Source organism: Camelus dromedarius, chromosome 1, assembly GCF_036321535.1.
Source record: "Camelus dromedarius isolate mCamDro1 chromosome 1, mCamDro1.pat, whole genome shotgun sequence".
Classification (NCBI taxonomy): domain Eukaryota; kingdom Metazoa; phylum Chordata; class Mammalia; order Artiodactyla; family Camelidae; genus Camelus; species Camelus dromedarius.
This window is the reverse complement of record NC_087436.1, coordinates 82,760,989-82,833,077: the sequence shown is the minus strand read 5'-3', so window position 1 is coordinate 82,833,077 and position 72,089 is coordinate 82,760,989. Positions and strand designations below refer to the sequence as shown.

General features: G+C 39.6%; 2 protein-coding genes across 2 annotated transcripts in view; both read right to left on the bottom strand.

Moving 5' to 3' along the window:
• Window positions 1-42,405: 42,405 nt before the first annotated feature.
• MEPE (matrix extracellular phosphoglycoprotein) lies at window positions 42,406-54,579 on the bottom strand. Its single transcript, XM_010983107.3, has 4 exons — window positions 54,526-54,579; window positions 49,605-49,658; window positions 48,555-48,647; window positions 42,406-43,869 (listed from the first exon to the last, which is right to left on the bottom strand). Exons 1-4 carry the CDS (start codon window positions 54,577-54,579, stop codon window positions 42,406-42,408), a joined length of 1,665 nt encoding a protein of 554 aa, XP_010981409.3.
• Window positions 54,580-69,369: 14,790 nt separating this feature from the next.
• The window catches only part of IBSP (integrin binding sialoprotein), an 8,831-nt gene continuing 6,111 nt past the window's right edge, over window positions 69,370-72,089 (bottom strand). The window contains exons 5-6 of the mRNA XM_010983106.3: window positions 70,555-70,728; window positions 69,370-69,986 (exon numbers count right to left, since the gene is read on the bottom strand). Of these exons, the coding sequence (XP_010981408.2) occupies window positions 69,450-69,986; window positions 70,555-70,728 (711 nt within the window). The 3' untranslated portion in view covers window positions 69,370-69,449. The remainder of the gene's footprint in view (window positions 69,987-70,554; window positions 70,729-72,089) is intronic.

The window sequence follows — 72,089 nt, the reverse complement described above, 5'->3', positions numbered from 1 at the left end:
TCTTCTCATAAGAAAGTTAGGTTTTCATGGAAGGCAGGGCAAAGGTTGCTCCTGTACCCCTTTCTTCACTTTCCATTTCTTTTTAGCCAGCAAGCGATATCCCAGAGAGGTTCACAGACAGGGCAGCCCCTAAGGTCGCTGTCCCCTTTTTATTTCACTGACTCTAAAATTGAGGAATTTCTTATCTGAACTTACTTCTCCTGCAGGGTTCTGTTGAAAGTTTACTAGTAAGAAAACCTCACCAACAGAAAAGTGTTCAAGTTTGCTCTTCGTGCTGAAATTGCGTAGGCTTCGGATTCACGTTTGTGGATCTCTGTCCTGTCTATGTTTCTTCCAAACTGTTTGGTCACAGGCAACTTAACTTGTTCTTACCTGAGTTTATTTATCTGTGAAATTGGAATAAAATAATAAAAGGAGGAATCATTATTCCCATCATGGACACTGAACGCTAGCTTCTATCTCTTATTAGCTTGTTACTTGTCTTCAGAAAGTATGGATTACTCTGAAACAGGTTAGAAGTAGTGTCAGGGAGCCGCCTTCCTGAGATGATCAGGCTGTAAGAATGAAGTTGATAATGGGTCTCAAGGCGCACCAACGGCATCAGTGTGGATTTTACCAGGCACCGCCTTCTGCCTGTTGCACAAGGGCAACTCTGCTAGTCGGTCAGAATCAAGAACTCAGAGGTGCTCATTTCGAATCATGAGTTCACCTTGGATATGGGTGGCTTTGTTGTGTGTGTTCCCATGTTCCTTTGGCCATACTCTGTTCAAACTGTTGTCACTTTGGGGTCCTCTCTTCTGCCGCTACAGAACTTTCTCTCATTGGGAGTAATGCTTCTCAAAAACATCTCTAGGTTAATCTCCTTTAGTCTTTTTCTTGTCTGTCAAGACTTCAGATCCACAAGAATGACAGTGTCCTGTTAATGATATTGGTAATAGTAGTGTTGATATTTAATAGCAGTACTATAAGTGGCTGAGACGTGTGTATCATTTACTGTGTGCCAGATACAGTGCTTCATATATATTAATTCTTTGAATCCTTCCACTAGCCCTCTGAAGAAGGTATGATTGTCATTACCTTTTTATAGACAAAGAAACTGCCACAGTTTATTAGCAATGCGCCAAGTCTTATAGCTAGTAAGTGGTGGGGCTGGGATTTGAACCCAGGCCATCTGGTTCCCAAGGTCTTCTCTTAGCCTCTATGATGTACAGCTTCTTTATTAATAATGATAAATACAATTTATTCTGTGCTTTCTTCTTGCCTGTCACTATTTTAAAGTAGTTTGTATGCAATATTACACTTACTCTTCAGAACAATTCTGTGAGGAAAGTTTTTGCTTCTAGTTTTCAGATGAGAAAACTAAAGCTTAGAAAAATTAAATATCTTACCCAAGATCACACAGCTAGGAATTGGCAGAACCAGTTTTTCCCAAAGCCGCCAACCCTCACCTGAGTGCAAAATTGTCCCAGGTGTGTGTTCTTAACTTCCTCCAAACTTAATGGAAAATTCCATTTAAGTTATTGGTTACTTTTTATGACCTCTTCATGGCATCATATCAGGAAGATGTCTTTAAAACAATCTGAGGCAAACAACTCTATAAAAATTCAAGTATTTATTCATAATTTATAATTGGTGAGAAAATACTTTCTGAATAGGGAGGGACTGGTATGTTCATAAATATAAAAGTTTGGGGTGTGTGTGGAGAAAAGCAAGTTATGTGTTTTGACTGGAGACTGAGAGAGGGTAATAAATCTTGAAATTATACAGGAAATAAGCCTGAAGAGGTAGGATGTGGCCAAATCATGGAAAGCCTAGAAGGGCTGCTTTGGAGTTTTAATAAACTCTGTAGACAGTGGGGATCCAGTGAGAGCTCTGTGGAGAACAAGGGTCCAAGCAGACTTAGGGAGACTCCTGGGAGGGTGGCAACAGAAGTGGAGAATCTGCAGAAGTAGGAGATTAGGTAAAAGGCATCATTTTCATACATCCACCGAAAGGTGTGCAAGAACCTTTATGTTTATGGTACTCCATTCATAATAGCAGCTTTATTCATTAAAAATCTGTTGAGTGGAATAATAAATAGCCATAAAAAAGAACAAACTGCTGCTATACACAATAATATGAATGAATCTAACAGATGTAAGGCTGAGTGAAAGGAGCCAGACACAAAAGAGTGTATCCTGGATTCCACTGACAGGAAGTTCAAGAACAGGGAAAACAAATCTGTGGTGAGAGAAGCCAGAATAGTTACGTCTGTGGGGGCAGATGGTGTTTATTGACTGGGAAGTCTTCTGGGGTGTTGGAAATATTTTATCTTTCTATCTGGGTGGGATTATGTGGTTTTTACACACACACACACACACACACACACACACACACACACACACACACACACCCCTATGTACCCATGTATATATGTAAAAATTCATTGAGTTGCATACTAATCATTTGTGCACTTTATGGTACATATGGTAACCCCAGTAAGAAGATTTTAAAAAAGATTATTGCATAGTTCAATCAACTCTATTAATTGTGACATTTCCCAATGGAGGGTTCCCTTGATTTTTCTCTAATTAAACAAAAAGAGCATATTTCTTCTTCTTCTCCTACTTCAGATTTTCTTCCTGGTTGGTTGGGTGAGCTGTCTGTGACTCACTGAATCCGTGGCAAGGGTGGTGGGGTTCAGCGAGAGGTGGAGAATAGAGAGAGGCTTCCGAGGGGATAGAGGGGAGGGAAGGAAATGAATCACGCTCTCTGGGTGTGATGCAGTGCAGGCCGCCCCACTCAGAGGTGGCCCCTCTTCTGATTTCAACATCGCTTCCCTGTTTGTATTTCCCTCCACCAACCACTGTCTCTTATGAATGAAAAAAGAGGCAGGTCTCTGTGAATAACCCATTTTCACATAAAATAGCTAGGGCCCTTTTTTTTTTTTTTTTTTTAACCTGGAAGCTAATTGGTAATTTGTGCTTAAGCATATAAAAGGTTTGTGGTAATTAGACCATATGAATGCTTACAAATGCGTAAATGGAAAGCAAACTGATTTTCTTGCAGGATTACCTGTCTACATGGAAATTTATGTTTCTGAGATGAGCACATGGTTTTGTAAACAAGCTGGTACAAGCCAGGTTCAGATACATTATGTTTTCTACAACCAGTGATTTTGAAAATTCTTTCAGATACAAATATTTGCTGAGCCAATTCTATATGTAAGACACTATTGTTTTGGGGAACCCAAGATAAATGAGGTGTAGTTCGTGTCCCCAAGGAGGATGCAGTTTAGCAGGGAAGATCAGAAGGGTGCCAGTTAGTTGACTGGCAAGAAAGTACGTGATAACTACCAAGCTGAAAAATACAGAGTACTTGGGGGTTCAGAGGCAGATGGGTGGGATTTCAACAGAAAAAGTAGACAGGGATTTTTGGGGAGAGACAGGAGTGATGGTATCGGTAGCCACTATGCTACGCTGTATAAGATGCTATCACGTACTTTCTCGTTGAGTCCTTAGAAAAACTCTGTAGGTGACTGTTATTGATTTCATGTTCCTGATGAGTAAACTGAATCGTGGAGAGGTAGTGACTTTCCCAAATCAGAAGACCCAGGACCCAAACCCCAGTCTCTGACTACATGGCCCATCTTCATAAGAGCAGATAGTATGTCCTAAAGTTAAGAATATGGATACTTGAGCTAAACTAACTTGTCTTGAATCACAATCCCCTTACTCTTGGCTTGAGGACTTCTTGCAAACTATTTCATTTTTTAATGCATCCCTTTCTTCGTCTCTGATGAGGGTTCGAAATAAAAATGCAATGCAGTAAGATTAAGTGTTTACCTATAAGAAGCATTTAGAACGATTAGCAGTATGCAAATGGTTGCTATTATTTTTTTGAAAAATATTTTATTATAAAAGGAATATATATTCTATAAAAATTGGCCAGAGACCTATTAAAGAGTTTAGCACACTTGCTAGAGGCAAGACCAGCACATAAAGATCAATCATATTCCTTTACACAGCAGTGATCTATTTGAATATGTATCAGAAAAAAAGATGGAATTCAAAATAACAGCAAAAACTATAAAGTATTAAGGAATAGAGTTAATAAAAATGTGCAAAATGTTTAAGGAGAACATTTGGAAAGTACAAAAATAGATCAAGAGAAATGTCTTTCCATGGGTTGGGGAGGGAAGACATTGTAGATAAAAGAAATATCATGAAAAAAGACAGTGAGTGGGCATTTTTAGGGGATATTTGGGCACAGGGTGGAATACACACAACAGAAAGTGAAGTAGAGGCAGAAAAATCCATTTTGAGTAAGGTCATGGATGGCTTTGAATGTTAGATTGAAGATTTTGCAATTAATGTAATAGGTAGCTGGAAACTACCGCAGACCTATGAATGGGGAATAGGACTGATCTTAGAACAGAAAGATGCTTCAGGAGAACATTTAAACAAGAGCCTGTGAGTTGCCTGGGGTTTAGGGCAAGTTTAAAATGTATTGATTTTAGAATGGTTAAAAAGGAAAAATAAGCCCTTTAAAAATAATTCTAAATAAATCAATCTTGATTATACATTCTTATCTGTGAATTACTGTTTTTTAGCAGTGTGTTGAATCTGAGTAAATCAAGTAAATTGCTACTTGGTTTACCATCTGGATATCTATTATGGTCGCTAGGAAATGGTAAACTTTAGGGTTTACATTTATCTTGGTGTGTTTTGGAAATATGGCCAAGTGGTACTCACATATGAACATGCTCTATATGAGAATATGAATACTGCTACTCAAAAAAATTTCTTGGCAAAAGTTGGTGCTTTTTGGAGGTAGCAATACTAGGGAGTAACATTAACAAGTTTTTATTTAATGGGATGGAATGCTAAAGGCAGGGGTTACATAAAGGCAGAAAGGAAAGGAAAATGAAAATGTACTGAATGACTACCATATGGTCCGTGTTACGGGATTAGCTAATTTAATTTTGACAACAATACTGTGGGGTAGGAATTATTAACCCCATTTCACAGATGAGAAGTTAAATAGACCTGTTGTCACCTTTCCCTTCCTTTATTTATTAACAATCCATCCTGGGTAAATTACTTAACCTTTTTAAACCTGTTTCCTTACTGCTTAAAATGAGGGACTAATAATGTCCAAGCCCCAGGGCTATTGTCTAGATTAAATACAGTAACACCTATTAAATCCTTACTCGAGTGCTTGGCTCCTAAAAGCTGACCGGTCTGACTTACCTTGGGCCAGGCACAGGGCTAAGAAATTTAAATTCATTATCTCTTTAAATCATCACACAAACCTTTTGTAGGTGCTCAATTGCTATTATTGTTGTAAGTAATAATACATTTTATTACGATTTTATTGCAGTTCAGAGAGATTGTCATATGTCCAAGATTAAGAAATTAACAAATGGCAGAACTGACATTCAAATTTAGTTTTGTTGGAGGGCAAAAACGCAGAAACTGTTAAGAATATTCCACATCCGAAAATGATAGGAATACTAATAAATTACCTAATTCTTTTTTTTCGCTATAGAGCTTCGGATTTGAACTCTGATGAAAGAATAAGACATTTAGTAGGTATAGGATCACACTTTTGTATTTAAAAATGGACTAAAATGAAAATGTGATATAAGTTGGCAGAATGTGTATGTGGAAACAGTCAGTGCTGTGGTTAGAAGAGGGACTTTGGTAGCAGTGGCTCTTGAGTGTCTACGATTGTGCCCACCCGTTCAGTGTGGTGTTGGTGCAGAGCATGAGTGTATATGGCCCAGCGGGAAGGACGAGAGTGACTTTAGATGGGAGATAAAGTGAGGCAGGTGAGGAGCTATAATCACTTTGCTAATTTTAAATTCCACATCTAGGTTATAAGCCAGACCTCCCTAACCATGTGCACATGACAGAACTGTAAATATATAGGCAGCATCTAACTTATTTTACTTGGTGTTCCTGTGGATAAACCCGCTGTCTTGGGGTGAAGACTGACCATCTGTTTGGGGTGGAGGGTTGGGGAGGAGGTCCCCGAGAGCATGATGAAAGGGCTACAGACACTTGCCCGGTTATTACTGGGTTCATTGTAGGTTTCAGGATTTCATTTTGCTGATTTTGCAAGCTTAGGGACGGAGCTGTATTACTACAAGAGATTTTTTTTTGAAGACTGTCTGGGGGAAGGACTGAGATGGGGAAACACCCGAACTTGGCCTCTGACAAGGAATTTATAGGAAAATAGAAACGTCTGGTGGGGATTTTTATTATGCTTTTTTTTTGCTGTGTGGTATATGAAATCAACTTCTGACTCCATCCCATGAAATCTTCAGCAAAATTTGTATTTTGAAGGTTATTGCTTGAAAAATTATTTTTTTGTTGTTTGTTTGTTTTTGTTGGGTGGAAGGATAAAGAGCTGGGTTCTACTTCAAGGTGAGGAGAACATACTTGCCAACACCATGGTTTTTTTCAACCTACAAACTTGATGGCCTTGAACTTTAATTTTCCCATAGCACTCTCAGTTCATAATTCTTTTCCTTAAAAAAGGATTTTTGCTTATACAACTTCTTCCTGACTGTGAGAATATGGCATAAGTTCCCTGGGCTCAATAGACAGGTCGGGCAAAGTGTCGGGTCATAATACTGAGTGACAGACACGACCACATGTGGCACTGTTATGAACCTGAATAGACCCTGATTATGTCTGGCGTACGTGGCCTCTTGGAGTGAATTCTGTCTTCACCTGGTACACAGGCCAAGAGGTGGGGAGCCGTTGTATCACCTATACCCCTTTAACTGAGAATCCCTGCCCTGGGAAGTAGGAACTAGCTTCTTTTAGGAATGTCAAGCCATTAACCTGACATCCCAAAGCCTACGCTGACATGGGCCAGTGCCCTGGCTAGGCAAGAGCAGGATCCTTTGAGGGACTGCTCCCGCATAACATGAATGGCTCTTGGCTAGAGACCTAACTTGGTTAAAGCAAGGAGAGAATCCCTTCCCTGCGCGGTCCTTGTACTGTCTGCTGGGGCTTCCGGCTGGAGGCCGAAGTCCTATTTTCCTCTGCTAATAAAATCTGCAGCTGGCGAATTTGTGACTTACTCTCTCAGCTGGGATGGGGACCCAGTGGTCTTCCTTTGCTGACTTGGCCTTACTGTGGCTCTTGCTGACACTGCAGGTCCCTCGACTGTCTGCCGTGTCGTCTGTGCCATCCTCAATCCATATTTCTCCTCATTCATCATGACTATCCATTGGCAAGATTTCCAGCTCTCTGATCAGCTCTCTCTTCTGTCCCTGCTGTGGGGCATGTTGGAGGCTCTGGATCCCTCCCACAGCCTTGAGAGCCAGGGAAAGCGCACAAGTGCTCTCTGCACAGCACCACATTTCTGTCACTTCCTGGGGAGCACCTTTCTGGATGTCATCGTTTCCCTGGGACTCTTTGTGTCTTCTTGGCTGTTCACTGGAAAGCCAGGCAATTATTGCTTCTGCTCTAGGAACTTTTCACCCTATCATGAAACTTCTTCAGGTTTTCTAGCCCTTTGCCTCCTGGGCTGACATTCAGGAAAATCTGGAGTGTACATCTCTGGCCTCCTGTGTCTTCGTTCCTCTCTCCGGGGCCTTCCTCCTTGCCCCCGTCCTCTGCCTGTCACCTGTAACTGCACATGTCTCCTCATTTCATCTTTCCTACTCCAGCCTCATTCTTGGCTTTAAAAGCATATGAGGTATGGGGGACGGGGGAGGAAATCTAGCTGACTAGTAAAAGAACATACATTAGAAAAAAATTCAAATATACCTGTTCCATATTCACAGCACACGAGGGAACTAACGGACACACACACACACAAACAGGTGTGTTCATCATTTTCACAGACTTCGCTACAGTCTCGTGGGGAAGATGCCCCCAGCCAGCGCTCAGAAAGAATGAAGGTCAGTGATATAATAGAAATAGGAAATATTTGGGGAGAATTGGAGAGGGAGGTGTCCATTGTGGTTGAGGGAGGCTGGGGGTGGGAAGTTTCTGGGGGAAGGAAGCAGAGGACACAGAGAGCAGATGGGCCAAGGGAGGAGGGTGAGACAGACAGAAAGACGTGGTGACAGCAAGGTAGGACAGAACCACGGTGTGTGGTGGCCTGCGACGTGCGGTTATGTCAGATAGGTGACAAGTCTGGGAGCCCCATCGGATCCCAGGCTCGCTGGGCTCTGTACTGTAGTCTCGGTGGAAGAGGAAAAGTTGGCACATCTTTGCCTGCCTGACTGTACTTTCTCTGCTAATCTTTTTATCTCCTTCAAGTACACTCTGTTTACTTGTCTAATGAATTGCCACCCGAAACTTGCATAGTTGAATAGTTAGAATCCTTCTCTTCTGACTCATGAAGGAGTGAAAACCATAGTAGAGTTGACTTTTGTGGAGCTCTTCGTGAGGCTGTCTGGTTCGCCTGGAATAATGGCTCTTTTCTTTCTTTGTTTCTCACCAGCCTATGTGGTTTGTGATTTAATAACCAGGCAGAGCACTGAAATTAATACTGGTAGATTTTTAAGCTTGAAGGAGGAAAAGGAAATTGGGAATTTTAAATTGTTAGCTTTTTGTGTGGGAGGCTTACTTTCTCCGTTGGAAAGAGTTTAGGCCAGGCAAGACCTTACCAACAGCCTTAAAAAATGAGCATGAGAGGGATCAACCCCTGCTCCGACATCATTTCCCCTTTGCATACAGTTCGGTTTCTAGATGAGAAGATAGTTTTTGCCACTCTGTATCCTTTAAGATGTATCCAAAATGAAGTGATGGCTTGTGGCAATTAATTCACTAAAAAAAAAAGCTTTAATTTTTTTTTGTGTGAGTAATCTACAGTTTTTTTTCCCCCAAAATTGTATCAATAGGAGATGGATATGTTTCTTTTTTGTCTGTAGGTAGGTGGTGTCGGGGAAGCTCAGATAAAGAGTTGAGAGTGAAAATTGAGACTTCGATATCTAAGCAGGTGTGCTTGACCAAAGTAAGGCTCACTACCATCTTATTTCCCCTTTTTCATTAATGCCTTTGAAGAGAAGCTATATTTTTCCCCCTGAAAGAGAACAATTCTTCCTCTTGCATTGAGGGAACCAAGAAGAAAAGAACACTGGACTGTTCTTTATTTTGGGGAGGACCGTTTTTTATTTCCTAGGGTCTACTAGGAAATATTCATAGGAAGCAGGACACATATTTTGGAAAAATGAGGGACAGCACTAGACAGTCAGTGTTCAAGAAAATGGAGGTTGTCCCATATTGTTTTTGCTGATATTTGGTAAAAATCATGTTAATAGACTTGCCATGGCACTGACTGAACACTTATATGAACTCCCTCGGCTAACTCCTCCTTTTTAAGACACTTATTTTTTTGCCTGTTGTTTAGATGTTTTAAATTTCTAATTTAAAAAATATTCTCTGTCACAATATATATTACTTGATTTCCTCCCAAAGACCATATAAAGCTTGGTATGATTATCCGTATTATGCTGATGTTGAAACTGAGGTTCTGAGAGGCTAAGTAAAGGATAGAACTAGGCTTTGAACCCAGGGCTTTCTAACTCTGTACCATATGCTTTTACTAGTGTCTTTTAGTCTGTTTTCCCCAAGGCAACTATGTGTACATAGTAGAGCTGTTATTGACTGTTTGTTCATGATACAAATGATTTGGAATCTTTTAAGATAAAAGCGTAGGTAAACCTATCTAAAGTGCCTTCAGGAATGTCCTGTTTAGAACTCAGTGGTCCCTGCTGCCATCAGGCATGACCATAGGAATCCGGTCATTTTATCAGATTCTTTTTCTCTTACTCTCTCTGTCCTGACTGTTGTTGGTCTCCTTGGCCATCTCCCTTAGGTCACCTCTTACTATCTGAAAGCTGGCCTTCTAGTCTTCCCCTCTTGTCTGCCTAGAGATTTTCCCCAAATGTGCATGTGAGCCACTTTCACTTCCTCAAGGCAGAACTTATTACCAGGCAGTTGGCATTAGAAAAACTTTTCAAAAGGCCCATGAATTACAGGGAGGAATTACAATGCAGAAAAGATGGAAAACCACAAAGCTCTGCAAGAGATCAACAGATCCAAGTCCGAAATACTTGTAACATCTCCCAGCCTCACACCTTTGCAGAAAGCCACCTATTTACCCCGCCTGCTGCTGGTGGCAGGCCAGGTGCCTTTGAGATGGCTGTGCCTCTGTTCTGTGTTCTAGGTGCCCCACTCCCAAGGGAAACTGACTACATGCCCACCCTCTACCAAGCTGACACCTTCATCCCCATCATCAGTACTGCCCAGCAGAAGCGCGCTTTCTACATGAGACTTAGTTGTTTGGCTCCTCATCCCTCACTTTCCTTCCAGCAGAAGGTTAGGCACTCACTTCTGCACAGCCCATTACTTTTTTTTGTTTAAAAAATTTTTTTTATTAAAGTAGTATCAGTTTACAATGTTGTGTCAGTTCCTGGTGTACAGCATAATGTTTCCGTCATACATACACATACATATATCCTTTTTCGTATTCTTTTTTATTACTACAAGATATTGAGTATAGTTCCCTGTGCTATACACTAGAAGCTTATTGTTTATCTGTTTTATATATAGTAGTTAGTATCTGCAAATCTCAAACTCCCAATTTATCCCTTCCCTCCCCGTTATGTTTTGTGCTAAACCCAGTCTTTCTCCAAAGAGAAGGTCTCTCATCACCCTAAGCAATGGGAAACTACTGGTACAATTAAACATTTCTCCTGCTTTTTACAGGAATACTGAGGTCCTAGCTCTGAGAATCTCAATACTCAAACACAACTGAAAGTCTGTTTTTCTTTGATACTCCTTTAGGCAAGGTTAATGCTTCGGTTGTAATAAATTATAAAATATCCAAGTTGTTTTTATTTCGGCTATGAGTAGATGTGATAACTGTCTAGTATTTTAAAGCATAAAGAGCAAATCACTGCGCGGAATATGATTTGCCAAGAGGGAGATGTGCAACATTTGCTGTCAGTGGGTACTTTGTAGAGGTCCTGGAATTCAGTTGCACACAGAACACAGAACACTGACATTTTCCTGTTGAAATGTTTCATAAATGATTGCCCTTAGATTTGTCTTCAGGATTTGTCAAAAGCTATTTCACTTAGCTGGTTAGAACACAATACTCTTAAAACAAATGTGTGAATAATTCTTGAACAAGTAAGCTTGGTTCTGTTAACTGGTTACAGATTCTCCTTAAAAAACAATTTGAAAAATTTGATAGGACTGTAGTTCTTGGATTCAACCCAGTTGTTTGTTTACTGTGTAACCTTGAGCACATTATTTAATCTCTCTGCATCTCCATTTTCTTGTTTGCTAATTGACTGCAGTCATAATACCTGCCTCATGGAATTGCTGCAAGGATTAAATAATAGGTGTAAGGCCATAGCCCAGTGCTTAACACACACATACTGAAACTATGTTGATTATGATTATTGGTATTAGTAATGCTAGTAATAATTTCAGCGCATAGGGGTCACTAATTGTTCACTCTCTCAGTAAGAATGTAACTGCCGGGTGATCAATGGTGTCACATCCAGCAGAGTTAAGATTTTTGAGCCTCCTGGCTCCAAACCTTCATTCTATCACTTGCAAGCTTTGTGACTTCAGGCAAATTACCCAGACTCTCTAAGCCTTGGTTTCTTCATCTGCATAACGGCACCTACGTTGCAGTGTGATGTGACGATTATGTGAGGTAGTCCACGTAAAGGACTTGACAGAATGCCTGGCATAGAGTTAGCCCTCAAACGTTAGCTTCTTTTCTGTTCTATTTCTTCATTTTATCTTTCTTATTATTCTTATTACCTGACTTTTACTACTGACTTTTACTGTCAATATCCTGAAAGGACTGCTTCTTCCAGGGTTCAGAGAGTCATCTAAAAGTGTGTGGAGCTGAGAAACACTTACAGGTCAAGGAGTCAAGAAGAGGGTATCTAGTTATAATTCTCGGAAAAGTATTTTTCTTCAACCCAAAATGGCAAGTTGAGGTCAGAGAAGAATTCCTGAGGAAGGTACTAGGGGAGCTCTTCTACGTGTCACACAAATAGTCAAGGAAGTGGCTTACTGCCTCACCTGAAGGGTGGGTTTCCCTGCCCTCCTGGGCTCCAGTCAGCTCTGAGTCACAGCTGTGCCGCCCCCCTCTTCCAAGCCCGATGCCGCTTCCTGAGGCTGCTGAGGGTTTTCCTCCAACAACCGCGGGGCCTGTGATGACCTTATTATTGTAAAGCGACACCAGGGGGAGTAACGTAGTTCCAGCCCAGGAAATTGGGAATTTGGCTACTGGCCCTGACTTCAGCCCTGATTTGTCAGTTGACCTTGGGCAAGTCATGATCTTTTCGCCACTTCAGTTCTATTACGTGTAAATAGTGCAGAGAATGACGTCTACCCTTCTGAACTCATGGGCTCATTTTGAAGATCCCACAACTCAACATATGCAGATACCTTTACACATTAAAATATTATTATTTTTTATGTTGGATGTTGGATCCAGTTTAGTGTGATGAGGAAAGCAGGGGCTTGGAGGTGGAAAGAGCCGAGATCTAATTTCAGTGCTGATACCTGCTAACTTTGTGACCTTAGGTCAACCCCTTCCTTTCTTTGAGTCTCCTTTTCCTCTAGGGTAAGATAAATATAATGATTATCTCATAAGGTGGTTGTATTAAATGGAATGAAACTTCTGCAAAATGTTAGTGTTTCTTTTTCTTTAATGACTATGTTCAGGTGTTTTTTTTTAAATAAGCTTTTTCCCTTCTTAATATTCGGTTTACTTAAATATGTATAGGTGTGATGTGGAATACTTCTTATTCTTCTTCCAAAATTAAATGTGTATATGTATGTGTGTACATATACCCATATACATATTTATGCACACATATATAAAATAAATTTATGAAATGACTTCATGCTTCCTGGGATTTCTTAAATATATATATTTATTAATATATAAATATATTATTATTTAAATGTACATGTGTATGTAATGTTTTATACATATCTGTATCTCTTGATCAATAGATATAACACATCTCACACATATTGTATATACTACATATATAATGAAGTGACTCATAAGACAGTTTTATAAATATATTCAATTCCTACCCCAGATTGCCCAGTCTAACCTGGTCAGCCTCCTGTATTTAAGAAATATTCTACTAATATAGTCAAAATTATTCTACAGTGACAGAGAATAGATCCATGGTTGCCTGGAGCTGAGGATGTGAGAAATTAGCTGCAAAAGTAACTTTTTGTGATGATGGAAATACTCTGTATCTTCATTGTTATGGTGGTTAAATGGTGCTTATAAAATGCATTTGTCAAAACACATTGGACTCTATAATTAACATGGATGCTTTTTATGTTATGTAAATTAAATCTCAGTGATGTGATTTACAAAGTAAAATAAACAAAAAAGTGAAAATTAAAAAAAAAAGAAATATTCTACTAATATAAATATTAATGGTTAGATTCTTGAACATACTCCTAGTAACAGAAGTTAATATCAGTGGAATGTATTATTTAATTGATTAAGAATTCATAGTTATAGTTTAGCTTTTTCCCAAGAAACATGGAAAGAACAGGTCTTATGAAATTGCTATAGTTTGTGTTCCATTTGATAGGGACACAAAGTCCTTGAATCAAAATTCATTTTTTTCTTAGCCAATATTAACATAGAATAAAGGCTCAAAATTATCTGTAAATGCAGATTCTTATGGCTTTTTAAAAAATTAAATTTGTCTTTCCCTCTTCCAGGCTTTATTTTTTTTTAAATTTATCTCCATTTATCATGCTATCCATTTTATTTTTTCACTCGACATAATTCTCGAGATTGTTGCATATATCGGTAGCTAGTTCTTTTTATTGCTGAATAGTATTCCATGATATTGAGGCACCGTAGTTTGGTTTGAAAGATATCTGAATTATTTCCAGTTTTGGGTTATTCTGAATAAGACTGCAATAAATATTTGTTCAGGTTTTTGTGTAAACATAAATGAACATAAATACTTATGAATGTAATTGTTATGTTCAGTAGTTGTATGTTTAGCTAGCTATGTAGTAAGGCTTTATGCATTTTCAAAATTGTTTCATATAAATTAAATATAAATATTATCTATACTATGAAAAATCTGACTGGGATTTATTTAGGAATTGCATTATACCTGTATATAAATTTAGTCTTTTGAGCCATGAACACAGTACCTCTTTTCATTTATTTAGAGCCTCTTTGATTTCTTTCATTAACATTGTGTAATTTCAGCATTAAAGTCCTGTACACTTTGTTAGATTTACACCTAAATACTTCTTTTTGAGCAACTGAAAATGGCACTGTATTTTTAATTTCAGTGTCTTATGTATCCATTGCTAGTACATAGAAACACAACTGACTTTTTAAATGTTGCTCTTGTATTGTGCAACCTTGCTGAGCTCACGTATTAGTTCTAGGATTTTTGTAGAATCTTTGGAATTTTCTACACAAAAAAATATGTCATCTGTGAATTAGGACAGTTTTATTTCTTCTTTTCTGGTCTTTATGTCTTTGATTTCTTGCCTTATTTGTTTTCCTTAGTCCCATGACTTAGTCTCATGAGTAAATTCCCGTCATTATGTTGAATAAGAGTGGTGACGGCAGATATCCTTGCCTTGTTCCCCATCTTAGGAAGAAAGCGTTCTCTTTCATCACTAAATATAATATGAACTCAAAGTTTTTTGTAGATGCTCTTTCTCAAGTTGATGAAATTCTCCCTCTATTTCTATTTTCTAAGAGTTTTTTTTTTTTTTTTTTTACCATGAATGGGCATTGAATTTTGTTAATTACTTTATCTGCATCAATTGATATGGTCATATGGTTTTTCTTCTTCAGCCTATAAATAGGTAGATTGAAATGATGATTTTCAAATATTGAACAAGACTTGTATCCCTGGAATAAGCCCACTTTTTCATTTATGTGTGTGTGTGTGTGTGTGTATAAATGATATGTAAATAAATGATATATGATGTATGATAAATGATATATATATATAAATTAATATAAATTCTATTTTCTAATATTTTGTTAAAGATTTTTTATCAATATTCATGAGGGATTATGGTATCAGGGTAATACCAGCTTCATATGATGAATTAGGAAACATTCTCTTCTCTTCTGTTTTCTAGAGAAAATTGTGTAGAATTGGTGTTAATTCTTTTTTAAATGTTGGGTAGAATTTCTGCAGTGAGACCATAATTACTGCTTCACACGTCAAACATCATTTAGAAATTATGAGGGGACTGTAATGTTATTATATTTATCCATATTTTGCTTACTGGATTCTTTCTTCTTTCCTGATATTCCAAGATTCCTTCTTTTATTGTTCCCTTTCTGTTTAGAGGACTTCCTTAACTCATTAATTTAGCATATGTCTTCTGGCAACAAATTCTCTTAGTTTTCTTTCTTATGAGAATATCTTGATTTCCTTTTTATTCCTGAAGGATATTTTCACTGGATATAGGAATTTCGGTTGACAGTTATTTTCTGTCAAGACTTGAAAAATACTGTGCCACTTTCTTTTGGCCCCATGATTTCTGATGAGGAATCATCTGCCCCTAGAGTTGTTCTTCTCATATTTAAAGAAAAAGTGTCTTTTCTCTCTGGCTGCTTTCAAGATTTTTCTCTTTGTCTTTAGTTTCCAAAAAGTTTAATTATGATATACCTTGGCATGGATTCAGTGTTTGAATCTGTAGGTTTATGCATTTTGCCAAGTTTGGGAATTTTCCAGCCATTATTTCTATAAGTACTTTTTAAGTTTGGTTTCTTTCTCTTCTCCTTCTGGGACACAGATGACACAAATGTTAGTTCTTTTGGTGTAGTTGCATTGTTCTCTGAGGCTTTATTTATTTATTTTTTCATTTTCTTTCTGTTATTCAAAATGAGTAATTTATATTGTTTCATCTTCCAGTTCTTTTGTTTTCTCCATTTTCTTTTTGAGCGCATTCACTGAAGTTTCTTTTTTTTTTTTTAATTTGGGATTTTGTACTTTTCACTTCTAAATTTTCATTTAGTTCTTTTTTTGTTTTTTACTGAGGTTTTCTATTTATTCATTTGTTTCAGTTGTGCTGGTAACTGGTCATTGAAACATTTTTATTATGGCTGCTTTAAAATCTCTGTCAGATAATTCTAACATCCCCATCATCTTGGTGTTAGTATCAATTGTCTTTCTGCATTAAGTTTGAGATCTTCCTGTTTCTTGGTAGAATGAGTGATTTCTTAATTGAAAACTGGACATTTTCATATTATATTATGAGACTCTGGGTCTTTTTCAAGCCTTCTGTTTTGATTGGCTTTTTTGGAGAGTTACTTTGCTTTTTTTTTCCCCCTTAGTAGAGGACACTTTTGCCCATTACTACCACGTAAAGTTAGGAGCCCAGGTTCCCCACGTGGCTTCCATTAGAATGTGTGTACATATATGTGTTGTAAGGTGTTGGGTTCATCTTTATGGCTGGGCAGTTCTGGTTTCCCATACGTTCTCCAGCGACCCCCATGAGTGGGTGGCACCATTACCGCTGGGCAGTGGTGAAAGTCTTGACTCTCCACTAGGTTTCCTCGGGTGCCTCCCTAGCTGGGTGGGGGATAGAAATCCAGACTCTCCACAGAGTCCCCATTGACATCATGGGAAGGGGTGCATAGGGGCTCTTCACGGGCCAATGGGGATGAACGCCCTGGCTCCCTACTTGACCTCTGGCGCCACCCTGGTGGCGGGATTAGTGTTCCTTATTATAGCCTCTCAAGGGTGGGAGCCTAGGCTTCCTGCCCTCTTCGCTGGAGTGGGAAGAAGTTGGGGCATCAGTTCTTTTGTGGTGTTTGGTTGAGTAGAGTGGTTATTGTCTAAAAGTCTTCTGTTTTGCTAGACTGCCCCTTTCTTCATTCTTTGATTAGAGAGAGAGAGCTTTTGTTAGGGCTTATTAATCTGTTCCCCCTGGCCTTTCAGGGTTGCTGGATTCTTCAGCTTTAAGTCTGGTGTATATGAGACAAAAACCAAACCAAAGCAAACAAAAAAACCAGGGAACTCACCACTGTGTTGTTTCTCAGATCCCAAGGTCCCTAACCAGTCTGCCTTTCAGTCTTCTTATGTTTATCTTATATACACTGCCCAGAGTTTTCAGTTGTCCTTAGTGGGAAGAGTATGGAAAAGTATGACTATCCCATCTTCCCAGAAGAGAACATGTTATGCATTCTTCTCAAACATAAAAGTCCCATGAAAATGTTCCGAGATATAACTTGTTCATCTATGCTGTCTCTTTCACTCAGTTTTTCCTTAATCCAAAGTATTCCTAAAGTGATTAAGATGGAGTTTCACAAGTATAAAATGTGTCCTTAGGATGTTAATACATCTCACAAGTAAGAGGGCAGATACGTTTAGGAAAGCTGTGCTAAACAGTTTCCTTTACTGCTGAATTTCTGAAGGTTTTTATTACATAAGTGTATACTCCAACTTTCCCAGGTAATAGATTCCTGAACAGGGAAAAAATTGATAGATTTTTATTTTAAAGGAGCAGGCAGGTAGTGGTATATAGAATAATGTAGATAATCAAGTAAATTATAATTCAAAGAATTTTTGCATTAAGATTAAAATAATATTTTCACCCCACCCACCAAGAGGCAAAAATACATATTAAAATGCATGAAAGGAAATAGAGACTTTAAGTCATTTTGTGGGAAGAGTCTTTCATTAAACCAGCATGTACCACTCCTGGTTACATTCCTTGACCCCATCTCTATCTTTGGAATATCTTATTAGTTTTCAGAGATTTATAACACACTTTCTGGGCTCTACTTCCAAGACTTAATGAACCCTACATATAATTAATGAAATGGAGACGCTGAAGGAGTGATATGATGACTAAACAGAAATTAAAGGCACATTTGAAGGTCACTCTATGTTGAATTTCAATTAAAAAACAAAGAAACAGTGGAATGTGCTCTGGTAGCCTTGTAGAGAGGCAAGTTTTCAGCCTTCTGATAAACCAGTCAGCCTGGGCTGTGACTGCAATAAAGACTTGATTGATAAACAAGATTGGTCAGAAGTAATCCAATGTATTATGAATTTAAAGGGTAATTTCTTACAGTGATATATTTGTATAGCTGGGCAAAGGAAATAATATGTTTCCTTCTTTTGGTACAAGTTTGAAGGGGTGGAGAATGCACAGAGTGGAAGAGGAAAGAGAGGACCCCTGCAGAAGGATGTGGTGAGACGGTGGAACCCAGAAATCCCAAGTGAAGGAGATGACAAATCCTACATTGTCATTGTCCACAAAAGCATCCATTTGTCTGGGCCAGAGATTACACGTTTGTGCTGGAGAGTTGTACATGCTCCTTGCTGAGTTCAAAAACATTTTGAAAGCTAAAGAGGACTGTTGGTTTCTTCCCCTAAATTACAGTTTTCATTTGGCTTATGAACCAACTTGTAAGTATGTTTTCCATACCATCTGGCTCATTCTTGTTCTTGCCTAAAATCACAGGCAGAGAGGGCTTGGAAGCCAGCCTCTGGGCATTTACTGAACATGTGGCCATTATGTAGGAGCATTCACATTTCCTGAAGCCATCCTCTTTAATTGAATCGTAGTAGTTAGGAAGGAATATTCCAAAACATCTTAATGCAAACCTTTTCTGTTTTTAAATGTTTGATTGTGGAAAATTTCAAACATATAGAAAATACAGAGGGTAGTACAGTTAACTTGCATGTGCCTCTCAACCAGCTTCAGCAATGATCAACTTTTAGCCAATCTTGTTTCTTCTATACCTCAGTCTACTTCTGCTCCCACCCAGGGCATTTTGTGGCATATCCCAGACATGACATCATTTCATTTATAAATATTTCACTATGTACTTCTAAAAGTACTTTTTTCAAGGGGCACATGTTACTTGACTGTCTCTCTTTTGTAAGTTTAACAAGTATTGATGAGCCCTGTCTAGATCTAGTAATTTGTTAGGGTTGCAGAATGGTGATATTTATTTATTTCAGTGACTTTTAATCTCCCTTTGGCAATAGGATGCCCTAGAAAAATGCTCTTCCTTCTCCCAACAAGAATCAAGGACTTAATTCATACTTCCTTAATCACTAAGAAATTCTCAGTTTTTCAGAAACCTTCAAGTACAACTTGGAATTAATGTTCATGGGCTTTTACCAACAAGTTCCTTGACATGTTTACATGGGTTTAGAATTAATGTGATGTGTTCCTGAAATAAAAGAATCAAAGCAATATATTTCTTCTTAATAATGTGGCACATTAATATTTTAAGTCATAAGAAAAATTCATGAATTAATCAATTCAGCTAGTAAGCACCAAAACAATTTATAGATTAAGGAGTTAGGTGATTTTTTTTTAAAGTATGATTTGGCAAGATCTCTCAAAATTAAAAATGCTGAAAACCCTATTCCATTTATAAGAAATTTATCCCATAGATAATGTCCATAAATTTCAAAGGATATATGAACAAATTGTTCATTAAAGTACTAGTCAGAATAAAAAATTAAAGGGAAAAACCATCAATTTCCTTTAGCAAAAGACTGATTAAATCGTTTTATATTCATAGTAGATGATCTACTGTGACATTTTTACAAAGTATTAGGTAAATCTCCATATATTGATATGGAGTTTTCAGTCTGTGAACTCAGGGTTTGTAGCCTAGTGGGAAATGGAATTCTATTGCTATGAACTGTATACAATTCTATAATTTTTTTAAAAATGAAAAAATATTTTTTAATAAAAGTAAAATCTAATAAAGTAATCTATAGCTTTAGATAAGAGGGAGGAAAGGAATTTGATATGAGCTCAGTATTTCTGTACGGACATTTAATTCACACAGAGAATCTAATGGTTGGCAATTGTTGCATCATGAGAGGTAGCCTCACTTTTAATCCTGAGCATAATTAACCAGCGACAATGGGGAGCAATTAGGAGCTTTAGCTCCTTGGATCCATGATTCATGTCAGTTGGAAGGAGGTCAGAACACTGGGTTAGGGCACAGTATTATGTAAGTGATAGAGGGACCGGTGAGTTCCAGCTGGAGAATGGTCAGAGGTGAGATGGTGAGATTTGAGCTAGATTTCGTACTTTGAGAAGGACAGGACAGGTGAGATTGGCATTCCAGACACAGATGACAAAGATGCATTGGTGTGCTTGGGAAAAGGTGAGCAGACTACTTCGCTTGGTGAAGGGTTCATGTAGGGGAGAAGTGCAGGTATGGTTAGAAAGATCTATCTAGACCATGAAGCCTGGTTTGGGGGTGTGGACTTTATTCTGCGGGGAACACGAAGTCACTGAAAACTTACAGGATTTATCAGTGGAGGAGAGACTCACCAAACTGCACTGAGTCAGGAAAGAGTGATCGCTAATCGTATTTTTTTAAGGCTGCAGGCATGAAATCATCCTTAAGTCCATATCCGAGCAAAAAGAGAAGAGATCTCCTTTTGTGCTCTCAACCAAAATGTGCTTTTAACACCTACCTGCCAAGGGAAGACAGTGACAAGAAGGCTGTCACCTTTGGCCTTTTGCTTATTGCACTGTTTGGCTATTTTAATGAAACTTCATTCTGCCTCTCAGCACCTCTAGTTGTTGTAAATTTTCCACTGGAGCAAGGAGAGATATCAGCTGACCACTTTATTCATCAGAGTGACAGTGTTAGCTTTCCACCTTCCTAATGAAATTCTCCGGTTGGCTGTGAAAATAGCAGGAAGCCAGCTATATTTAGCAAAGGAAAGCAACAAGTCTAAGCAGTGTGCAGAGAAGGGGAAAAATAGAAACACAAAGTCTTATGATTCGTGCAACCAACAGCACTGCTTACAATTTTCCGTATTTTGTAACTGGCAAAAGCCGAGTGTTTTATTTTGCTCTTTAAACCGAAGTCAAGCCTACAAATTCATTCACTGTTATGTCTAAATAAAATATTTTATTCATTCAAGGGGCAGGGTATTTTTAGATTTCAAAAGAATGACAGAATAATGTACTTTTTGAAATAAACCAGCCAGTAAGTATGCTCATATTCAGGACTTTCTATTTGATTAAAAACTTTTACGGTTGAGAAACTGGTGTATTAAGTATTTTCAGTTAATTTCCTGTAAGACTTCTACTCTCCCATAGTCCTGTATTAAATTGTTTCCATTTTTGTGAGTTCTAGCAACTTCCTTTGAGTTGAAAGCTTTAGATTGTGTTCACAAGACTTAATGCGACATGGAATATAAAATTTTTTCATGCTGAGAATTTTGAATCCTTAGCACCTCTAATGTAATTTTCATCACCGCTCTGGAATTTCCTGAGAAGCATGCATTCTTTGTTTAAACCTACAGGGAGAGGCATGAAGGAATTTACTAATTTATGAGATCAATTCTATTTTCACTGAAAAGTTCTTCCTTTGACTGGGCGGAAATCTTTCTTCTAATTTCCACTTATGAGTGCTGCCCTCTATATAAAAGTAGACAGTGTCTATTCCTAATACATATTCGCTTTTCAAATTTTTGAAGTTAAGTGTAATCTGACCAGAGTATGTTTAATGGACTAAGATAATTCCTAGCCTTTTAACCCAGGTTCCACCTTTGATTCATATTGAGTCTACGGTCAGCTCATCTTCTAAGATTTTTAATTAAAGGGCACGGTTGTGGTACACCTGTGTGTTCAATGGCAGGAACATCTTTCTGACGTTTTATCGGGCATCTGCTTCGTGAACATGAGACCTGTAGCCCAGAGCACTTGGTTGGTTCTTGCATTGTAGACCCACACGAGGCACCCACAAAAAAGGTTTGCTTAAACTTTCAAAGGGATAATGTTTCTTCTTCATTTGTAATTTTACTCTGAGTCTCCAAAGTCAATTACTGAAGTAAAAAAGAAAATTGAAAGGCTTTCTGTTTACTCCTGGGCCAACGAATTGTTAGTTGATTAGTTTGCCTAGCTATTAATATTTTAAAGTAAGGTTCAGAGTAATTTTAGATACATACTTATTATGTTTAACTGCAAATTATCCTCCCTAGCACTGGGTTTGTTTTTTTTCCAAATCATTTCCTCCTTGGTGGGCTGCTGTGGTTGTCAACTTCAGGAAGTCCCTGAAAGCTTGATCAAAGGAGGATAAATTGAAAAAAATCAATAAAATAATGCTTAATCACTAGTCCCATTGTCCTCATTATTCTTGTCAAGCCTCCAGATGTCACCAGGGGACAATTTTTAACAGAAAATCATCTTCCTGGATAATATAAAATACAAACCTTTCTTTAAGACATATCTACTCTTTAAAATTTCTAGCACAAAGTGAGAGCAAAATCTGGCAGAAACTATTGGAATAAATCTTGAACGTTTTCTTAGAATAGACTTAAATTATATTTGCTTACCATTGGCAATGCTAGTGTTCACTTTAATATGCAAACCTCTCACTTCCTCTGTAACTTTCTTTCAGTGTTTACATAATTATAACTGGGTGTTCTGAGCTCTCCATCAGGAAAGACTTGTGTCATATTTTAACATGTGTCTAACCCCAAGTCCTAAATACACAACTACTATATTTAAAAAGGGAGGGAATTGTGTGGCTCTTAAATGGGTGCCAGAGTGGCATCCACAGACTATAAAGTATACAATTCTTTTCCAATTTGTAAACAATGGGAGTCATCAGAATTTTTGAAACATTCCATTTCCCTAGTATGTCCTGAGTCCAGCCAAGGGTTGAGTTCATAGTGAACTCAACATACTCCGTAACACTTTAACTGGCTCCTCCTGGCAGGGGCTTCTCCTGGCTTAGACAGAGGGTGCCAGTCTTTTTCCACAAGGACCATTGGTGTCAAGTCTTCAACTTCACTCTAGGAAGCTGTGCTGGCTCTCATGTTGTCTCAACATATCATTTAAATCATTTTGCTAATGAAGCTTACATGGATTTGTCTTGGTTGCCCAAGCAGATGTTAACTTCCTGAGCACCTTAACTCATTCAGTTCCCTACAGTTTTTAGTTTAGGTGTTCAATGAATGATAACTGATTTGACTCTTTCTGGCATTATTTGGACCAGCTTTATTTTACCATCAGTTTTAGTACAATTATTGTATGTATAAAGTACTTTCACAAAAAACCACATTTTTGGTATAATACATTATCGTATTCTTCCTTTAAGAAGTAGCCTTGTTAGAGTTCTTAGTATAGCAATATAGAGTTTGTGATCTTAAGACACTGTTTTTCACTGTTTTCCTACATTGGTTTGGAATACCGCTTCCTGATTTCGTGAGGGCAAAGCAAGTAGAGAGTACTTGTTTTCACAAGACATTTTCATTCTAAGTGGCACTTCTCAAAAAAACCATGATTCTATGATTTGGGGTTCTCATATTTATTTTAAGTTACTGTTTGGGAAAAGTTCCATATTTTAGTAATGAAAACTAAGTCTTTTAAGATAAATGTTGGCCATTGTTGGAGGTATGGATGCAAAGCAAAGTTACAAATAATTTTACCCTTTCCTTACTCTTCAATCTATTTTATGTTGTCTTTTTCCTTTATATTTTACAAAAAAGAATCCTTTGCAAAAAAGTAGCTGGATGAGAACTTTATGATACTTGAACCTCAGCTCTGGGCTCAGTGCTGCATGTGGTAGAGGAAAAACAGCCCCAGCACAGAGAGTTAGAACACAGCCAAGGAGACGAGATTTATAGGCACATAAAATTACTGAATGAAATAAGGGCCTAAAATTATAGAACATAATTAAGTGCACACTGAGTAAAATACAAGTATTATATTTTACATTCACATAACTTCTTTCTCCAAGTTTCTCCACGGAATTCAAGGTGCGAATAATAAGAGCTAACAATTGTTAACACTTACTCTGTGCCAGATGCTGGACAAAGGGCTTTGGAGGCAGTCTTTACTGACTCCCCCACAACAGCCTTCCTAGGGCAGAATGGTTATGATTCCTGTTGTAAAGGCCAGCACACAGGGGCCTACAGAAGCTACATCGCTTGCTCAGCCTCACACGGCTTCGGGCGGAGGGCCCGGGTTTGGCCCCGTCTCTGAATCTGAATCAAACCCTGCAGCTGCTCTCAGCCGCTATTCTTTGTTCTCCAAACTGCAGGTCCTAGCTCAAGACTGTGTCAAAAGAACAAATTAGTGGGTAACAACTCTAATTTTAAGAAATAAAACAAAAATGAGCCAGGTATACCTCACATTAATATTGTTTTGTGAGTAGAAAATATTTGCAAATGATACGACTGACAAGAAACTAAACAGTTCATAACAGCTTACTATCAAAAATATAAGCAACCCAATAAAAAAATTGGCAGAAGATCTAAATAGACATCTCTCCAAAGAAGACATCCAGATGGCCAACAATCACATGAAAAGATGCTTAATATCGCTAATTATTAGAGAAATGCAAATCAGAACTACAGTGGGTATCACCTCACACCAGTCAGAATGGCCATCATTAAAAAGTCCATAAATAATAAATGCTGGAGAGGGTGTGGAGGAAAGGGAACCCTCCTACAGTATTAGTGGGAATGTAGTTCGGTGCAGCCATTATGGAAAACAGTATGGAGAGTCCTTAAAAAACTAAAAATAGACTTACCATATGATCCAGCAATCCCACTCTTGGGCATATATCCGGAGAAAGCGATAATTCAAAAAGACACATGCATGCCAGTGTTTATAGCAACACTATTTACTATAGCCAAGACATGGAAACAACCTAAATGTCCATCGACAGATGACTGGATAAAGATGTGAGATATATATATATATATATATATATACACACACACACACATAAAGAAGAATGAAATATTTCCATTTATAGCAACATGGATGGACCTAGAAATTATCATATGAAGTGAAGTAAGTCAGACAGAGAAAGACAAATATCATATATGTCACTTATATGTAAAATCTAAACAGAAAGATACAAATTTTATTTACAAACCAGAAATTGACTCATGGACATAGAAAACAAACTGTGGTTATCAGGAAGGAAGTGGGAGAGGGATAGATTAGGAGTTTGGGATTAACAGATACACATTATGATATGTAAGATAGATAAATAGCAAGGACCTACTGCATAGCACAAGCAACTATGTTCAGTATCTTGTAATGAGCTGTAATGGAAAACAATCTGAAAAAAATAAATATGTATATGTATTACTGAATCATTTTGCTGTACACCTGAAATTCACATTATAAATCAATTACACTTCAATAAAAGTAAGACTTATAAAAAATATTGTTTTGTGAGACTTCTGTGTGTGTGTATTTGTAAGTGGACAGAGTCATGATGTGAAACGGAATGCTTGTGATGTGTTGGAGGCAAAAAAATTTGAAAAGTTCTGGCACACTGTGCTGCCTTTCATGGAAATCTGAATCAGGCTCCCGGAGAAAGGAGAAACAGAGATTTATGGGGTTGTTGTTTTTGTTTTTAGTTGATGGATGAAGAGGCTGGGACCAGAAGTAAGGCAGGACTACTTCTTAAAATGAGAAATGTATGGAACTGGGAATTCAGTTTGGCTTCACTGAGTGACAGCAAAAGGCAATGAACCACCGTAGAGTCTATGGGGAATGTAAAGATATTGAAAATGCTCTCCCTTCCTCCAGGTTTCCAGTCTAGAAGAACAGGTAATGTTAGTGGGGAGAAAGATGGTGGGGAAGAGGGGCATCTGAGGTATTGTGAAGGAGAGCAGCTGTCACCTGAGTGACTTATTCTTTGGTGATTTTTGTGGCTATTTAGAGAATGCTTTAAAAATTTCATCAAGGGAGAGAGTTAGGAAAAAAACGTGTCTAAAAATTCTTCTTGAGGTAGGCAATAATAAAGAGAAGGTTGCAAAACACTGATGTAGACCAGGGTAACTGGGAATGCAAAAACCAGAGAAGAAATTTTGGGTGGGGAGAGGTGAATTAAAAGGCCACATGTAGTAGGTGCAGAAAAAATGAGAAGAGATGGATGGAAAAGAACTAATAAGTCAGTAGACTTCCGGGAGACAATTCAGGGAGTGTGGCAAAGACCTGGGGGATCTGTGGGGAGGGAAGAAATGAATGCAAGAGAAATGGGGAAAGGAGATTTAAAAATACTAATGTGCATTGGGAGTAAAATCCCTCTGATGCTGGTCTGAAGAAGCACGTGAGGGTTAGAATTACACTTACTTAGTTTTGATCTTTTGACCTTTAGTGGTGGCATCAAGAAGTCAGTTCTTTGGGATGAATCATCTGTGCTTTTTTGATCTTACCCAAAATGCTACAAAATGCCACTATCATAGATTATCTGGTGCCCTCCAATAACACAACTGCGAAGGCCGGATTATTTAGAAGCCATGACAATTGATTTAGTTTCTTTGACAGAGCATCTGAAGAGACTGGGTCTCACGAACCCTGGACTTTATTTGGGTCATGCAGTTTATATAATTATCCCGGAGCCATTTAAGCTGGATGGCTGAATTCTTTAGAGCTGCCTCAAAGACATTCAGTTGTATTTTGTGCAACTTTGAACAGCTATCTACATGAATGCCACCAGTCCAGGGAAGTCCAAAGACTGAGCATCAGAGTATCTACAAAGCAATCAGGCGTCCTCAACGTTTTCTTGTCCTTAGGAAGGAGCTGTGTCTTCCAATGGTGTAGAGAGATGATTCTTCAGAGATCTTGCTGCAAAATCAGTGTCGTTCTTGGGAGATGAGTTGAAATCTACCTGGTTCCACTCACTAGCTTAAAAAGACAGGATCCTCCTTTAAATGAATCGTAATAGGGTCTATTTCCCACTGCCAGGGATATACACAAAATCACTTGTTGTATCGTGAATAAAGTCTTTTTGTTATCAGGGCAGGTTTACCGCACTCCACTAAAGTGGAAGGGTATTTGTTAAATGGATTATAATACAAACACTAAGTTAGACTTCTCAAAAATAGTGCCAGACCCCAAAGGTCAGAAAGGCATCAGGCTGTTGCATTGAATTAGGAGCATAGATGTTCCAGTCCATGTGATAAAGACTTACCCATGTTCAATTATATTAATTGAACCACCTGAATCAATTATATTAATTAAAGGAGCAAAATATGGCTATAATTAAATGCAATTGTGTGCTTTCAAAAAGTGTAGTAAGAACAATGAACATGTGATCTAACCTTTTAACAAAACTGTTTTAAGTATAGGACATGGTGTTTATTAACTATAGGCTGACGTCCTCCGGAATCTACTTGTCTTGGGTAACTGAAACTTTACACCCACCAAGAACAACTCCACATTTGCCCCTGCCCTGGCCCTGGCCATCTCCGGTCTACTCTGCTTCTGTGCGTTTTTCTGAGGCTATTCCAGACGCCTCAAGTTTGCGGACTCCCTACTACCCTTAGGTTGGCACATGAGTGTTGGTAAAGGAATGAGAGAGATGAGAGAAAAGGAGCAATATAGCGGTCGAGGGTGGGCAGGGACTTCCCAGACATAGTTTGGAAATAGTCCAAATTGTGTAGTTAAAAATAAATAATGTTTTTTTTTTTGTAAATTTCTTTTTCCCAGTTGTGCATTGTCTGATGTGATCATGACCTTGTCAGCAAGTTCTATTTTCATTGTGACTGGAAAACCTTTTACCTCATGCTCACTTGGGGGAAATTTGAGTCCTTACTGTTAAAACTTCTTCCTTCACTAATTGGCCTTCTCCTCTGTCTGAGCAGCTTCGTGGAAAGTTCAACTTATTTGTCTAAGAGTTTCCTCCTCAGGGTCATTCTAAAATTTCATTGTATTACATACATTTTATTTCAGGAATTGCTATTTCCCTCACAATACGATTGGCGTAGTGACAGAAAAATTGTGTGCAAGTGGAAAGAAGACCTGATTTTTTTACAAGTGGACTTTATGGTATCCCCACTGTCTCCTAATACTATCAAGTAGTCAGTATCAATGAAAGTTTGCTTTGTTTTGAAACATTTTCAAGAACTTGAGCAAATATCTAGAAATGATTTAAGGAAACCTGTGATGTACCATAAATGGGGCTGGAAAGTAATGGACTAGAAATATAGTAACCTCGATCTGATGCTCTCACCGCTGGCATGTGCCAGATTGGAGTAACACTGTAAATTATCCTATTCTAGTTAGGAAAGTGCATCAGGGTTAAGATTTAAATTTAGAATTGGCTTCAAAGGACACAAATGAACATATTTACAAAACAGACTCACGGACATGGAAAACAAACTTAGGGTTACCAGGAGGAAAAAAGGGGGAGTGGAGAGATAAATTGGGAGTTCAGGATTTGCAGGTACTAACTACTATATATAAAATAGATCAACAACAAGATCCTATTGTATAGCACAGGGAACTGTACTCAATACCTTGTGGTGGCCTATAATGGAAAAGAATATGAAAAGGAATATACAGGTGTATAACTGAATCACTGTGCTGTACACCAGAAGCTAATACAACATTGTAAATCGACTATACTTCAATAAAAAAATAATAAGATAAAATAAAATTGGCTTCATTTTGGGGGGAAATGGTGACATTTATATATAATTTTTGCACATTCTTCTCCATTATGATGTCTAGTTAAGCTCTATTCAGTATATAATTAGCCCCATGCTTAGTGCCATAATAAAGATCATAGGAGTTACAAAGCTAAGTGGTTTTCTGCCAGGGAGAAAATTATCGCTGAAGAGCTAAGACAGCACTCACGTGAAACTGCTTCAGGGAATTAAAGAAACCTAGTTTCGGAGCTAGTGTATGCCTTTAAATCACCCCTGTGTATTCTGGCAAAAACCTAGACCATGATGAGAATATAAATTAACCTCAGGTTGTTTAATAGGCAGTATTTTGGTGACTGTCTACTGAATTAGACATGGCAGCCACAGGAAGCGTAGGAGATGAGGTAGGACAGAGAGTGGGTTGGGATGAGGCTAGTTCTGTCCCACCGTGTTTCCAAGAAGTTTTGTATAAAGTGGGCTTTAGGATGTTTGCTGAAACCCACTTACAGGGGAAATGTTTTGTTTGAACTTGAGGTAAAATAAGCTACCATGTGCTGGACCCACTGGCTGGCCTGAGTAAGCCAGCCAGGATGGCGCTATCTCCAGGCGCTCCCCTGCAGCTCACCCCACAGAAAAGGTTTCACTTGTATTGCCCACTGCTACCCCTCTTCTTGGCACCCTAAATCTTCTTAATCTTTGTCTATGACCACACCCCACTGTATGCACCCAATAGTCCAAATCTTCTTCTTATTCTTTTACCTATTTATCTATTTCTAAGGAAACAAATATTTAAAATATAAGAAGTTTTTATAGTAAAAAGAAGAGATAAAGACAAAGTCTGTAACTTTTATATGCATCAGCAGAACCTGGTAGTATCTGAATAGCAGTGACCTCTTGCCAGGCTGGCTCCATGGGTGGGCGGCCTGTGCTGTCACACAGACCCCATGCTCAGGGGGAACAGCTTAGTTTAATGCTCTGTGGTTGCCATCTTGGAGCTCTTAATAGTTATCTTTGAACTTGTGGTTTGTAAGTGAAGCCTGAGGGGGCAATGGAGCATGCCCTTGAGCAGATGACATGTACAGGAGAAAAGAAGGAGCTTTGTAATTTAGTACCTTTAATAGCTCTTTCCCCCTGATTTCTAAATGAGAGGCTTTGCATTTTCAATTGTACTGGGCTTTGCAAATTATGTAGTTATTTTGTCTCTTTACAGATCTTTACATTTTTAAAATTCCACTAATTATAGCACATTCTTTGAGACTTTTCTCCTGTAAATGGTCATGTTTATCTATTAAATGTGTATCATGTTTTGTTGCAAACATTCTTGAGACTACTCTGTAGGAGTCAGTTTATGAGAAGCATTGTCTTAGTCTGTTTGGGCTGCCATAACAGAAGTACCTTAGACGGGGTGGCCTAAACAACAGACATTTATTTCTCACAGTTCTGGAGGCTGGAAGTCCAAGATCAAGGCACCTGCGGTTTCAGGGTCTGGTGAGCGCCCGTGTCTGGTTCATAGACAGCCGTCTTCCTGTAACTGCATATGGTAGGAGGGGCAAGGGAGCTCTCCGGGGTCTCATTATAAGGGCACTAAATTCCGTTCACGAGGACTCTGAGCTCATTCTTAATCACCTCCAGAAGGTCCCACCTCCTAATACCATCACACTGGGGATTAGGTTTCAATATATGAAACATCACTCTTTTCACTGTAATATACTTCCATGGTAGCAAGATTATGTACAGAATTCTGCCATATGTTTAAGCATTTATTAGCAAACAGACAAAAACAGCCAAGGCACAAAAAGCCCCTACTCTGTCCTTTTTGGCTCTCCAACAAGCACTTTGCAGGAAGGATTCACTGTTAGGCAAATACAATGTAACATTCTGATGACAGATTCAGCTAACCTAGTTGATGAGGAAACAGAATTCTCCATTCACTGGGAGGTTAGATGACCTTAGTCTAGAAGCATTAGGCTACTGGGTGAATCAGATTCTCTCCCTCTGTTCATTCAGAAAAAGGTCCTTTAATGATGTCTCTAACTTGCTGTGTGTTTCAATGGGTCTGTCCTATCTGGGCTTTACTAAACTTTTTGAATTCATAGGTTTTGTCTTTTGCCAAATTTGGGAAATCTTTAACAATTATTTCTTCAAGTGCTTTTCCAGCCTTGCCTCTCTTTTTCCTCCCCTTGAACTTTCATATTAGATCTTTTATTATAGTCCCACTGGTTCCTGAGGCTCTTCTCTTTCTTTCTCTCTCTCTTTCTCTCTCTCTTTCTTTCTTTCTTTCTTTCTTTCCCTTTCTTTCTTTCTTTCTTTCTTTCTTTCTTTCTTTCTTTCTTTCTTTCTTTCTTTCTTTCTTTCTTTCTTTCTTTTCTTCCTTCCTTCCTTCCTTTCTTTTTCTTTCTTTCTTTTTTCTATCTTCTCTCTGTGTTCACTGATTTTTTTCCTTTGTCCTCTCTGTTCTTCTACTGAGCTCATCCATTGAGTTTTTTTTTTAATTTTAGTTATTATATTTTTTAGTTCTAAAATTTCTATTTGGTTCCTTGTCTCTTCTATTTGTTTCCTAAGACTTTCTGCTTTTCATTTGTTTGAAATGTGTTCATAAACTGCTGATTGGAGCATTTCATAATGGCTGCTTTAAAATTAACATCTCTGTCATCTCAGTGTTGGCATTTATTGTCTTTTTTTCATTCAGTTTAAGATCTTCCTGTTTCTTTGTATGATGAGTGATTTTCAGTTGACTCCCAGATATTTGTATAATACATTATGAAACTCCCGACCTCATTCAGTCTCTGTTTTGGCTGACTGTCTGTGACTGCGTCCAGCAGGGGCAGGGAATGCCTTGCCTTATCAGGGCCGGGTGGAGGTGAAAGCTGTTTTCTCATGTGGGCTCTGTTGACGCTGAGTGTGTGGGTCTGTGGCTCCGCATTGCTCCAGGCAGGGGTGAGATTTCTGTCTCCCCACATGGTCTCGATTGGCGCCAGGGATAGGGGACATCATCACCACTGGGCAGTGGTGAACGTCTTAACTCTTTGGGAAACCTCCTCTGACATCACCTCAGCAAGGAGGTGCCTGGTGCGAGTGGACCCAGGGTCCCCATTTGGTCTCCGCTGACACCACAGGGCCAGCAACTCACAGGCTGGCTGAGATGAGAGTCTCCGCTCCTTTGTAAGCCTTCTCTGACACCATCTTGGGATGGCGGTAAGGAGTGGGGAGCCTTGTTACAGCCTCTAGAGGATAGAACACTTGGCTTCTATGGGTGGGAGGTGGGGCAGAAGTAAAGTCATTATTGTCTAAAATTTTCGGTCTTGCTAGGCTGCCCCATTCCTGTTCTTTTGACCAGAGAGTGCAGGCTTCTGTTGGGACTTTTTTTTTTACCTACTCCATTTGATATTTCTGGGTTGCCAATATCTTCAGGTCCAAGTCAGAGACATATGCAGCAAAAAGAAAACCCAGGGAACTTAACACTTTGTCATTCCTTGGGTCTCGTGGTCCCTGGCCAGTCTGCCTAATTCTCTCCACCTCTCAGTGTTTTCATTGGTTTGTTTTACATATATGTCCATTATGTATGTAACGTATGGCCATATATATTAGTTGTACTTAGCAGGAGGAATAGGGGAAGGTACCCTCTACTCCGTCTTCACTGAAGTGAAAGTCATCTATTACTGTTATTTTTAAAACAGTTTTTAAAAGACAAGTTTTAGGTTCACAACAAAATTGAGAGGAAGGTACAGAGATTTCCCATATAATCCTTCTCCTACACATGCATAGTGTCCCCCATGATCAACATCATTACCAGATGGCACATTTGTACCAGGGATGAGCCTACATTGACACATCACTCAAAGTCCATATTTTACCTTAGGGCTCACGCTTGGTGTTGTACATTTTGTGGGTCTGGACAATTGTATAATGGCATGTGTCTCTAATATAGCATCATACAAAATATTTACACCATCTCAAAAATCCTCTTTGCTCTGCCTATTCATCTCCCCTCCCCAGCTGATCTTCTTATTGTTTCCATAGTTTTGCCTTTTCTAGGATGTCATATAGTTGGGATCCTTCTCAGATTGGCTTCTTTCACTTAGTAATATGAACTTGAGTTCCCTTCACATTTTTTATGGCTTGATGGCTTAGTTCCTTTTAGTTCTGAGTAGTATTCCATTGTCTGGATGTACAAGTTTTATTTACCCATTCACCTACTGAAGGACATCTTGGTTGCTTCCAAGTTTTGGCAATTATGAATAAAGCTGCTATAAATATCCATGGGCAGATTTTTATGTGGACATGTTTTCACCTCCGTTCGGTAAATTTCAAGGAGAGTGATTGTTGAATCATATAATAAGAATATGTTTAGTTTTGTAAGATACTGCCAAACTGTCTTTGTAATTGGCTGTACCATATTGCATTCCCATCAGCAATATATAAGAGTTCCTGGCTGGTTGGTGTTGTCAGTGTTCTGGATTTTGGCCATTCTAATAGATGTGTAGTCATTGTTGTTTTAATTTGCATTTCCTGATGACATATGGTGTGGAGCATCTTTTCATATGCTTATTTGCCATTTGAATATCTTCTTTGGCGGGGCATCTGTTAAGGTCTTTGACTAACTTTTTAATTAGATCATTTTCTTATGTTGAATTTTAAGAATTCTTTGTATATTTTGGGTAACATCTTTATCAGATGTATCTTTTGCAAATATTTTCTCCCAGTCTGTGGCTTGTCGTCTAATCTCTTGACATTATCTTTCACATACCATAAGTTTTTAATTGTAATGGTGTCCAGCTTCTCAGTTATTTCTTTCATGGATTGTGTCTTTGGTGTTGTAGTTTAAAGGTCATTGCCATGCCCAAGGCCATGCAAGTTTTCTGTGCATTTTTTTTTTTAGGTCTATGATCCATTTTGAGTTAATTTTTGTGAAATGTAAAGTCTATGTCTAGATTCAGTTTTTTTTCCATTTGGATGTCCCATTTTCCAGCACTGCTTGTTGAAGAGACTATCTTTTTTACATTGTTTTGTTTTTGTTCCTTTGTCAAAGATCGGTTGACTATATTGATGCCAGTCCATTTCTGGTCTCTCTGTTCTGTTCCATTGCTCTATTTGTCTGTTTGCCAATACCACACTGTCTTGACTATGGTAGCTTTATAGCAAATATTGAAGTCAGATGGTGGTCAGTCCTCCAACTTTGTCCTTCTTCAATATCTTGTTCACTATTCTAGGTCTTTTGCCTCTCCATGTAAACTTTTGGATCAGTTTGTCAATATTCATAAAATACCTTGCTGTGATTTTTATTGAGATTGCACTGAATCTATAGATCAAGTTGGGAAGAACTGACATCTTAACAATATTGAATCTTTCTATCCATGAACATGGGATATTTCTCCTTTTATTTAAGTCTTCTTTGATTTCGTTCATTGAAGTTTTGTAGTTTTTCTCATATAGATCTTGTACGTATTTTGTTAGATTTATATAAATATTTAATTTACTAAAATAAATGGTATTGTGTTTTTAACTTCAAATTCCACATATTCATTGTTGATATGCAGGAAAGCAATTGATTTTTGTATATTAACTTGTATCCTGCAGCCTTGCAATTATCAGTTATTAGTACCAGGAGTTTTTTTGTTGTTAATTCTTTGGGGTTTTCTATATAGACAATCATGTCTTCTGTGAACAAAAGCAGTTTTATGCCTTCCTTCCCAATGTGTATACCTTCTCCTCCACCCTTTTGTTACCTTATTGCGTTAGTAAGGACTTCCTGTATGATGTTGGAAAGGAGTGGTGAGAGGAGATTTTTTTTAAATCTACATTATCACATTTTTCATATAGTTTTGTCATTTCTCTGATTTTAATAGCATTCTTTGTCTTAAAGATCAGGAAATACTAAAGAGCACAGGGGAGCCAATATCGTCATGCAATAGGACACTATCCTAGCCTCCACCCTGTTCAGAATTCTTACAAATAAGCTAAGATGAATGCCTAAAAGGTAACAATATATTTACATCTCAAAAAACTGAGAGGGATAGTTAATATATACAATCATAAAATCAAGATTCAAAAAAACCTCAATAACATAGTATTATAAAATATGACATTATGCATTTTGATTTTGAAAAAATATATATAATATGGTATAAAGGAGCTAGTTTAATATTGGTTCTTACGGAGCAAGCAACAAGCAAACAAAAAACAGAAGGAGGGTAGCTCTTAGGTAATTAGAAATTAAATAAGAAGCAGAGGAAACTGATATTAGTTCAGCCTGTACGTTGGGCCAAGCACTGGTACAGGCATTTTATAGATGCCAAGGAATCTACACAACTGTAGACTATATTAAGATAAGTGAGTGGCCAGAATAAGGGAGGTAACTGTCACACTGTGTGCTGAGCTGTGTAGATGATATGTGGACATTGTTCCCAACTAATTGGAGGTGACAAGCATGGTGACAGGTCACATGAAAGGTCACTGAAAAATGTTTAATTTCAAAGCTGTCAAGTGGAAAAAAATGAATTATTCTGCCTTGAACCGGAAGTGCAAGGCAGTGCTTTCTCTGTTAATGTAGGTATTTAAGCAGTGGCAAAATGACCAGCTATTAGGGATAAAGGAAAGTGGTCTGTTTTAGGTGAGCACTGGGCTAGATGACCTCCAAGGGTCCTTCCAAGAATCCACACACCTCTATCGGCCAAGTTAAAAAAAAGAACGGCGGAGTTCTAGTCTCAGGGGCGTTAGCCTCTCAAAGCTGGGCACAGCTGGCCTTCAGCTTTGAGGAGATCCAGACATTAGTAAGAAAGAAGAGATGCTTTCAGTTAAGATAAATTCCAGCTATTATCTTAGGAAACAGGAAATACAGGGTTTCATAGGAGAAATGTGTGCAAACAAAAGCTAGATTTAGATTCCAGGGGGACTGTTATTCAAACAAAAGAGCCCTTGTTTTTTATTATGGAGTTCGAAAGTACTGGGATATGGGCATTATAAAAGAGAGGCACCTGCTTGTATATTAAAAAAAAGTAACTTCTTATAGGGAGATATCGTCTCCAAATTTAATCATGAACGAAAAGAAAAGACTCTCTCAAGTGCTCTGCTTAATTTTAGTTCTCCAAGTGCTAAAATTTTAAAAAACTGAGTGAGGGTGCCATCTAGTGACTGTTTTCTGGTTTTCAATTTTGGAAGCCCGTGAACATGTGTGCCCATGGCAGTGATTTTGGAACCTAGTTGTGCATTGGTATTATCTGGAAGTTTCTCTAACCTTTGGCTTCCTAGGACCCACCTGAAGTCAAAATCAGAATCTTTAGAGATGGGGCCCTAGAGGTTCTGCTTTCATTTTAGAAATCTTCGAATGTTTGGAATTAAATGCCCTGGGGGCACGGTGTGTGTGGGATGAAGTGTCATGAACCAAATTAAAGTGCAGTATTTACCTACTTGCTCTAAGAATTTGGTTTCAGGAATATGCAAATTGGTGCTACATCTTTGTACCTCTGAAACGTAAGATCGGCTAGCGTTTACCCTACAGCTATAGGCAGAGATACACAAAGATGTTTATTATAACACTGGGTTTAATCAGGATGAACTAAAAATGACTTAAATGTTCATCAATAGGATTTGGCTACAAAATGACAGTAAACTCAAACTTTGAAATTCTATGCAACCATTTAAAAGAAAGGTATTTTTTTATATGCTGACACCCCAGATGTATTGTGTGCAGAAAGCAAGCTGTATTTTTAGGAAAGAGGTGATTCAGATGTAAGTGGTCTGGAGCTGATCTCAGAAACACTGCATTAGTGGGTAGACAGAGTAATAGTTGTGATACAGGGCCATGAACGGGGCCCAGGGATTTTTTCATTGTTAACAGGTTCCTCAAATGGTTTTAATGCAAACCAGCATTTGAAATCACTCGTGTGGGCATCTTCCCAGTAACCCTCCAGTCAGACTCCTAGGCCCCCTCTAGGTCCTTGGCCAGTCCAGACCCTGCACTGTGGGAACACTTTCAGTCGGTGATGGAGATCCTGTGCCTCATGGCTTTTCTCTGTGAACACATGATGAAAACACGACTTAAAATGAGTTTACAAGACACCCTTGAAACATGGACCTCCAGACAGGCTCTTGCCAAAGAGAACTTGTTCCCAGTGTGTGGGTGGGGCTTCCCCAGTTCACCACGATGTGGAGAGTTATCTGGTGGCTGTAGAGTTGTGGCGAGCCGTCACGTACAGATCAGTCATTCTAACAGGATGTGACCACAGCATGCGTCTCTCTACAAGAAGGGACAGAAAGTGTGACAAGGAAACAAAGAAGGAAGCAAAGGAGCAAAAGCTGAAAGTGCAAAGGAGCAAAAGGTCACAAAGGGCTGATGTGAGATGTGCTTGCTGCTCTGTTTCCCAAAGGCTTGGGTGACTGTCCCTTCTTAATCGGATTTTCCATTAGTAGAATTTGTGAGGTAGAATCCATGTGTCTGCAGGGTCCTCCACAAAGTCGTCTTTCTGACCCGTGGCCTGTCCAGTGCTAAATTCTGGTCCCAGAGGCCCAGATTGGTGGAAGGAACCAGCCCCTCCCAGGGAAGGTGTCTCAGCCCTCAGCTGGGCTAGCATGTTTTATAACCGGGGCTGTGAGGTTGGAGGGATCAATGAAGACGGAGAATACGGGTGGGAAGCCGTCCTCGGACCCCCCACGCCTTCCTGCAGCCAACAGAAACGAGTCTCTCCTCTGAGTCTCCGGCATCTGGTCTCACGGGGATTGTATAGTTTTGAGTAAGTGAGGAGGCTGCATTATGTCAGTTTACGCTCACTTGTCCATCAGTCACTTACTCGAAGCACATGGGAGTAAGCCTCGAATCAGTTTGCATGTGTTTCTTTTTCAAAATAATGTTTATAGTTTTCTGATTATAAAAGAAGAGAAGAATGCAGTACATAAATTTACAAAGAATATAGGAAATGTAAAGGAAAAAAAAAATCCCAGATGCATCCCATTTTCCCTTCCAGTCCTTAGTTTCTAAGTATATATTTATATACATTTTAAGAAAACTGGTATCATTTTATATTGTTTGGTACCCTGTTCTGTTAAACTACTACGTCCTTTCACCACATTACTAAGTACTTTAAACATTAAAAATTTCATTATTTACCTCTACTACAATTTATTCAATCTACTATTGAAGTATATTTAGTGTTTTCTGTTTTTCTCCATTATAAACTCTTGTTTTTTTAATTAAATCTGAATGCCACTGGTCTCTCACCATTGTTCATAATATTAGCTGTTTTTAAGATATCCATTCTTTATCATGGGACTATATCATGTCCTGATTCTCCTTGTTTATGAATAATTTGAAAATCAGAAATGAATGTTGAGTGTTTAAGAATGACATTCAACATTCTTCCAGTTTCTCGGTCCAAAACTTTAAAGTCATTTGTTCTCCTTTTCTTTCTTTTAAACCCTCATATTAAAAAAAAAAAATCAGTAAATCTGCCAGCTCGCGTTGCACCACACACACAGAACCTGACCACTTCTCGTCCCACATCTGGATGATCATGGCAGCCTCCAGACCTTCCTCTGCTCCCCCCTGCATCAGACTGCATCCTGATCTCGGCCACAGAAGCCAGTTATCCTATTAAGTCAAGTCGGGCCGTGCACATTTTGCTCACAATTTTCAAGTGGACTTCGTCTCACTCCTCAGTCTACAAGGCTCTGTTGTCTGTTCCTCCGACATTTGGGCTAGACCTCCTACCACTCCCCGTTTGCACATCCACTCAAACCATGTTGGCTCTCCTGCTGTCCCTGTTAGTTGCTTTTGAAATGCGGGCTTCATAGTGTCTAGAAACAGATGCACTGTGAGTGCCTCCTTGGTTCACAGTGGGACCTAAAGACTGAGTGAGGAGACAGGTTGTTTCCTGTGGATTACAGCAGTCGCCCTTTGGGTAGCCTTACTGCCAGCCTTCTGCCCTCCAGCTCCCCCTGCCTGGTCCCAGCGTCACCGCCTCCCATGGTGGGAACGATCTTTCTTAAGCTCTGAAATACATAGAGTGTCATTTAAGGTCATCAACTGTCAAGCCTCATTTGCCTGTTGGAACTTGACTGTCTGCAGCCCCTCTGAATGTGGAATGCCTCAAGAAAAATGGATTTTACTCCATCTTTATTCTTCCCTTCAGCTAGAGTTCATTGCTTTCCTCAGAACTATAATCACTTTATTTATATTTCTATTGTTGAACTTACCACAGTCTGTGTTGTGTCTTTTCTATGTCTTTCTCCTTGACTGAATTACAGTCTTGGTAAGAGCCAGGAGCATCTCTTTCCTTCTTTTGATCACCATGGAATTTTGTAAAATGTGATCATTCGGTAAGTGTTCTTCAACTGAGCTGAATGTTCTGCCAAACAGAATCAGGTATCTTAACTGGCTGGAGTTGCCAACAGTTGAATTAGGGCTGCAGAACCAAGGCGCATATTTGCAAGCAGAGAAATCTAAAAAGTTGAGGTTCGAGAGAGCAGCGTGTGTGGAAATAAATTCCAGAGCCTGGAGTGATCTTTTCTTTTTGGGCACAAGGTGGCAGACTATGTCCACTTCAGTAATTGCATATAAGGCCGCTTGGTGAGGCTGAGATGTTCTGTCCTATTTTGGAAATTTATTTGAAAAAATATAAATGAAGCTAGTGCAGCTTGATGGCTGAAATCTGGATTTGCGTTGTTTCCTTTACAACACCCGGTGTTTTTATGTGATCAGACCACTCGCATGTGAAAGTCTGACATAATCTGGGATAGCACTGGCGGGTTGATTTCAAGTCATTTATCCGCAATTTAAAAACTAACATAGTTTACTTCTCTAACTGCCTCTAGTTGTGTGTATGTGTGTGTGTGCCCAAAATGTCTTTTTTTCTAAAAAAAACAAAAGCAAAGTACTAAGAATAGTTTATTCCGGAATTATGATGGTGACTAGTTTATTAGGCAATACGTTAAATGTTTCCATTGATACCAGTTTCTGTTATACCTGGAAGATGGAGAAGAAATGAGGGGTAAAAGGTAGTTTCCAGGTTCCAAGTAGCATTTATTTTAGGTTCTCTCTTGATACACACACACACACACACACACACACACGCTCACACATATTCAAGTATGTGCATAGATGTATACACACACTCTCCACATATCTGTCTACATATACATACTTTACAGAATATGATGTATTCTGTCTACGTGACATATGATAGTGCAGTGAATGCTTAAGAACAAAGACTCTGGAGCCTGACTGCTTGGACGCAAACCCTAGCTTACTAGTTGAATCATTTACTAACAGCTCTGTGCCTCAGTTTCCTCATCTGTAAATGGGGGATAATGATACTACTTGTATAATAGGGTGTCTGTGCAGATTAGAGGATTTAACTGAGCATGGCACATGTTAGCTGTTATTCTTTGTATGTATCTGATTTATTCCATAGCTTATACTACAGCTTTTATTTAGTTTAAAAAAAGCAACTTCTATCTACCCATTGTGGGGGTTTAGATTTTTTGAAGGCACCCTAATGTACTGACATTGACTTCTATTTATCTGTGTCACACAGATTATTCAACTCAACAAACTAGGTGCTATATGGAAAGTGCACTCATGATTTCTGCCGTCTGGGAACTTTCATCTCAAAGAGACAAGAGCTTGTCTCTTACCCTGTCCCCAGCCCGCTCTTCTTCTTCTCTGGGACCTTCTCCCTATGAAGAATGCCACCAATGGAGAGGTGTATCCATTAGGAATTCAATTCAGCTGTTGATAACCAAAAAAAGAACAGTCGCTTAACCAATAGAAAATTGTGTTACAGAATAAACACACTGAAGGCAAGAGGCTGATGGGGCTGGTTTAGGGGCATGCCTGTGAGTCTTCTGTCCTTTTGTGTTAGAAAACCTACACTCCTGTCTATCCCGTTTGCTCTCACACGGCTATCACATGCACCACACTCCAACACCAGATGTGCGGGGTCTTTTCCCCCCACACCAAGCGCTTCTGTGACACCGGCTGGATGCCCTACAGTTGAACTCAGTTCTGACACTGTCTACCCAGAGGTAGCATCAGATCCCACAGGTCCAGGGCTGAGTCCCACCAGATCCTCCCTCCCCCACTTCAGATGCTGATTGTAAGTCCAGACTGTCACTTGTGCTTCCGACCTATTGGCTATAGATGGGAGGTTTCCAAGACCTCCTCCTTGGATTCCATTAATTTCCTAGAGTGGCTCACAGAATGGAGGAAAGTGGTTTATTACTGTTCACCAGTTTATTGTAAGGGGACATGATGAAGGGTACAGATGGACACCCAGATGGACAAATGCGCAGGGCAAGGTATGTGGGAAGGGGCTTGGAGTTTCCACGCTCTCTCTGGGTGGGCCACTCCCCCATCACCTCCACATGTTCGCACACTTGGACGCTCCCTGAACTCCACAGGTTAGGGATTTTTATCACATAGGCATAATCAACCATAAACTCCATTTCCAGCCCCTCTCCCCTCTATGGAGAATTGGGGAGGAGGGTTGTAACTTTTAAGCTTCTAATCATCACTTGGTCTTTCTGGTGACCAGCCCTCATCCAAGAGCCCACCCAGAGTCACCTCATTAGAACAAGAGACATTGCTGTCACCCAGGAAATTCCAAGGGATTTAGGAACTCTGTGTCAGGAACTGGGGTCAAAGACCAAATCTTGGAACAAAGATGCTCCTAGTGCTTTTATCACTTAGGAAATTACACAGGTTTTAGGAGTTTTGTGGCAGGAACTGGTTGCAGAGACTAAGATATGTATTTTCTGATCTCACACCCTCCCTTCACGGTCACACAATGGCTCCTGCACCCCCAAGCATCGTGCTGATGTTAAGCAAAGAAGAATGGAGTAAGCAGAGATGAAAGGTGGGACTAGCTGTATATGTTCTCTTACGGAGAAGAGCAAAAAGCTTCCAGAACTCGCTCCCCACTCGGACCAGGAGGCTTAGGGCTGATTTCCAGAACGGCGTCACAAGGCCATTAGCTGGAAAAACATCTATGCTGAAGATCAGTATAAAGAAACAGGCCTGAAATGATTGGGATCAGCGACGAAAGTATCTGCCGAAGAAAGTTTTTGTCTTGGCTTCGCATTTGTGCTTCTGCTTCTCATATCCTCCCTGGTGCCCTCCCTCCACCCCATTCCCCTCTTTGTCCGGAAGGAGGTAGAACTGAGAAAAGTGATAACATGGAGAGTCACTTCAGGAAATAAAATTTACTCTATCAGATGTTACAAACAAGCAACAGAGGAAAGGGCATACAAGGACACGAAGCAGGATCTCTTTATTAGAGCCGAGGGAGGTCAGAGGAAAGGGGAAATGCTGACGTAAGCCAGGCGGGATGCAGGGGGGCTGTGATGCTTGCTTTATGCAGTCAGTTCATTTCACAGCCACCGCCTTTGCCAGAGGCAGACCTCATCTGTTGCCCCTGAAATGAAGCACCGCAGATGACAGACTTTCTTATCAATCATTTTATTACAGATTATCATACAAGAGATACTGTATTTCATGTCTACAGAGCAAACAACAGAGGGAGAATTTTATGACACTCACAACCTATTTTTAAATGATACCTGTTTAAATGTTACCTATTCCAGAAATCCTTAATGAATTTTATTCCTTAATAAAGTATCATAATTTTTTAACTGAAGTATAGTATAGATTTACAACATTGTGTTAGTTTCTGGTGTACAGCATAGCGATTCTGTTATACATGTATATATTCCTTTTCATCTTCTTTTCCACTATAGGCCATTACAAGGTATTGAATATAATTCCCTGTGCTATACGGTAGGACATTGTTGTTTAGTCATAACCTTGACTAGGATTTCATAAAGCATCAAAACTTTGAACAGGATTTCATTCTACGACCATGAAAATTGCAACAGCCCTCCTCAGGAGGCCGGGTTCCCTGGTGTGTTCAGTGCCGGCTGGGTCCTTCAGCCGGTCCGTTACCACGTGGCTCTCCTCTAGAGCATCAAGTCCCAGACCACTAGTGTTCGCCCCTTTGTCCTGCTGGGAATTCCTAGTCACCATCGCTCTCACTCGAACTGCCACTGTCAGATGATTCACTACTGTCGTGCCTTTTAGGGGGCCGAGCCCTCCTACTGTAATGGGGTCTTCTGTAACCCCAGGACCCTTTCCTTTGGGGCATACCCTTATTCCACGTAGAATTACTTTCTCTGTGGGGTACATAGTGATTTTTCCTGCTGTGTGTTATGGTCCCCTCATTATTGCGGCCATTATGGGAACCTATTTCATTTTTAAAGTCATTGTCAAAACCAGGAGAAGGAATGAGCCGGCCCTGACCTTTGCCCTTACTTGGAAATGTTTGTTCTTCATTTGAAGTCACTTGCTTCCTATTGAAATGGTCTGTGCCTTTTCTGCTACTACCTTTGCCATTTTTGGGAATTTCATTATAATTCGTACTTTCAGCCCCATTGCTACTGCCATCTTTTCTTTTGTCTTTTGAGGGTGTGTGAGGGTAATGAAACTCTATTTTCCCTTGATGAACACTTTGGCTGCCGCCATCCACTCTGTTTCCTTCTTTTCCAGGGAGTTTCTTAAAATCGGTGCTACCTATGATGTCGTTGCTGCCCTCCACTAGGCTTACATCACCGGCATTTGCCTCTTTGGCTGTTTCATCCCTGGTTCCAATCGTATTCCTGCCATTTCCTTCCTTCTCCGGGATCTCATTGTAACCTGGTCCTCTTGCATCGGGGGTGATGGTCTCGACTTCACTTGGGCTGGAAAACTCTGTTTGACTCTCTGCATCTTCCCGGTCAGGACCAATAGCTTCTCCTTTACCAGAAATGTCCTTAAAAGGTGGACCATCTCCACTGAAAGGAGCGATATCATTGTCCCCCCTTCCTTGAAGATCTGGGTAACCACTGCCTTCAAAGTCACTGGGTACTTTTTTGACTTTGGGGGGCTGTTTTAGATAGTCCATGTGGTGCTGGACATGGTGGGCACTTCTGCTTTTCACTAGAGTGTTCTGGGCTCGGGAATCACTTTGATGGTTCTTCTTAATTTTTGAGGGGGCCTTAGCATAGTTTACAGCTGTTGGAATCTTGCTTAGAACATTCTTGGGTTTGTTCTTGTTTTCTTCCAAGAGTTCAGTCACAGCCCCCGGCTCCACTGCGTGTTGCATGCTATTTCGGATGAGCGCTGGGCCGTATTCCTCTTGGTCATGAAGTTTGCTGACAGCACTGTGTCCCCCCTCAGCCCTGTGATTCCCAGTCAGTTCAGGGTAAGTGGACATCTTTAGGTCACTGTGGGCGTTTTCTTTGTTACTAATACTGTAGTCTTCATTCGTGGTCGGTCTGTTTTCAAAAAGATTTGGGGGTTTAGTGCTTTTGTTAATTTCATTGGCTCCAAGAAGGGACAAGGCTTTCTCGTTTTCCTGGACAGTGTTTTCTCTAGGGGCAGGCTCTTGGTGTCTCTTGCCGGAACGGTGAAGAGCAGTATTGTCTTTGTTCTTTCCTTCCTGCTAAAGGGTAATTTTCAACATAAAGTGACTCTTTTATGTTAAATTTTTTAAGTCTAATAATTCTTAGGCAATAATAGTACTTTAAATAAAACCACAAGATACTTAATAAAAAGAGACCATTAACTCAATAGAGGTTTGTTGGTAGAGATAATTCTGGAATGGCCAAAGCAGGTTTCATGGAAAAAGAAGAACGAGCAAGGCTGGAAAGATGGGTAAGATTCCAGTGCATGAAAGGGGAGTGGTGAGAACATCTTAAGAATAAGTGGCATATTCAAATGTTTGGAAACAAGAAACGTTTGAAAGATAACATGAATAAAGCTGTGAGGTTGGAATAGAAAAATCCTAAAGAAGAGAATAAGAAATAAATTTGGAAATGCAGATTTTGAAGGACGACCTGAATTTAAGGAGGACGAGTGTGGTCCTTATGTTGTAACTGGGGAGTCATTGCAGGTGAAATGGAATTCATCTTTCAAACATAATTATTCTCTCTCTCATTCTCTCTCCCTCCCCCTATGCTCTCTCTTTGCTTTGCCCTGGTCTTCAAAGGTATAAATCTTTTCATTTCTTCTCCCTCCCTCCCTTCCTTCCTTTCTCTCTCTCTCTCTCTTTCTTCTTTTTAAATAGAAACTATCCAAATAGAAGAGTCTAGGTGATATTCAGCTTCTGTCATTCAAACAAAGGATTCTGCAACAACTGTTGGTGACCCAAGCTACTGTCTGAAAAAGAACTCATTCATTTCATCTTCTTCCTCTTTTATCATGTAATAAACCAAATTTGACTGTCTAGATCAATAGGACCTCAAAATGTAGCATCATCAGAACTATTTGGAAGGCTTACTAAAACAAAGATTGTTGGATCCAACGGCCAGAGTGTCTGATGCATAGGCTGGGAGCGTGGTCCAGAATTTGCATTCGTGACAAGTTCCCAAATGAGGTTGAGTCTGCTGGTCTGTAGACCACACTCTGAGAACTTCTCTTTGTGATCATAAGTGTAAGTAAGGGAGGTCCAGACAAGAAAAGTCCCTGAGAGAATAATGGGAAGAGAAAGGGAACATGGAGAAGAAGAGTAAGTGTCTACGTTTGTATCTCAATTTGTCCATCTTTTGGGGGGAAGGTCTGTACAGGTGATGTCACAGGCTGCGCCTTGCCAACCTGAGGTGCAGCCCAGGTGCAAGACGCTTGAACAATGTGGTTGAGAAGAAAGAGGGGCTGAGACTGATTTTTCCCGTGCTGCTCACTGTTCCTCTGCACAGGCTGGATGTGGAAGCATCTGAGAGTGGTTGGGAGCTTTCCAGGGAGTGTCACTGTGGAGGGAGTGAGGTGGCTCTAAAAGGAGATGTAGATGAAGTGTGTACACTTGGGACAAATGTGAGTCATACTCAAAGAGGCGTCTAATTTGGCATGAGAGCCAAGAGAGGCTGAATCATCACTAGGTCCCAACCAAGACTGTACTGTTTGGTCCTAAGCTGTGGTAGCCAGCAACTTCATCTTAGGGTACCAGCGGGCCAGCAGCACACAAGTGGTCAAGCAACATTGCCCTATGCGTGTCTGAGGATTCCATGTCTTCCTGTGCGCTATGGCGTAAGCCATGTTTGTACACGTGGTATGTGATCTGTAGGGGATGGTGTAAGCCATACCCTACTCCCTCTTAGGTGTGCATGCCAGCTTAGAGGGAGAAGGGAGGAGAGTGAGGATCCAAGCATTTTTATCCCAGAGAGACTGAAGGATTAACTTAAAGAACTACTTCAATGATTAGATAACCTCAAGTTTACACAGGTTGAATTTAAATTAATTTCTGCATGCTCCCTCCCCCTTCCATTGACCCATGGGGAGGAGCTCTTGAGCAACAGAACAATTATAAACAGAATCATAGTTTCTCTCCACCTCAGACTTGTTGGGTGAGCTAAAATTTACACCACCACTACAGAAGCCTTTGAACTAAAATCAAAATAAGATATTTATCGAGGGATCAGCACATGTGAGAAGCTGGGCTGGGTGCTACATGGTCTAAGGAATCCCTGATGACTTCTTGAATGGCAGAGGTTAACAGTTCTGCAGGGGTGTGGAGGGTAAGGGTGAGGTGGTGGGGCAGAGACCTCATATTTAATCAGGGTTTGCACAGATTTACACAGTGTCAGGGATTCGTAGAACCTGGGATTCCAGAGATAAGAATTTGATTTTATTTTGCAGGGGATGAAGGGCTAGTGAAGGTGCATAAGCAAGAGAGTAACAAAATAAAAATCAGAGGTTTAGGAGAAATTGTGGTGAGAAAGAACAGTTTGGAGGATGCTGCAGGTCCAGGAATGAGCTGTAATCACTTAGATTAAGATTACGCCAAAGAAAAACGTTACAAAGAAAAACCTCCTACTGGTGTCCAAATAAAAGAAGGGTTAATAACTAGAATGTTGACATGCAAAAATGAAGACAAGAGAAAAAGATAACTTTAATATTAGCCACATTGATATTGAGAGGATATGGAACCTGAGAACTGGGTATATCAGTGAGAGACAGAGCTGGGTGTCCAGCCTCCCCGCCTGCATCCTTCCCAGTTTCTACGACCTGTGGTCAACTGGCCTGTCCTTGAACATATTAAGTGCTAATTGCTTGTTAATTTTCAGGTCAGATCTTTTCATTTATGGTTATTCTAATTTTTAAAAAGCTTTTTAAAACCTTCAACTAGTAACTAGTACCCCCTTTTTCCCGAAGCAACAATTCTTAAGGTTATTTCTTCTTTCATAGGCCACCCTTCTAGGAAAGTTCAGTTTTCCTCCCTACTCACCGGGGACCCACTGGAGGTTTCTCTTCCCCAGGCTGACACGTGCAGAGCTGTCTTAGGAGGTCGCTAGACCTCAGACCCACCCCAATGGGAGGACTGTCTACTTGGCGGATTCCTCACTTTTAATATACTTGCTTCACTGATGGAAGCACCTGGGAACTGCTGAGTCAGCTTACACTTGACTCTCAAGATAAAAATGGTTTACAGAAGTGTCCTCTATTCTTATGAAGCTGGCTAACACACAGCACACAGAAGTTCCAACGTGTAGTGTTTTTAGGATGTAATTTGAAATGACTTATTTGGGAAGATTTACCATTATTCACTAACCTTTTATATTGGCAGGTATATTCTGAAAATAGGTAAGACTTTTCTCATGAGGAAAAATAAAATAGAAAAGAACTCCATAATAAGTCATTTCTGAATAAAAAGGATTTAAAATATTTGACTTACTTTGAAACGTTAAATCTTGGAAAGTTTTCATGGGCATTTGTGTTTTCCTTTGCAGCCAAGTTCATTTGCTCACGGCTAATGTGCACTTTTGAGTTAAACAGGTGCACTATAATAATCTCTTCTTAATTTTTTCCCCTTCCTTTTCTGAAGCAGGACATTTTGTTTTATATTTGGTGCTTTTACTGCCTTTAAAACAGTAGCCTGTATGCTAGTAATCTGTGTGCATTTCTTTAAAGACAGAATAGAGTTCTTTTAGAAATAAAAGCATGAAACAGCTTTCAAGTTGTGGCATGTGATGGTCAGTCATTTCTGCATTTGCTTCTGCCGCATGACTTCTGATCGCACTGTTGACTCTATGACGGTTTTAGCGTCAGCGTATCTCTTGGCTGGTCTGCTGTCCTGTCTCTGTGCCTTGGTTCGTATTATTCTTTTCATGGCCTCTCTCACACAATTGTTTGCTCAAATCCTACTCATCCTTCAAGGCCCAGCTCAGTTACTCCCATTCTGTAGCTTTCCCTGAACACCAGACTAGGAACTAGTCTTTTCTACCCCAAGCCCTAAAGCATGATTCTTTGGGTACAACTCACAGGGCACTTTGCACATGCTGTCTCGGATTATAGTAATTTTTGTAAGTGCCTTTTGTTTCTTTTCTAACTCTAAAATCCTGGAGGGAAAGAGTTAAGTTTTCACAATCATTTTATCACACATAATATCTTGTACCATAGGAAGAGCTCAGCAGATATTTAAAGAAGTTTAAAAGGCAATTAGTCTTGGAGATGCTAAATCACAGAGATACAGCTGAAGAATTCTGAGCAGAACAAAATAACCTTCTGAAGGGAAACTACTACTTCCCTGGGAAATGAAGCCAGATTTGGAGAAAGTAAATGGTCTTTTTGCTGATGGCATTTTAAACTGTTTCTAGCTCTTTGGCCAGTGAATCTGCAAGAAGGGACCGAGTGAAAAGAACTATTGTTTTTTTCCAGTGACAAAGTCCCAGTTCTTTCTCCCCCAAGGATCCTGACACAGATGGAGTCAGCTGAGGAGTGAATTTAAGGGACACTAACATGTCACGTTTTAGGCCAAAAAGACTTCCTTCTAATCCCCCAGCCCCTCATTAGAGTATATGGTAAATTATGTCCAGAACACCTCCTTATAAAAGATCAAACTTTACTCAGAAGCGATAACATGAAAAACTCACGGGTGTCTGGGACCCGCCAGTACCACACCTGCCATGGGAGGTCCCGAAGCGGGCAGGATTGGGGCCAGGGCATGTGGTGGCCCATCTGTGTCAGCAAGACTCAGGGACTCTGGGGAGCCTGGAACCGTCGGGGAAGAACAAAGGCACCAGCCACAGACAGAAACCCCAGAGCAGGCGAAAGTAAGCTTTGTCTCCCCTTCAGTTTCTCCCAGTGTTAGTCCAGAGTTTGGCTCATGTTAAGAATCACCAGGATTCAGCTTACCTTCATGTCAGTTTGATTTTTCCTCCCAGGTGATGTGTAAACATACTTAAACATATAATACCCATGTTTCTCATGGTGGCCTTTGTACGTTATCTACAAAATACAACATTATATTAAGATGGGTTTATATCTTACTAGGACGCTTTCTGGTTCTCTTTTCAAAACAACAAGGTATTTTTCACTTGGGTTAAGTCTGCTTCTGCATCTGACAAGTGGTAGTACTTCCAGTAACCACAGGAGGGCGTGTGTCAGCCAGCTCCTGAAGAGAGCGGCCGGTTCCTTTCTTTTCTGCCGATCCCTAAATCAGTTTTCCTTGAGGATGGTTGTCAATCGCTCTCTCCCCCAGGGTGTATCAATTTTTTAAACCAAATTTCAACAGAAATAGAGCACTCAGAAGTATTTTCAAGTGGGAGGAGACAGGGCATTAGGAGAAAGGCAGAGTTTACAGTATTCATGCTGAATGTCAAACAGGCAAAACTCACAGCATGAACATTCAGGCTCTTAAGCTTGCAGTTTTCTCCTTTGTAATTTTCAGCTGAGATAGAGAACAGAAGATTGTTACTTTTTGGAGCAGAATTTTCTGAGACTGCCAGAAGAAACCGTGGTAGGCAGAAGTAAGCTGCAATTTGGTGACATGAAAAGCCGAGGGTACATGTTGAACTCTGGTTGCATACAGAAAGCTAACTCCATGTACACAGAATTCCCCATCGAGACGCGTTGACCCACTTCCCTTTCGTTTTCTCCCTCATTTACCGCTTTGTTCTCACGTGCACATGTGGGAGAATATTGTTGGCCAAGAACAATCTCCCAGAAGTTTCACTCATCCCTCTAAAGGAAGAAATCGTAGCGAAGAGAAACAGGTTTCCATTTGGAAGTGTTTTCTCTTTTCTATCACCTTGGGGGAATTCAGGTGCCAAAATTGTGTGGTGTGATTTTTCCATTTCCACCCCAGGGACACAAGAATATTTTGACAGTTAAAATTTTCCTCGTATTGACTTTTCTCTTTACAGAGTGGAAAGGGGTTTATTTGAGAAGAATAATTCTGTTTACCCTCTGTTCTTCCACACAGTCTTGCTTAGTTTTCTCCCCCTGTGGTTGAAATGTCTGAAAGGAAACAAGAAATAAAACTTTACCCGACATTTCTTCTTTCATTCATTTCTTCAAACAATAAATGTTTCATTTATTTATTTTTTTCTCACTGGGCTGTATTATTCCATGTGGAACATCATTCTGACCAAACGAAGATGGACACACTCCCCATGTTTGTTTCAGTATGGAAGGAGGATGCCTGCGTCTCCCTACCCCCCTAAACACACCCACAGAGGGAGACAATGCCGTCTCCACTACAGAACCACATTCAGGTGCAGGGGTTGGGAGGGGTGGCGCGCCATGTGCAAACGCTTGGATGTCACTGGTATCTGTTGAAGACGAAGTTTTCCCTGGTACACTGGGTGTTGTTAGTATCAGTGAACCAAAATCAGAGTTTGGTGATGGGGATTGTATGTGCATTGATTGTGGAAACCCAGTAACTACTATATGAGTAAAGGTATGATGCTGCTGGTAGTCCAGCAAGAGTAACAGCGTAGCCCTGAACCTAAGGGAAAGAACACACCTAAGGATGGGACTTTATTGCTGCTAGTCACCTGGGCAGTGTGTCTTTCAGGGAAAGGGAAAATGGGGTGGCTTGCAGATTGGGACAAACTCTTTCTCTTGATTAGACAAGAAAGTGTCAGAGTATCTTGAGGGTAAGTGGCTGGCGATGAGAGTCAGCCATTGAGGTGGAGAAAGACCAGAAACTAAAAGTGAATAGGCACAGCTTTGTCCCAGGCTTCGGGGATAAAACTGAGGTATCACAGGAGAGCATGCACAGAAGAGGACCTGCAGACCCTGGGGCAAGACTGCCACGGCAGGAGTAGACATGACAGCCCTTTCTTCTCAGTATTTTTATTTCCTTATTTATTTTTGAAACTCCTAGGTTATCTCAAATTTGACAAGAGGAACCAATGGGCGGCACTGGCTGAGTCTGAATGCCTGTGCTCAAGCAGATCAGGCAGCCTGGCGGAACTGGTAAGACGGGAAAGAGACTTCCTCAAGGGAAAGATGAAATAAAAGGGCTCTGTCAACCTGGAGGGGAGGTATTCAGCTTGAGGAAACCTTTAAGTTCTGCATTTCCTTGCAATAAGGTGTTGGTAATTAGCCTGCTTGCTTTCAGATACTGGGCTCCCTGGGCTGGATGACCCCTACAAAACACGTTCCCCAAGCTCCCTGGCTATCTGGCTTCAGTCTGGGTTTGGCGTGGGAGGCGTGGCCTGAGACTGGAGCGTGGAAGGAGAGAGAAGCCCAGGTTTGTCCTTCCCTGCTCTCTCGATTGGGGGCTGCATCTCTAGAACCAGATGCATCTCCTCTGTGGTCCCACCTCCTGCGGGGCCCCTCCCCCCACCCAGGGTACTGAGAACATCACCTCCTTCTTTGTTCCCATCACCCAAGGGGTGGGAGCAGTTTAAATATCTGGGTTGCTTCACCACCCCTGATTTGTTCTTTCTGTTTGTCCTGTGCTTTACAACTATTCTCCAAGTCAAATCCCTCTGCTAAACTTCCTATCATGGATTTTGGGTTTTTTGTTTGTTTTTTGTTTTATTTTTTTTAACCAGAGGTACTGGGGATTGAACCCAGGACCTCGTGCATACTAAGAATGCACTCTACCACTGAGCTATACCCTCCCCCCTTGTTTTCCTGACTGATAAAAAAAATCGTCTTAGAAATAAACTCAAAACTTTAATAAAAGCACCCTTTTGGCTGGGCTTCCAGGCAGATTTGCCTAACATTCCATTCAATTCTAGAAACAAAAATAGCTTGTCAAGAACACCTTATATTTATAAAGCACATTACAGTTTGTAAACTGCTTTCGTATACATAGTCTCATGTGATTCCCGCAATAACCCCTGTGAGATGGGCAGTGGAAGAAGCAAAACTACCTACACTTAAGTATCTTTCTGAATTCTTATTTTGTGGTTGGCTTTATTCCTTTGATAACTATGTAAGTTTAAAAAGCTAAAGTTCTCAATGTTCTTAGAAACAATGAACAGCACATAGATGTAAACTTAAAAAATATGTGCAGTATATTGTGCATATATATTTACAAGCAATATATTGTATATGTGCAGTCAAATTGTAACAATTCTACCTAATAAAACTGAAAAAAGAAAAGAAAAAAATTTTTTTTGTATTCAGAAAAAAAGTTACCTATACTTATACGGCTGGCAGTAGCTTTAATAGAAGTAAAGGAGATATTTTAACCTAAATCCTCTGCCTCAAAGTCCCAGATTAAAAGAATACATTTTTAAATGCCCTGCTATATGAAAAAAAATTTAATAATGAGAGGAAATGCTCCTGAAGTTTACATTAAGTACCTTCAAGGCATATTTTTTGTTGCAAATTATTTACTGTGTTTAATAAACATTCCAGTGCAAATGTGCTAAACACATAAGTATAACAAAGGTGTAATCATTAGGTTCAATGCCAAGCACTATTTAAATCCACTGATTAAATCTATTTGATGATAGTAAACCTGTTTTTGTTTGTTTTGTTTAAGAATGAAACACTGGTTCCAGAAATTTTAATCAGCGGTAAATTTTATAAATATACAAATATTTAAACATAGTTTTGTGTGATACATTTCAAGTCTTCACTTACAGCTTTTCATTTATTTCTTTGCTTTTGCTTTGTAACAGGTCTCTTTGACAAAAGATGTTTTGAAAGATTGTGTTTTATAGAATGTGAGATATGAAATGAACTATAAACCATTAAGCTTTCCATTACTTCCACTATAAAAAAAATCCAGAATTTTTCCTAACATCAAAACCAAGAATATGACTTTGCTTTTTTCCAATTTTACAACATTTTTTCCCTAAGGGCGCATTTTATAATTCTCTCCTTTACTGTCTCTCTGCTTATGTTAGTTCTTACATGATCTTGCGCATATAAATTTAGATCATTGCATCATTCCTCAAAAATATCAAAACAGTTAAAATAGTTCTGGAAATGGGGCTACAGGAAAGAGAAAACGTAAAATTGAGATGGGTAGATACTAAGCAAAAAAAAAAAAAAAAAAGAAATGCCAGTTTGAGGTATTCAGTGTCTTCTTACAGAACACACACACAAAGTGTATTAAGAACATACCTGATGGTACAGAGTACTTTACTGTAGTTCACGATAATAAATCATGAACTTACAACAAAGTAACTTACAACAAAGTCTTTATAGTCTAATTGCATATTGATGAATATTAATTGAATTTCATGGCCCAACGATCATCTTTTATTTTCTTCCACTTAAAATTTTGTTTTTGAAGGAAACCACGATGTCACCTTCAAATAGACCTTTTTGACATAAAAATTATTTTGAGCTGAAGGCAGTTGAGAAGTAGGTAAAATTTGTAATAAAATTTGTATGCTCTTCTCCTATTAATGTCTTTGTTAGTTAATTTTCAAACCCAGCTAGGGACCCAAAGAGGGTTGAGGAAAACTTCTTCCTCTCCTACCGTTTGAATTTGGATTATAATTCCAGAACATAGGTAAGTGACTCAGTATATCGATCATTTCTGATACCACCAATCTACTATTAAATAATACAGATAATTGCTCAAATAGAATCTATATCTGGAAGAAAACATATTTAGCCATTCATAATTCCAAATTCGTCTCTGTGTCCTTGCCAAATCTTCTTCATCTGAAATCTGCGCGCCGCCCCCTGCTCCCAACCACTTGGCGGTTCTCCCGCCCGTGAACGTGGCCCTGAAATGGAGACTGTATTGTTTCCCTCGGGGGAAGAAGGCTGGCACCCTCTCTTGACCAGTGGTCACCGGATTGATGTTGACATAGCACGTTTACTGGAAATGGTCGGAGAATGCCACTCCAGCTATTCTTTGGGACATGTGGCTCAAAATAGACTCATCCTCAGATGGTGGGATTGAGCTAGGTCAGCAGGACCACTCCATCCTCATCCTGCCTAAGCACATGCCTCTGTGGCCCTGAGTGAGCCAGGCCAGCTCTGTGCTTTGGGATCTGTGCAGCGGTAGATGTCTGTTTTAAGCCGTGCTGAGAGGGGACACACTTTCCTAACTCCAGCTGTCCTCACTGGTTGGCCTGGTTCATGCTTGTCAGCAGGCTCCCCAGCTGGTTACCCACTCACTTAAGACCTGTCTGTAAGTTATTCTGACAACAGCATCACCACGTGTGCCCACGGCTCTCCAGCTGGAAAGGTTACTCTGAGAAGTTAGGATGTTTTCCAGACATTATCTAATTAGCACTGTGTCTCCTTTGCAGAAAATATCTGTAACATTCAGCACTTTCACAAGATAAGTTAGTCACATCCTGAGTACTCATCTGGGTGAGTCAGAGGGAAGAAAAGACACAAACGGAAATTGGAGCTTGATTTGAGCTAAGCTTAGGGGGACATCTTCTCATCCTTAGCTTCGTGGATGAAGAGAAGATCACTAGCGGGATCGCACAGTGCTGGGAGTGTTGCAAGAATTACAGAGAAGTTCGTGTCCCTTTATGTTCTCATGTGGCTATAAAATCTAGTTGCTTAGCTATAGAAAATTCAAGTCCAGTACTTTCAGTTTTAAGTAAACTATTGAAAGGTTCTTTTGACATGTTGTAATTTGGGTATCTTAGCATTTACTCATTAGCATTAACTGACTGAAACACTGTTGTTTTCTCAGAAATAGTCTTTCTACTGTTTCTTTCGAGGTCAACGTGCGGACATCTTGTACTCCTTGTCACATGTTTGTTGAGGGCCTCCTTGGTGACAGACATTTCATCTCAAGTGTTGGATGCTCCCCCTTAGTTTTGTACTTTATTGAAACTGAACTAGGTAAGTGCTATGAATTTAAAAAGATATTGCTTAAAAGAAAAATAGATAAAGATAGCCAAAGATTATATGATGCATAACTGAATTTGTAAATGCTTACTGGTGCTGCCCGGGTCAGACTGAAAAGGAGCAGTCCCAAACAGACAATTCGCATCTTTGAGAATCTCTGTAAAAAGACAGTGACATTTCACCCTAAAGCATTGCCAAATATGAGCTGCAGCCATAAGAATAAATAAAACACAAAATTCTATACAAGCATCCTTTCCCTTAGCAGTCCATCTCCTTTTGTTTTTTATTTATTTATTTATTTTTTTAACTTTTTTTTTATTGATTTATAATCATTCCTTTTGTTTAAAAAAAAAACTATGTATAATTTATATCCAAGTATAGAAACTTTAAGAGCCTTTGTATGTCTAATAATTCCAATGAAAATGAAATTGTCCAGTATTATTAAAACAATGACATCAGTTGATAGAAATGGATTTTATAGACATATTTTTTGGCTCTGTTATAAGCCCCTACTTTTCCCTTGTGTCTTCAGAGAGAGATTGTTTAATTGAATTATTTATATAATTCAGAATAATATTAAGTTAGTATAGGAACTAGTAACAGATTCTTTAAAAGAACCAGCCAGAGTAGCAGGCTCTACTTCGAGGAATGGTATCTTGTCCGATACCATCCTGGGGCCCCAACATATATGCTCCTTTTCATTAACAGTGTACAAGAGGTAGGAACTACCTGTGGCCTGTGGACCGAATCAATTCATGGAATACTTATATTAACAGCTAACATTTACTGAAAATTACAGTGAGCCAGGCACTGTTCTAAAAATTGGACATGTATTCAGTTCATTGAGCCTTACAATAACCCTATGAAGTTAGGGGGCACTACTATTGCTGTATTATAGATCAGGACACAGACACAGAAAATCAAATAACCTGTCCCAGAATTCCCACGTGTTAAGGGGCAGAACCAAGATTAGTATCCAGACAATGCAGCTCTAGAGACAGACTCCATGCCACCTTGAATCAGTTTCTCTTCTTTAACCTTATTACAGAAAAATCTGCATGTAGCTGATTTAAAGGCAAATCATATTATTGTATTGGGCTCAACAAAATGATATTTAAAACACTAACATTTAGTTATGGATAAAGATACATGTTTATAAAGGTACATGTTTGCTAAATACACTAAGAGCTAGTGAGGTCATTTAAGTCAAGTAGCCATTAGATTTAAAAAAAAAGCCAACATAATCTTGGATCACTAATCTCTTGGTTTTGATATTAAGTAATTTGTTAACTACCACTCAGATCTTGATAATGTTGTTGGTCAAATCAAAGAGAAAGCTGCTAGCAAGCCACCAATTTTAGTTGAGCATTTCTAGAGCTTGGTAACACATTCTCTTCTAATAAAACAAAACACGAAATATTACACAGTTATGCTCAGTAGATAATACTTCCAATCTGAATTTATTTTCAAAAGCGATCGCCCTACCTGGATGGCATGCATCTTAAAAATGTAAACTATGTTATAAAGCTGTTTGCTATCAAGAACATCAAGAGAGCCAAATTACCTGGGATCTTTGACCTTCGGAATACCTGGCTTCTTTTGCAGGATTGGCACTCTCTGGGCATTTTGCTGAAATTTAAAGTTTCTTAGAGTTCCCAATGGCCAATCAGCATTGGCTCACTTAGCACTAGCAAACAATTTGTTACCAGTGCCCACAGATAACCATAGGGGGCAAAGTAATTTTAATCTAAAAATGTTTTTGTGGTGGCAAGCTGCTATCAAATGTTCCAGAAAGTGGGATAAACAGAAAATATAAATACCTCAGCTTGGTGGATCATGTTGTCAAATAATTAAAATTGATTTCAGAACTATTAATTAAGACTGGCTGAGTAACTCTCAAGTTTATAAATAGAAAACACTTCAGCTAGTCTTTCGTGTAGAAAGTTTATCATTTCAATTCTGCCAGGATGAAATTCAGCCACATTTAACAAAAATGTGTTGAGTGCCTATTATGTGACAGGCATTAGGGAAACAGCAGTGAACAAAACTGACAGGAAAAAAAAATCCGTCTTTATAGAGCTTATAATGTGGTGGGGAGACAGACAATAAACAAATTAAATAAGCGGCACAGACTAAGAAGAAAACGTATTGCAGGGAGGGGACAATAAGGAGGACTGGGCATGGGGACACTGGGTTGAAATTTTGGACAGGGAGTCCCAGGAAGGCCTTGTTGAGAGCGTGACTTTTGAGTAAAGCCCTGTAGACATATGACTTTCTAGGGGAAAAGCATTGTAGGGAGAGGGAAGAGAAAGAGAGAATGCCTGGGGACAAGAGTCTGCTGGCTTGTTCCAGAAGTGGAGAAGAGGTCAGTTTGGCTGGATGGCCTGAGGAAGGGGAATGGTAGGAAATGAGGTAAAAAAGCCACGTGATGGCAGATGGTGTAGTGCCCATGGGTCTTCACAAGCCTCCTGATTTCACCCCGAGTGAGAAGGAAGCCTTTGAAAGTCTTGGGCAAAGGGGGAACTGAAGAAGGGGCTGAGCAGGAAAAGGCAGAGATGGGCTAGGAAGCTCTTAAGGTTAATTGGATGAAGAGATGATTAGGACTGGAACCAGAAGGGATGGTGAGAAGTGGTCATGTTCTGAATGTATTTTGAAAGCAAAGCCAATAGGATTGGCTGATGCACCAGTGTGGCTGTGAGAGAAAATCAAGAATCGAGGATGGCACCAACATTTTCAGCTTGAGCAACTGGAAGAACAAAGTCGCCCTTTGGTATTGTCATGGGGGAAACTGCAGAGGTGGTTCGGGGGAAATACTGAGCATTTGGGTTTGTAGTGAATGTTATAAAACTGTCAGTTTAGGATGTTGATGCTCTCAATGAAACGAATAGCACACCCATATTGGAATAAGCTTCTCTAGGCCAGTTGTTTCGCCCTGTCTGGCTGCCAAAATCATGACTGCACTGGGTCAGGAGGTTCCATTCAGCTAAGATATTATACTACCTGGAGGGGTGACTTACATTAGAACTTTACGTGGAACATCAAGAAAAGATGATGTAAGAATTATTTTACCCATACCAAGAGATAAGAACTACCTACAGTGAAACACAATTTTAAGAGACTATAAATAGATTTAAATGTAAACTCCCAATGTCTCTTAACTTTCAAAGCAGACAAAAGCCAAACTAAAACAAACAAAACAGCCTTTGGACAGCTTTAGCTGAGAGAATGGTTTCTTTTCTAGTCCAGGCTGAATCCCTATTTTTTTTTTTTTTTTTGCTTTATTTAAATTCTGCAGATCCTCTTCTGAGTGTCTGGGGCTGGTTCTTAAAAAAACACTTGCCAGGATTAGAATTTTAGCTGTTGGGCTGGCGCCACTGCTGATTCACAACCATTCAACCATGGATTTTAGAGTATTTGAACATTGTCATTGACCATGGTGACATTTAACTCTGGTAGCTCTGGAATCAATAGACCTGGGTTAAAATACTGACTCTGCTTCTTGTTTGCTGTGGTCAGTCGCTTATGCATCTAAATTGAGCTTCTACGAGCCTCAATTTCTCCATTTGAAAATGGGAGCACAATAATAAGCTAAGCTTTCATTGAGCAATGACTATAATCCAAGTATTATTCTAAGTGTGGTACATTGACTTATTAATGTTTACAAAAACTCTATATTGTAGGTACTGTTATTATCACCCTGAATTTAGTGATGAGACATAAAGCAGTTAAGTGACCTGCTTAAGGTCTTATATCTAGCTAGTATAAAAAGCCAAAATTTATAATTAGGCAATCTGACTCTGACATGCGGTATGAAAACCACTTCACTATACTGTCTCAGAAAGCCCGCATAAACATTAAATTAACAGATTTCTTTTTAATAAAAGCAATGTCTTTATTTTTTATTTTTCATTTTTTAGTTACTATAGTTTTATTGTATTTTTTAAACATTTTTAAATTGAGTTATAGTCATTTTATGATGTGTCAAATTCCAGTGTAGAGCACAATTTCTCAGTTATACATGAACACACATATATTCATTGTCACATTTTTTTTTCGCTGTGAGCTACCACAAGATCTTGTATATATTTCCCTGTGCTATACAGTATTATCTTGTTTATCTATATTGCATATTCCTGTCAGTATCTACTAATTTTGAAATCCCAGTCTGTCCCTTCCCACCCCCCGCCCCCTTGGCAACCACAAGTTTGTATTCTATGTCTATGAATCTTAAATTAACAGATGTTTACATTTAGCCCAGTTCCTAATTCTAAATTAAATAATAAATACATAATAATTACCCATCCCATCCATTCTTCCCATCATTAAATAATAATGTGGTATTAAGATGACATCTTTTTGTATCTCCTTTCTTTATTTTCCTACCATGCCTTTTTTGTTGAAGTATAGTTGATTTACAATGTTGTGTTAGTTTCAGGTGTACAGCAAAGTGATTTAGTTTTATATACACATAGATGTATATATATTCTTTTGCAGATTCTTCTCCATTAAAGGTTATTAAAGATATTGAATAGAGCTCCCTGTGCTATACAGTAGGTCCTTGTTTATCTATTTTATACCTAGTAGTGTGTATCCGCTAATTCCAAACTCCCAATTTATCTCTCACCCCCTTTCCCCCTTTGGGAACCATAAGTTTGTTTTCTATGTCTGGGAGTCCATTTCTGTTTTGTAAATAAGTTCATTCGTATCATTACCATGTCTTCTTTTACAACTCATTTGATGAGGGGGAAAAAAAGCAATGAAGTAAAGAAAGAAATAGCAGAGTTGAAGCTTAAGAGAATACAATAGGTGATTTCTCCAGACATCACAAAAATTGATGATCAGAATTTCAGCAAAACGTAAAGGATTTGGCTGACATTGAAAAAGGCTAACAAGGAAGTGGAAGTAAAGGAAAGGCGAGGACAAGCAGCGGTGGTCAGTCAACTGTAAGACTGAACAGAAACATACGGCTATATAAGCAGCAGATGGATGTGAATACCACAGAATGCTCGTTCTAATATTCTATTAAAGCAATAAAGCAATGAGTTATTCAGGAATTTCTATAACCATTAGAAATTTTGCAGTGTTTTACAGTTTTTCACTGTTCCCTAGTATTAACTTTATACTTTTGAATGATCCAAGTAGGAGTAAGCATTTGGCATGTGCCTCGTATGTGGGGCAGCCTTAGAAAATATTGGGGTTCTTTTCATTACTACTGTATAGTTTCAGATATTTCTCAAATGTGCTTTTTCTTTGTTTTTCCTTCTTTCCAAAGAATGTTACTGTGTAAGAGATTTCTCCTTCATTTAAGTGATGGGAAAGCATTTAATTCTATCTAGGTGAAACTGTGTTCTGTGAGAGAAAATTCATAGAATATTAAGAGAAAAATTGACCTAGCAAGCAGTCCTCCCAAGGAATAAACTGGCAGTAGCTAAATATATATGCTCCCAAAGCTAAAATGAATTCAAAGCTCAAAAAATAAAAATGCAATTTGAACCTTAAATTTAGAACCTACAATTGACTAAAGTGAAAAAAAAAAAAAGAAAAAAAAAGAGACTATTCTGGCTGAACGTTTGTGAAGAAGAAACGGTGGAGAAAAAAAACAGAGAATGATCATTTGCTAAAGTCCTGTGAAGTAGAGGTGCTACCTCTCTCCTCTTAAAACTTGCCCCCTCGGTTGAGCTTAAGCTACAAAAACTCAACATAAGTTTCCTAAATGTTTTTGTAGAATAACCTTTTCTTAGGAACCAATAACCAAAGATAAAGACCAGGGTTCTGTAAAAAAAAGGTTATTTGTCCTCACACTGTTTCCATTTATTTGGAAAACAGAACAAGATAACACATAACTAGGAAGCAACAGAGAAGAGCAGGAAAAGGATCCTTGAACTTTCTTCTGGTTCTTGGTTCATGGTTCAAGAGCAGGCGTCGCCACCGATGGTGCACCGGCCTGCTTTCCTGGGCCAGGCTCACACACTGAGTTGCTCCTCAAAGAGATTTTTAGAGGAAAAGAGCCCACGAAACGTGTTTCGTTTTGTGCTGGCTTTTTCATGTCTTACCGTTCACTTGATTGCGAACAATCATATAAAATACTAGCTCACTGAGATCCTACACCGTCAGCCCAGCTATGGGACCCTCATCCAAGAGTAAGGGTTTGTGTTTTTGTTTTGTCTTGTTTTGTTTTCCTGTCGATTTCTGGAACCTCCCAGCCACCTTCTCTGTACTTGTGCTCTAGGTCCACTTGTTCTAATACACATCTTTAAAACCTCAGATTGTAGGAATACTTTTTTTCCTCCGGGATCTTGTTCCCCAATCTATTCTTAACAGTATTCGGTGACACATTTCTCTATATCATCCTAAACAGTTAGAGATAAACATATATTATGTATATATTTCCATACATTCTGGCTACCTGAAATAACTCTCTATTTTTCAATTTATACACAAAATGAATAAACACGGTTTTCCTCCTGAGTCAGTGTTGTGAATGGAAAAGAGGAGGGGCCCTTGTTGGGCAATCTCCTCGTTACCATATGGGCTCCTAAAGATTTGTCAAGGCTTAGGCATTTTGTAGAAGCATTTATTCCCTACTGGTCTCCAGGAGAGGGTCTCCAGTGGGTGTGCTCAAAGTCTTGCCCTGTTTTTAGCAGGAGAAAATGTTTCCATTTTAAATATGTTCATCCATGACTATCAGTATTCACCCTAAGATGAAAAAAGATCACTTTTAAAAACGTCGCTCACAACCAACTTTTTCATCTACCCCCAAATTATTTTTATTTTTAGGTTTTTTTTTCTCTTATGTTTGGGAATTTCAACAGAAGTACCTAAAAATTTCAGCCAGATACAGAACCACGAAGGGTCACAGAACAACATGGAACTAGCTGTGTTCATCTCTCTAGGCTCTTTGTTTACCCACTCAGCTATTACTAGCAAAGAGAAGACATGTCAATATAATTTACTTTTATTTTTATATTAGAAAGATTTCTTACTACACCTTAAAATGTAATTCAGAGGCTATAGTTAACATGTAATTATAATGATACCAGCCCTTTCCTCCAGGAAGTGGTGACATTGCTGGAATTTGCTGTAAAACATTGTTGTGTGAGGGGAAAATAATCTCTCATTCCAAACAGTGTTTTTCGGCAGTTGCGTTTTGTTTTGCAGGACCAAGCATCCTCTTAAGAGACAGAACATGGCAACATATACCAGCTAGTTGTTCACTGTATTGGACACATACAATTTTTTTTAACCTAATTGGGGCATATCTAGTCTCCTCAGTTTGTAGTTTTGAACTCGTTTTTGTCTGCATTGTTATTATTTTATTTGGGTTCTTCTCACATGACTTTCTTAATTCTCACGAACCCAGATTCTCTCTCTGCTTGTCAGTTCCTGTTCCAGTTTTCTATTGCTGTGTAACAAGCTACCTCCAAACTTAGTGGCTTAAAGCACCAGTTGATTATTTTCTCTCCAGGTTCTGTAGGGTGACTTGGCTCAGCTGTCAGGTCCTTGCTTAGGGTCGATCATGTGGGACATTCAGACGGAGCAGGTGCAGGGACGGTCTGAATACCTGGTTGGGCTGCACATCCAAGGTGGTGCTCTGGTGTTTTCCCACATGACTTCTCTCCCCAGAAGAACAGACTGGACGTCTCATATGCTGGCTCAGGACTTAAAATACTCAGTGGGTCAAAAATTCATTAACTGGATCTGTGGGTCTAATAATAAAAGTTCCCAATGCAAATTACATTCTGTTATGTTCTGTTCTTCCTTTGGAGGCCTCCCCTTTCCTGAACCTCTCCTGGGTCTCAAGAGCAGAAAGCAGACGTGTACTAAGCTTGGAATGGTTGGAGTCGTCATATTAGGCAAAGCAGACAGATCCCAAGCGGGGCAGATACAGGCTCCACACCTTGGGGGGGAAGTGGCAATGTCACATTGCAGAAGAGCTTGTGGAAGGGGAGATAGAGTTGGAGCCATCTTTGGAGAATACAGTGTGCTTGGGTTAGTCCCTGATAGCAATGTAGGTATTGAAAATTCACTAAAAATTACTTTTAAAGTGATTGGTGTCCTTATATTAGTCTGTCTCTCTCCAGAGACAGAACTGATAAGTTATATAGATAGGAAGAGATTTACTATGAGGAATTGGCTCACATGATTCTGAGGGCTGATAAGTCCCATCATCTACCATCTGCAAGCTGGAGACCCAGGAGAGCCAGAGGTATAAACCTGATCTGAATCACAAGGCCTGAGGGCCAGCGGAGCAGCTGGTGCAAATCCCAGCCCAAGGGCAGAAGACAGATGTCCCCGTTTAAGCAGCCAGGCAGGAAGCAAAAGAGGTGAAATGTCTCCTTCCTCTGCCTTTTTGTTCTTTGCAGGCCCTCAGTGGACTGGATGATGCCCACCCACCTTGCGCAGGACAACCTACTTTACTGAATCCACTGATTCAAATGCTAATCTCATCCAGGAGACCGCTAACAGACACACCCAGAAATAAAAATGTTTAATTTGGGCACCCTGTGGCCCAGCCAAGACACATGAAATTAACCATCACAGCACTGGATCTGATAACTACTCATTCTACACAGCATAAGTAATGGTTTATGTTGTGCTGTTGATTTTACATAACTGTCCTAGAATTGAGACCCAGCTTTCCCTCCACTGGCTAAGGGGTACATCCCTGACAGTCTCTGACAAATTTCAAAAGATAATTAAGATAATGAAAATATTACCTTTAAATATTATTTATTAAAAATAAATAACATTCTTGATCTGTTTAGGTCCAGGAACTGTCAGAAGCATTTTATTAAGCAGCTGCAGGAAGGAGATAATTCCCACATTGCTGTTTCAAATACCAGAAATTTTGCTGAATCTGTGGCGAGCTCACTGATAGTTTGTTTATATCCTAAGTCATTCACAAAAATTAATCAGTTCTTTATGGTTATGACTTTTTACAATCATCTAAAATGGGAGTCAGCAAACTATGGCCTGTGGGCCAAATCTGGCCCAACATCTGTTTTTGGAAATCAAGTTTTATTGGGACACAGCCATGCCCATTTATTTACATATTGTCTATGACTGCTTTTGCTGCAATGACAGATTACGGTAGTTGTGAAAGAAACCATATGGCCCGCAAAGCTAAAAATATCTACTGTCTGGTCCTTTACAGAGAAATTGGCTGGCCCATGACTGAAATTGTGAAGGTTGAATTTGTATTTTAAAAACCAGAAGGCAAGTTCTGCAAACATTGATGGAGGTCTTACAGACTTAGATGCTGGGAGTTATGAAACACAGGACAGAAAGCCTCCTGAAAAAGACCAGAACACAGGAGAATTTAATTTACATGGAACTTTCATTCTTAGAACAACAAATCAAGTTAGTGAGTTTCTAACCCACTGAGTACTTCAAAGATCTAAGGGCAAAATGTATTTACAGTTATTTGCACTTGGATAAACAAAAGGTCCAAGTGATTGCTTCATGATTTCCTTGTAATTAATATTGATTCTTGTTTTAAAGTGAGACATATTTCTCGACATTAGACTATCCTTTTCAAAAGAGTATGTTTATGTTTTTCTTGCACTTTCATTATTTCTTCTCTTCTCATTCAGAGGGATTCACTTTGCCTAGAGATGGATTTTTTTTTTTTAAATAAGAGGAATCCAAATAGAAAGAAAGTCAAAATTTGGTTTTTCTGTTCTGAAACAGGCTCTTGAAACTCTTGGCAGAAGCAATCATCTTGAAAGCCAAAGCTTTAGTTTTGCAAGGTGAAAATCTCGTTAAGGGAGGAAAGGATGTTAGAAAACCAACAGGGTCAGCCACAAAAGGGGCAAAGTATAGACTTTACGTTACAATAATAAATTGAAGAGGAAGGGGGCTATTCCGTGCTCCCCACAGATTAAATACGGCTCACCCTGGCTGCCAGCTGGGGATGACTGATTGAGGCATCATGTTGAAGGAGGTAAGGGGGACTTGAAATGAGGGGACAGGCCTCGGGTGACCACAAGGAGAGGGGCAGAGTCATCTCTCAGAAGCAGCTACCCTGTGGCCACGCTAATACTCAGAGACCATCCACCCCTGAAGTGTGGCCTGTGCAAGAAGGCCAATTAGCATACTGTTGTCTGGTGAGGACCCACAGGTCTGCCATGAATTGTCTCGCAGAAGTAACCACGTTTCATGCCCTAAGACCTTTCTTAGCCCATCTGAACTCCCCTGTATGGCCAGCCTTCCTTAAATGGTCCGGGACACTCATGAGCCTTCCAGACCTCAGTATCTGGAAGAGGCATGTAGGGGACCAGCTCCCTGACAACCTTGCCGGTTTCCATAGAGACCATATGGGCAAGAACTGAGTGCAGTCCAACCCAAGTCTTTGGCAAAATGCCTGGTAGTCGGTAGAGCACAGGACTTTCAACTACACCCACTTAGGGTTCAATCACAGACTTTTGCTCAAGTCTACCTGCTTGGCTGAGGTGGGAACTGGCGCTCCACAGCAGAATGCCCTACCACCTGTGCTGTCTGTCGCCTGCCCCTCTGGTCATGGTCTTCCCATGGGACCAGGGATACAGGGAGCAGACCTCATGCTGATCCTGCTTTTGCTTTTGCTTTTGTGTAAACTGTTTGACTCCATTTGCGCTGATGGTCCCCCTACCGGCTGTCTATGGAGTTGTGGTAAGCAAACTGAAGAGCTGCAGTCAAATCCTCGCAGCCCTGTTACAATCACGCCCTGTGTGGGGACTGCTTGACTGCTTGACAGGGAGGAGGTCTTGTCCTGTTTTGACAACAGCATGAAAGGAGATTTTCCTTGTTTACTAACAGTCTTTGTTCTCAAAGAGATCCTCCTTTGATCACCTGAGCATGACATGAAAGCGGTGGAAACATTATCTTCTTAATTAACTCTAAAGGGCAAAGAAATAAAACATTGATAGGGTTGTTACATGTTCTCTTATCCAAAATGCCCTCTTCTGATTCCTCGTTAGATTCACTTATCTTAACAGGGTGTCCTTTCTGTATGAAGAAAGAAGCTCTGAGTGGTCCCTGGGGCATGAATCCTAGGCCAGTCTCCTTTGCTCCACTTAACCAGCACTGTCATCTCAGGCAGGTTACTAATGTCTCTGTAACTCAGTGTCCTTACTTGTAAAATGGAGTTGACTTCCAGTAAGTGTAAGGATTAAATGAAGTAATATATGTAAAATGCTTAGGGACCAACCGGCATGCAGCAAGTGCATAATAAGCATTAGCTATTATACTAATGAAAATAGTGGTTCTTGAACTTGAAGGTTCTCAAACAGTCCATCTTCTGTTTCTGATTCTGAAGATCTTGGATGGAACTCCAGAATTTGCATTTCTAGCGAGTTCTCCGGTGATGCTGATGCTACAGTTTTGATGGCTACATTTCGGGCACTACTGGGTTACGATGTAATTTTCAGATAAAGAACAGAGACCCACAATCAAAGTGGCTTAAAAAAATGGAAGTTTATCTCCGGAAGTCAGATGTCGAGGGCTGGTGTGGCGCTCCTTAAAGCCAGACCTTTTGTATCGAGCTACCTTGCCATCCACAGATTGTTGTTCCACGTCGTAGATGGCTCACTGCCGTGGCTGAATTCCAGCCAGCAGGAGGGAGAAATGAGAAAAAGAGCGAGAGAATAATACTTCTCTTGAGGGAGACAAACAAGAAATGTACCCATGATGTGGCCAGAACATAAATCAAATGGACACATCTAGCTCCAAGGGAAGCGGAAGAAATTAGAATTTATTCTGTAGGCACCAGCTTAGATAAAAAACCAGGGTTCTGTTACTCAGAGAAAGAGAGGAGAACAGATATTAACAGGCACCTAGGAGCTCTGAGACACTTACAAGTTGGTTTCTGCATTTAAACGAGGACAAAAGAATTTTCTATGTGTCAGAGAACATAAATAACCAACTTCATCACCTCCACCACCCTCAACATAAGCATAGTTTATTTCACTTTTTATCTCTTCTCCATTTAAAGGGGGGAGAAGGAGTCATTTGATTCATTCTTGGGGGAAGGATTATCTTTCTCTGGGAAGAATAAAAATGTTCCCCTTTCTTTTCTAATAATCTGAATTCTTGTCAAGTTTCTTCCAGATAGGCCATCAATGGATGCTATGAGAGATTACAGAAGAGGGAGTTCTGCTGGGGAAGGTCAAAGGGAATTTGGAGCAAGAGGCCAGGGAGGCTAGCTGGCTAGAATGGCAGGAAGAGACTGGAACTCTAGTTCTAAGTAGGAAAAGTATTTCAAGAGGATGCTTCCATGCAGAAGATACGGCATGACATGGCTGAGAGAACTGGGAGGGGCAGCGTTAGGGTGCCTAGGGGCAGAGTTCAATCATAGCCCTCATCATCCCATCCCTCAGTCTTCATCCAGGAATGTCACGTTGCCTCCATCTAGGCCCTGGGGAGTTGGTGGTCCACGGGCCTCACCATCTGAGTACCCATTTGTGCTGGTGTCCAGACTAAGCTGTAAATCTTTCCTCTGCTTCCATTGCATACCCCCAAGTGAATGCCTTGGCACAGTTCTCCTTTTAAAAAGAGCCACTCCTATAAAGGAGACTCCTAGATGCTTGGAGCAATGGTAGAGAATAGTTACCATTCCACGCTCAGGGACTGAAGTAAACGAGCTCAAATCCCTGAGCTAGGATACTGGGGAGTGGATGCCCACATTACAGGTTAAAAGCAAATAATAATAATAATAATTAATAATAATAATAATAGAAAAAATTAACTGATTTTGCTATATAAAAATGAGTAACTTCAAAATATTGATAAAGTTCAGAGAGCTCAGACATCCTTCCTAAATCTAAGATTTGATGATTGTATCCTATATTGAGATAGTCTGTGACAATGTCACAGATAAACAGTACAGATTATCTATATTGCCTAATATATAGTATTTGTCATGTTGTTCCCAAGGCCTCCATCTCATCAAAAGCTTTTGCTTACAAAGATGCATTAGGACAAGGGGGAAATGTTCTGTGAGTTTCCAAAAGACAATTTTTATGGCCAGGTAATTCTGTTACAATACAATAAGTATTAAGATGGAAAAGAAGGGGCTGGAGAGGAGAGATGTGATGCGCTGAACAGCTCATAACATGTCAGACTCTGAACAGCAAGCTGCTGCATACACTCCTTATGTAGGAGATGCGGGAACAAAGAGTGGGAAAGAAAATTCATTTACTCTCAGTAGCACCATTATTCAAGCTCACCAAACTCCAGAGCTCATGCACTTGCACAATGCCAAGCAGTCTATACAGAAAGGTACACCAAAAATATCAGAGGATCTTTGCTTTGAAAATTTTCTTTAGAGCTCAAGTCATAAAACACAGCTGGTATAGAAACACAGCTGGCATAGAAAATTGTGATAGAGGACGAGGCTTATTTTTCAGCAATGTTCTCATCATTAGAGACTTCCTGCCCACTCCTGGCTCAACGTCCATTCCTGATGAATATATACGCTAATGGTCAAGAGAACAGATTCTAAAGCCAGTCTGCCTCTGTTTTAACCTCAGCTTTGCTGTTGTGACCTGGTGCCAGCTGCTTAACCTCTTCATGCCTTGGTCCCTTCATCAATAACATGGAGAATAATAGTACCTACCTGACAGAGTTTTGTGAGGATTAAATGAGTTAGCAATAAGTGACATTGTTGGAATACCTGGGAAATTTTTAGTAAGGACTGTATATTAGAAAATATTATCCTATTTATGTGAAATTTCTTGAGAATGAGAATGATATGGTGGCTCTGTAGGAGAATTCCTTGTTCTAATGCTAAGTGCTGAAGTATTGAGGGGTGAAGCATTGTGATGCCACGATGTCTTCAATCATTAATGGTTTGGCAAAGAAGTAGATGAAGATGAAGAGAGGCACACAGAAATGGAAAGTGATCATGTAAATACGGCAAAAGGTTCACCACAGGTGAATCTACATGCTCACATCCTCATCTTCTAACTTTCCTGAAGGCTTGGTATTTTTCAAAGTAAAAAGTTAGGAGATGATGAGTTGATGTGTATGTGTAAGAGTTTTCTACCCCATCCCATCTCTCTTCCACCTAAAACCAAATCAAATAGGAGTAGGGTTGCCAGGTATACCACAGGACATTCAGTCAAACTTGAATTTTAGGCAGTGAATCCTTAATTTAGCAGAAATATGTCCCCAATACTTCACAAAGGCCAGATACTGCATGGAGCATATGTATACTAAAACATTATTCATTGTTTATCTGAGATTCAAACTTCACTAGGCATCCTACATTTTTATTTGTCAAATTTGGCAACGCCAATAAAAGCCATTTATTCCCCCAATATGTATGGTGGACCCAGCCCACAAGCATGTCAAAATCTTAGTTATGTTGACCTATCCATGAGGAAATGGCTCAGTCCTTCTGAGTTTTAAACCGTAGTGGAAATAAGCTTCCATCCTTTAGCTGAATTGTCCTCCCACTGGTCTCACCTTTTTCAGTTCTAAATCTCTCATTTTTCTTCTTAATTATAACACATTTGAAGGATTGCATTTTTATTTGTGATAAAACCCATTGATAGAATATACATACAGGTCACATAAAAATACATGAGGATGATTATTAAACCTAATATACAGTGATGGTTAGGTAACGCGATTAAAGAACTACACATTTATTGTATACAGTGTTACTAATAATGTCAGTGAATCTCTTCTAAGAAGCACTTCTTGCACAAAGAGTATGTTTTAGCAGTTAGTGCAAACACATTAAAATACTATTTATAGAACTACAACCTCAAAACATTCAGTCTCACTCGGTCTCATGCACTGGTTTACCACTTGACCAACGACCCTGATTTACAACCTTTCAATAACATACCAGGGAAAAGCAACAGGAAGCCCATCACCTGCAGAAGCAACTGCAGAGAGCCACTTTGGAACAGCAGCACCATTCCACGTTATAATATGCACATTTGTTGTATTGCACCTTCCTGAGTTGAACTTGGAAAACGGTAGCCACGCATGACGCCAGCGCGGGTGAGTCCGCCCCGGTCTGGGCCCTCACTGGTGGTAGGAGTAATCTTGACCGTCATAGCTGTCGTAGCCACGCCCTTTGTAGTAGCTGTACTCATCCTCATAGGCTCGGAAATTGTCCCCACGTGGGTCCCCATTCTCATTTTCGTAGATTTCATATCCAGTGTCATACTCACTGGTGCCTGTTTGTTCGTACTCCTCGTATCCCGGGGTGGTGGTTTTCCCAGCTGGGGGCGGGGTGGTCCCATGGACCTCCCCGGGTGGAGGCGTAGGCACAAACCTGCCATTTGGAGAGGTGGTGACCTTAGAGCCACCGTTGCCCTGCCCTCCAGCCACTGTGGTTCCTTTGGCGCTGGCATCAGTGACGCCCTCTTCCTCTCCACGGTCCCCACCGCTGCTGCCGTTGCCAGAGTCCACCTCTGTGCTGTTGGTGCTGGTGCCGTTGGTGACTTGCTCATTATCGTCCACTTCTGCTTCATTTTCTTCGTTTTCATTTTCTTCCTCTTCCTCCTCTTCTTCATCACTTTCCTCCTCTTTTGTAGCCTTCTTTCCTATATTCCCAGCCTGTAAGAAAAAGTTTGAAAGAATCCAAATCTAGGTGTGTAAAACAGAGAACTTAAGGCCATACTTTGTCCAACACAGGCTGTGCTGTCAGCCTTGCTCTATGTGGACTTTTGAACTGAAGCCGATTAAACTTACAAAAGAATTAGTGGGGGAAGGGGGGTTAAAAATTCTGAATCAGTGCCGTTATCATTGGGTTTTGGCAGAGAGAAAGAAACCTGGTAAGTACGTCTTCTCTGTGGGAGATGCTTTCTATAGCTTTGCTGCTCACTTTCTCTGTCTCGGAATCCTCTCCCCTGACATGCAATGGCATCTCTCGGGACCTTATATCCTTTGCTACAGTGCTCGTCCTTAGTGTTCTGTGATAGTGCTGAAAGTCAGTGTAACAACATGGGGAGAGGACTTGCCTGGAAGAAGATCTTTCTTATTTGTAAATAAGGGCGTTGTACCTGTTCTTACTTTTTCACGAATTAACGAAGATAGTATAAAATACTCTGTGTATAGTGTCAGGATAACCTCAGACTTCAGTAAAGAAATGAGGTCAGATTCAACATTTTGGAGGAGTTGTTACCTTCTTGGGAAGTTGGATGCCAGCCAGACCTATATTCCCAGTTCCAGGTGTGATCTCCTCTCCATAGCCAAGCGTGGTAGTGGAAAGGGTGGCGTTCTCAGCCTCAGAATCTTCGTCTTCATTTGCATCAGAATCTTCATTCTCTTCATTGTTTTCTTCCTCATTTGAAGTCTCCTGGGGGAAATGTCCAGAGCAAGAAAAGTTATTTTAGCCAGAAGATAACTCAAGATTTGCTGGAATCATGAACCATTACTGGAAAAATGCTCCATATCCCTCAGCCAGTTTCTCACCCGATGTTACAATTCTGCTTCCTCTTACGCCGTTTGCACCTTTCACTTCTCAGAACTCAGTTCCGTTTTCTCATCGTATTTACTTCACTGTAGTGTGTTTTAGATATTTCTAAGTTGTATTTAATCATTTCAAAAATATTTGTGTAATAGTTTCAGCGTATCTGACTGTATGGTGTCATACCATACATGGCTTAGGCCCTTGAAGTCTTGTGAATAACTACATGACATGATAGTACGTTAATTATTGTATTTGCTGACAAATCAGCTGAGAACTTTATACCTATTTTTTATTCCTTTTAGCAGCCTTGTAAGGTAGAATTATTACTCACACTCTTTAGAAAAGGAAAGTGAACTCAGATAAGTTAAATAACGTGTTCAAAGTCTCATACTAAGTGATGAAACTGTATCTTTCTAACTAAAAAAAGGTGAGCCTTTCTATTACACCAGGACAGTTTCTATGATGTTTAGGATTTATGTGAATTGTCTACACTACACCTAGGCTATTTTTTCAGGAAGGGATTTTTTATAGAAACCCCTGTCTTCAAACAAATTGATTGCATGTCTTATTTTCTACCAAAAAGAAGTGAATGTATTTCATTTATTTTCAGGAGCTTTTAAAGAAAAAAAAAGATATATTAAATTCAAAATCCATCTGCCGATATATAAGCCAGTTCTGTGCTGTGTGAAGTATTCAAAAGATTTCAGGCATTTGACATACAATTTTTCTGTGCAATGAAGAAACTAAACACATCAAGAAATCCTTAGTGATATTATTATGTTATTGCATGAAGATTTTTTAAAAAAAATTACCACTCCTCAACTGAATGTTACTATCATCTTTAACATTTTATTCTTTTGCCTTTACTCCATGTTGTTAGGCAATTGTTGATTGAATTAATTTCCCAATGTAATTCATTGCTAATATTTAAAGTCAGGAATTCATACAAAGAATTTACTTACTTTAAATGAGTACTAGAAAGTTGAATTTATTTCAGTGTACTTTTAAAGGATTGTGATGTTAGGATAACTTTAAACTAGGCAGCCTATATTTTAAGACTTTAAAAACAAACAAAACCCAGATTTAGCCTACCTTATTACTAAAACAAAGTAACTAAAGAAGACTGTGTTTGTTTCTCTAGGTTTGTAATTCCACTGTTTTCAATGAACTCTTGGGAGTAGTAGAGTCCACCCCAAAACAGTCTCCAAGCTAATTGTGTCAAATATCCCACAAACACCATACTGTTT

Coding starts and splice junctions, on each gene's coding strand:
- MEPE (XM_010983107.3), bottom strand. CDS start 54,579: ATGCGAATTGTCTGTTTGGGACTGCTCCTTTTCAGTCTGACCCGGGCA. Junction 48,648..49,604: donor ACTGTGTGGAAGAACAGAGG/GTAAACAGAATT, acceptor TGTATTTTGTAG/ATAACGTACAAAGGCCACCA. Junction 43,870..48,554: donor AAAATCAAACTGACATGAAG/GTAAGCTGAATC, acceptor ATTACCCTTTAG/CAGGAAGGAAAGAACAAAGA.